The following is a 72089-nucleotide window of genomic DNA, read 5'->3' on the forward strand; positions in this document are numbered from 1 at the left end:
TGGTTTTATTATAAGTAAAGAAATTGATAACATCTAAAGATTCTTACAATTTTAAAATCAGTTTCTATTTTATATTGGGCATAATGTGATGTTTGCTTCCCATATGTAAAACAGAGTTCTTAAAAAGTATTCAAATCCGACAGTATGAGTACTATAAAAGTCCTCATTACAAATTATAAAAATTTGAAAAAGCCACAATAAATTTTCTAAAGAAATCAAAACAGTACAAAATGTAGAAATCCGTGTTCTCACCTTAATAAAGAACATAAATAAATCCTCATTCCATGATTAGAAATCTTGCAATGTTTAGTAGTCATGCTGTGCAGAAACATTCATGCAAGCATGACTGATTAGGGATAAAGATGAAAAAACAAACAAAGCAAAACAAATAAAACAAAACCCCAAGAAGTTCTGGTAGCCTGTATAGACATTTAGTTCATAAAATCACTACATAGTTCATAAAATTTTCCGTACATCATCACATTAAGAAAACACTGCAGCCTGCTATCCAAATTGCCACCAACCATCAAAATTACCCTCTTTGGGACTTTCCCCTTTTTGAAAGGACACTAAAAATTATTTTAGCTTGACTTTACTGAGACTGGCATGTTTCAGTTGAGGATTTTGGAAAGGCTCACCCCAAGTATGTCATACTTTTCACTAGGTACTCCAACTCGTATTTATTCATTTACCTAACCTATAGTTAATGACTGTGTCCTACATGCTTGATATAGTTCTGTTATGAAGGTACAAACAGTAAATAAATCACATAATTTTCCTTTCCTTGGTGGAGCCTTTATTCTTGTGGGAGAGATAGGCAATATGCAATATGTGATTTAGATGATAGATAAATAGATACAGACACAGGTGGTTTTGTATGTTACATCGAAGAATAAAGCATGTTAGAAGATAGAAGTTAGTAGGTAATAGGAAAGTGAGGAATGACAGAGCAGACAGTATCAAAAGTACTACAGACCTAAATGTAAAATACAAAACTATAAAATTCCTAGAAGATAATATAAGAGAAGATCTATATGACTATGGGTTTGCTGAGGACTTGTTAGATACAAAATCAAAGGCACAATCCATGAAAGAAAAAAATGATTAGATAAACTTCATTAAAACAAAAAAAAATCTGCTCTGTGAAAGACACTGTTTATTTTATTTTTTTTAATAATTGTTTTTTTTTAAAGATTTTATTTATTTATTTGACAGAGAGAGATTACAAGTAGGCAGAGAGGCAGGCAGAGAGAGAGAGGAGGAAGCAGGCTCCCTGCTGAGCAGAGAGCCCGATGCGGGACTCGATCCCAGGACCCTGAGATCATGACCTGAGCCGAAGGCAGCGGCTTAACCCACTGAGCCACCCAGGCGCCCAAAGACACTGTTTAGAGAACAAGACAGGACACACACTGGGAGAAAAATAGCCAGAAAAGATATATCTGATAAAGGACTGTTATGAAAATATATGAAGAACTCTTAAAACTCAATAATCAGAGAAATGTCACCTGATTAAAAAAATAAACCAACGACCTTAACAGATACCTCACCAAAGAAGATAGTCAGCTGGCAAATAAAAATATGAAAAAATGTTCCACATTATATGCCATCAGGGAAATGCAAATCAAAACAACAGTAAGATACCACTACACACCTATCAGAATGACCAAAATCGAAAACAGTGGCAACACAAAATGCTGGGGAGGATATAGAGCTATAGGAACTCTCATTCATTGCTAATGGGAATACAAAATGGTCATCATAAAAGCTACCATAAAAGACAGTTCAGAAGTTTCTTTTATATGTGTATGTTGTATCTATATCTATATATCTATAAATAGATGACACTCAAAAAGCTGTGAAAATATAATGTAACCAGATGATCTGATGATTTTATGGAGATAAGTATACACATACATACCTGTGAAACCATCCCCACAATCTATACCATAACATATCCATAATGTCCAAAAGTTGCCTCCCACCCTTTTAATATATTATCACCATTTGTGTGATAAAATACATAAGATCTTCTCGCCAATTTTTTAAGCATAAAATACTTGTCAGAAAACTAAACATACTTTTATCACATAATCCAGCCATTGCATTCCATGGTATTTTCTCAAATAAGGTGAAAATATTTGTCCTTGAAAAAACCTGCACATGAATGTTTATAGCATCTTTATTCATTATTGCCAAAATTTATATCAACTAAAATGTCATTTGGTAGGTGAATGGATAAATAATCTGTGGTACATCTAGACAATGTAATACCATTCAGTGCTTAAAAGAAATGAGCTCTCAAGACATGAAAAGGCATAGAGGAATATTAAATGCATATAACTAAATGAAAGAAGTCTGCCTGAAAAATCTACCTATTCTATGATTTCAGATACATGACTCTGGAGACAGTGAAAAGATCAGTGGTAGCCAAACATAAAAAGCACAGAGGAGTTTTAGGGCAATGAAACTACTCTGTCTGATACTGTAATGGTTGATATATGTTATTATACATTTCTAAAAACCATAGAATGTACACCACCAAGAGTGAAACCTAATATAAATTTTATGTTTTGGGCAATGATGATACATCAATTCAGGCTTATTAATAGCAACATACTACTCTGGTGGTGGATGTTAACAAATGAGAGGAAAGCTACGTGTGTGTGGCTATAGGAGATAAGTAGGAAATCTCTGCGACTTCTCATCAATTTTTTTGTGAATCTAAAAATGCTCTAAATATAAAATAGGTCTGCAAAGGTAAAATTTAAGCTGAGAAAATAATTTGAAATCAGCAATATGAAGTTCTAGAAGAATTGGGTTATAGGCAGAGGAAACCAGTTTGAAGCCTTGAAACTGTTATGATCTGTATAGTTAAATGTAGAAAGAAATCCAGTGTGACAACAGCGTGATAGGCAATTTTGCTACCACATGAAGGCAGATAAGCAGTCAGAAGCCAGATTATTAAAGCTAGAGAAAAGAAAAGTTTATGTTAAATATAACACCAATATACTAGAAGATTCAGAGTAATGAAGGAACATGATTTCTGTGTTGAGAATGAGATGTTGGTTGGTGGTCAGCGATGAAGTAGGCAGCTTTCCCTGCAGTTAAGGGGCTTTGGGATTTCCAAGTGAAAAGTAATGCTGATTGGACTTCTAGTGTAAAAGTGATAGAAATGAAGTGAAGTAGATCAATTCAAATGTTTTGGTGGTAGCCAGGCAGGACTCAGCAATAGATAAGCATGGTGAAAAAGAAAGAATTATGAGTGACCCACCAGATTTTGATTGAAGTTTAATGTCAGCATCCTTTACTGAATTGGTGAAAACCTGGAGAAAATGGTTTTGGATGGAGAAAACAGGTTTGAGTTCTCTTTGGGACCTGTTAATTTTGAGATGTCTGGAAGACATTCAAGCAGATGCTTTAACTTAATATTTAGACAAATGCTTTTGAAACTGAGTGGAAAAATCACTAGGTTTCAACAGAAAAAGAATGATGTATAAAACCATGGGAATAGAATGGAATAATTTTAGGGAAATATATAGACAGAAAAGAAGGGTTAGGATAAAAAGGCACTGCAATTGGAACTCCAAAAGGTTGGGGGGACCTTCATGCATTTCGATAGAATAATAAAGTTAGGAGCTCAGTTATTGTAACACTATACCTTAAATTTTAATCTAAAACTTGATTTTTGAATATCATATTAGAAGATAATCTAAGAGATTTTTTTAGAGGAATAGAGGCTTTTAAATGAATCCCTAAATCCTTAGAAAGATGCTAGCATTTCCAGAAAATTTTGAAAATCTGACTATATAATTTTACTTACAAGCAGAGAGAAAGGAAGAATGAATTCTTGCAAGAGGGAGAGAATACTGGGGCAGGATTTGACCATTACGGCTGATTCAGATCTGCAAGGTAGGGCCACCTCAGAGACCATAAGTTACAAATGGCCATGAATCCTTCAGGAGTTGATGTACGGTAACAGGGGCCAATGTTTTAAGGGCAGGTAACAATTATACCTCATTATTCATATAAATCTAGTTCTTGAAAACATGTGGAACTAGGAGTATCAAGGAGAAGCTTTATCTTACATCCAGAATTTATATTGGGAGAGATGAAAGGGAGAGAAAATCACTTAGCAAGTTCTGCAACAATGTTGAGTTTATCTGAGAGAATATTAAAGAGATTTAATTGCTACTAATTGGATATTTGAAGAGTTTTGCATTTTGCATTATGTTTTTCTTTTTTTTCTCTTCACATTAATAGGACTTATGGATCACAAGAGAGTTTAATATAGTTTATAAAGATATAAAATAAATAGTTTTCACATCTAAATAATATGTAGATGCTTTCACACTATTAGACTCTATTGAATGCTGGTGAATTTGGTTTTGCATATGTATTAGCAATTTACCAGGCATCTCTTTAATTTGCCTTGTTTCAATTTACATATGTTGGTAATTTGGAAATTTTTGATTTACATCCTGTCTTAAATGGAGAGAACTTGGCTACTATTTTCTGTTTGAGGAGAAAAAAAAAATCTCTTGATAAGTAAGTAGTTGTTAAAGTTAACATGTATCATAAATCAGTCTCCTCACTCATGATAAATAGTTCTACTTAACTTTTTCATTGATACTTTTAAGGTCTTCATTCTAATGTATTCTCACCAAATTCATAAGTAATTTCTTGTTAATGAGAAAGCCCGAAGTAAGTGCTACTGCATTTTACCAAATTCTAGTAAAAACATAGTGAACAGATTCCACAGATTTTTATAAGAATGGCAGGTTTCAATTCAGACTTTAAATCGACTCAATTATTGCTTAATCCAATTTGGCTTATTATTAAACAAAACTAACTTACCAAGTGTGTTTATCTTGGCTTGGAAGTCGAACATTCAACATCCATCAACCTGGTTATGGCTGTTTATACTTCAGGAATGGTGGTATAGGTTCACAAGGAAACCATATTTCCTTTCTTTCTTTTTCTTTCTTTTTAAAGAAATGCTACCTTTAATTTGTATTTGTATTTATTTGCAAGTGCAGTTTCTGATGTTTTTTTGATTCTCTCATTACACCTATGGTATTTAAATCTGTGGATGCAGCTTCAGACTATTTGATTCTGTAGATTGAACATCCGCCTCCTTGGATTATTTTGGAGTCTTTATTTATTTGTTTATTTTTTATTACTGTTTTTTTAATCCACAGATCCAGTGTCATTAACTTCTGCATCCTGATTTGAATATTCTTCCTTGAACCTTTCTAGGGATCTTTCATTGAATCTTTCATATCCCCAAACTTATCATAGGTATCATCCAAGTCCTTCAATGATTCATCACTTTTAATTTTTCATATCTTTCTTATATTTTATGATGCTTTTCTGGGTCTTGCTTTATATTCTTCTTTGCCCCATTTAAAAAATTATTTGATTCTTTGAATTCCCTTGTCACTCATATTCAGTTTCAGACTATTAAAATTGTTATCAAATGCTTTTGAATTATTATTCAAGGTTTATTTGCCCTTCTTGGCATCCTTCTTGACATCTTTCTTGGCATCCTTCTTGGCATCCTTCTTTGCATCCTTCTTGGCATCTTTTTTGGCACCATCCTTTGATTCAGTATCTGTCCCACTGGCCTTCTTTTCATCTTTCTTACCTTTTTTACTCCCCTTTTTCTTTGCATCTTTCTTGTCTTTCGATTGGTCATCTTTCTCTCCTGTTTTTTTTGTATCTTTTTTCCCATCCTTATCCTTCTTTGCATCTTCAGATTCTGCAGACCCTTTGTCCTTCTTTGGGGCTTTCTTGTCTTTCTTGGCATCTTTCTTGGCATCTTTCTTTTCAGCTTCAGATTCTGTACCTGAATCCTTGCCCTTCTTTGAGGCTCTCTTCTCTTTCTTGGCATCTTTCTTTTCAGCTTCAGATTCTGTACCTGATCCCTTGTCCTTCTTTGAGGCTTTTTTCTCTTTCTTGGCATCTTTCTTTTCATCCTCAGATTCTGCACCTGACCCCTTGTCCTTCTTTGAGGCTCTCTTCTCTTTCTTAGCATCTTTCTTTTCATCTTCAGATTCTGCCCCTGACTCCTTGCCCTTCTTTGAAGCTTTCTTCTCTTTCTTGGCATCTTTCTGTTCAGCTTCAGGTTCTGCACCTGACCCCTTACCCTTCATCGAGGCTTTCTTCTCTTTCTTGGCATCTTTCTTTTCATCTTCAGATTCTGCCCCTGACTCCTTGCCCTTCTTTGAGCCTTTCTTTTCTTTCTTGTCATCTTTCTTTTCAACTTCAGATTCTGTACCTGACTCCTTGCCCTTTGCTTTCTTCTCTTTCTTGGCATCTTTCTTTTCAGCATCAGATTCTGTACCTGACTCCTTGCCCTTCTTTGGGGCTTTCTTCTCTTTCTTGGCATCTTTCTGTTCAGCTTCAGATTCTGTACCTGACTCCTTGCCCTTCTTTGGGGCTTTTTTCTCTTTCTTGGCATCTTTCTGTTCAGCTTCAGATTCTGTACCTGACTCCTTGCCCTTCTTTGGGGCTTTTTTCTCTTTCTTGGCATCTTTCTGTTCAGCTTCAGATTCTGTACCTGACTCCTTGCCCTTTGCTTTTTTCTCTTTCTTAGCATCTTTCTTTTCATCTTCAGATTCTGCACCTGGCCCCTTACCCTTAATCGAGGCTTTCTTCTCTTTCTTGGCATCTTTCTTTTCATCTTCAGATTCTGTACCTGACTCCTTGCCCTTCTTTGGGGCTTTTTTCTCTTTCTTAGCATCTTTCTTTTCATCTTCGGATTCTGTACCTGACTCCTTGCCCTTCTTTGGGGCTTTCTTCTCTTTCTTGGCATCTTTCTGTTCAGCTTCAGATTCTGTACCCGACTCCTTGTCCTTCTTTGAGGCTTTCTTCTCTTTCTTGACATCTTTCTTTCCATCTTCAGATTCTATACCTGACTCCTTGCCCTCCTTTGAGGCTTTCTTGTCTTTCTTGACATCTTTCTTTTCATCTTCAGATTCTGTACCTGACTCCTTGCCCTCCTTTGAAGCTTTTCTTTCTTTTTTGGCATCTGTTTTTGCAACATCTTTTTCATCTCTAGTTCCTGTTTCTATATCTTTATCTTTCTTTGACTCTTTCTTAGTTATTTTTGGCTCCTTTAAAACTGTGGGTTCTGTTTCTGACTCTGATAGGTCCTTCGTGTCTTCTTGCTTGTCTTCTTTACCTTTCTTAGGTGTTTCTGGATATACAGGTTTTTCTACATCTGTTACCTTAGTATCTTCTTTTGGCTGATGGGTTGGTTTATATGGACGCTGCCTCCTGGCAGCTAAATAATCAGATGGTCTCTCAGAAATTCTCATTAAAGAACTGTGCATCCATAACGGTCGCTTAGAAACTTCTTTTATTTTTTCTGAATCATATATCTGGAATATTGGTTAGAATAAGAATGAACAATTTGTATGTTACACAGCTTTTATTACCACATACCAAATGCATTTTAACTTCAACCATTAAAAGATTTTAGATTTTGATAAATAGTGGATAAATTGTAGATGTCATAGTTTACTCTGCTTTTCCAATTTCATTCTTTTTTGGACTAATGGGTAGTCATGTCTCATTGTGGGCCTATTTCAGTTTAGACGATCTTCATAATTCCCTCAAGCCATTATGTTAAAATTGATAGTGAGGACTAACTAATGACATATCAGAATCTTTCTTCACAATCAGAAAAGGCCTTCCACCCACCTTGGTGTTCTCAAGAATTCTTAGAATATCTGCCCCCCCCCAAAAAAAATATCTGGCCCACTTTCCATTCCTAGGCTAACTCAGAAACTAAGTGTAATAGTTTCCTGTCCCAGCATGTCCTGGTCTCTGTTATCACATTCAAGGTCTCTGGAATTTGAAATGCTACCTGTAGTTAAAAGAAAAACCTGAAATTCTGACTAAGCAAAATATAAATTGAGTATTATCAGATAGGAAGCTACAATAATAAAAGCTTTAACATTTGGTGCACATAACTTTGTGCAGAATGGTGCATTTTCTTTTTCAACTTCTAACTAAGTGCTTATAAAATCTCAAGTGCAAAAGTAACAAACTTTGGAAGTGATGTTAACAAACAATGGAAAAATAAATTGAATAAAGAAAGAAAGGAAAAGCAAAGAGTGTGAAATGACAGAATAAGCTAGAATCACTACTAATTGTAAACATTCCCGAAAATAAGCAAGAGTTGATGATAGTCTTATCTTGTGAAACTTTTTTTAAAAACTTCTCATATCCCATCATGACTCTAGAAACATTGAGAAATACTTCTAATATTCAGAATCCTGAATGATATATTACAGAAAATGAGGAAGCATTAAAACATTATCAAGATATAATATAATCCCATGACTCTAATGAGGGAGTTTCCCCAGCTGGAGGGTATTTTCTGAATGTTCATACTAACTGTAACATTAGGATCTCCAGAATTTTGTGCTTCTTGGACACATATTTTCTATATTGTGGTGTTACTAAAGAAATATAAAATAAAGGGACAAGGTTTATATGATGAAATGCAAATAAAAATATCTACTTCCTTCATGTAGTAGAATTTGAATTACCTTTAACTGTGCTCTCCAATATGGTATTTAAAAGCCACAATTGAATTGAATTGAACTGAGATATAAAATTCAATTCCTCAGTTGCACTAGCCCTATTTTATTTTATTTTATCTTTTTAAGATTTTATTTATTTATTTGACAGAGAGAGAGAAATCACAAGTAGGCAGAAATCACAAGAGAGGCAGGCAGAGAAAGAGAGAGAAGCAGCCTCCCTGCTGAGCAGAGAGCCCCGTGCGGGGCTAGATCTCAGGACCCCGAGATCATGACCTGAGGTAAAGGGTGAGGCTTAACCTACTGAGCCACTCAGGCACCCCAACACTAGCCTCATTTTAAATGTCCAAAAGCCACATTGGAATATAAAGCCATAAAATATTTCTATCACCACAGAAATCCCGTTGGTCAGTGCTGATCTGTAGCACATAACAGCTTTAAAATATGATTTCAGGGGTGCCTGGGTGGCTCAGTGGGTTGGGCCGCTGCCTTTGGCTCAGGTCATGATCTCAGGGTCCTGGGATCGAGTCCCGCATCGGGCTCTCCGCTCAGCAGGAAGCCTGCTTCCTCCTGTCTCTCTCTCTGTCTGCTTCTCTGCCTACTTGTGATCTCTCTCTGTCAAATAAATAAATAAAATCTTTAGAAAAAAATGATTTCACAGGTTTAGCACTAGTAGAATTACATGATCCTTCCAATACTCACAGGAACTGCATTGTCTCGTAGTTGGGATGGTTTTGATCTTCTTTTTTTTCCTGGCCTTGGTGGTTTGGGAAATCTCAGGGCAAAGTGTTGCTGATTCCATGATTTTTTGCTTAATTCACTGACTAAAATAAGAAGACATTAAATGTTCTCGAGTAAATAAAATTTCATCAGAACTAAAGTGACAGTAAGATAATAGATTTCATGAATGAACAAATGATACAAATTATGGCTTCATTCATTTAGTTATGTTTGAAATTCTCTATCAATATATGAAAATAAAAATTTATTTTCTATTTTGATCAGTTTTACAGAAAACTATATAATTATTGTGAAACTAATATGGTCTGTAACATAAATGCAAAAAAGTTCTTTACTGCTTTCTTTTTTTTTTTTTTCTTTTCAGCGTAACAGAATTCATTGTTTTTGCACCACACCCAGTGCTCCATGGAATACGTGCCCTCTTTTAATCTTCTATCTCTCCCAGTCTAGATTTTTGCTTTAGATTCTTTTGGTTAGAATACAGTTTTTTTGAAATCAGAAAACATGATAACTACACTTCAGTAGCCTCGAAAATACTTAGCACAGACAGTACTTGTTTTAAAAAAATATTCAATAAATATATGATTGATTCTAAATGTTACTGATTAAGCTTCCTTTAGCAATTTTCCAAGGTATAGGAGCAAATGCTATACACATAGAAACTTCACTGTTGTTATAAGTGGCATATTAATGAAGTAAACTATAAATACAGTGTACCTATAGAATTGGGACTGTGAGGGAAAAGTTTCCTGGAAACTATAAGGAAATGGTTAAAAATAAAATAGTTAAAAGACGTTTGGGGTACTAATGGGAGTGAGAGAGATTTTTCATTTCATTTAAACATGTGCAGTATAATACTTCATGTAAGAGATAATATCCTTTCTTGTGTATCTCCTAAAAACAGGATCAATGAGAACATATACAGAATGAAAGGCATATTTAAGTTCAATATATGAGGGAAAATTATTGGGTATATGAATTCCTTCATCAAATTGGTGAATTTTTATAAGGAAGATATATCTGTCATGAATGTAGTAGAAGTCATTGCAGACATGGGTGAATTGTTTATCCAATTTCTACACTACTTTTCAAATATAAGAGTATCTGATTGTGTGATTTCTAATATGTATGATTTCTAACATAACACCGTTATGTTGCTGAATATATTGCTTAAACTTTGTTGGATTCAAAAACAAAGTATCTTTAGAAAATGTTTAGAAAATGTTTGCCAAGTCCATGAGAAAGTTGATTTTTAATGATATCCCATGAGCTACTTACTGCTTTGTCACCTTGAATAGAGGATAATAATCATTTATCCTTGCAAGTAATCTTGATCTGGGGTGCATGGGTGGCTCAGTCAGTTAAATGGCTGCCTTCAGCTCAGGTCGTGATCCCAGGGTCCTGGGATGGAGCCCCACATCAGGCCCCCTGCTCAGTGGAGACCCTGCTTCTCCCTCTCCCTCTGCCTGCCACTCGGCCTACTTGTGCTCCCTCTTTCTATCTCTCTGTCAAATAAATAAAGAAAATCTTAAAAACAAAAGTAATCCTAATCCTAAAATTAATCATATTTCAAAAATAAATATTGAATTTTTTCTTACCTGGAATGTAGTTATCATATGTTCCAAAGTTTATTTTTTGGCTATTAAAATAAGAGGGAAATGTTTTAATTAATTTACATACAATCACTGTATTTAACGATCATTATTATAATGATCAAGTGTAAGCACTTGCTATCACCAACTAGAGAAATATTTTGAATTTTCAGATCTCTACTACTATGTAAGATTACTTGATCCTAGAAAAAACTGATGAGTAAATGTGTGTTTTTAGCACAAACTTCAACATAACTAAAATAGATAGAAACATTTAAAAATTATCAAATTGCCATATGTGAAATAAAGATTTTTTTTTTAAAAATTGTGAATTTATAGTTGAATTATTTTCTCTATTTCATGTTCCAAATTTTCTTGCAATTGAATTTTGGCAAAGACATCACTTTAAAAGCATTGTTTAAGCAAAGTGAGATTCTCAAAATATTCTCAAATTTAAGCAAAGCCAGATTATTCAATGGCATACCTTTATGTCTGTAAACGAATGTGTGGGTTGTGTATGTGTCTATGTCTGTCATTGTGCACCGTAAGTGTTGATACAGATTCTAATTTTTTAAAAATTTTTGTTCTCTAGGAATGCTGAGAAATAAAACTATGTTGTAAGGTATTTTTCATTTAAAAGTTTCTATTTGCTTTAGTACTATGCAAACTTGTTTATTTTCACAAACATAAATTTTAAAATCTCATTTTATTGATTTGTAATGGAAACGTATATTAAGATCTGATAGAGAAGTATTATTTTACAACATCCCATTATATTACAGAAATAAAGCCCTGTTGATCACATGTGAGTTTTGGGCTTACACACACACAGAAACACACATGCTCACATAGTATTTTACTTATTTTGACATTATGTAAGTATTAAGAAAGAAGTACATTGTAGAATCTAAACAAACAAACAAAACCCAAGCAAATAAAAAGCATATCCAGGAACAGAGAGAAGTGATGGTTGCTGGGGGTGGAGGGGTGGGGGGTAGTGAAGGGGAGTAGAAGATAGAGGCTTTCAGTTATAGAATGACTAAAGCATGAAAATAAAAGGCACAGCATAGGGAATATAGGCAATGATACTGTAATAGTGTATGTTGACAAATGGTAGGTACACTTGTGATGAGTATAGCATAATGTATAAAGAAGCCTAATTGTTATGTTGTTCACCTGAAATTAATATAACATTGTCAACTATACTCAAATTGAAAAAAAATTGAGGAATAAAGTACATTAAAATACATACCTTGATATCTTTATTTAGGCTCTCTTTCTCAACACAATACTTGGCACATTTTTGTCACTCTATAAAAATTTAAATGATTTTGGTGCACCTGGGTGGCATAGTCAGTTAGGCCTCCTGACTCTTGGTTTTTTAGCTAAGGTTGTAATCTCATGGTCATGGGATCCAGCCCCATATGGGGCTCCATGCTCAGTGGAGAGTCTGCTTAGGACTCTCTCTCGCTCTTCCTCTCCCTCTCCCCCTGACCCCTTGACCTCTCCTCAAATAAATAAATAAATCTTTTAAGAAATGGGAGCATCTGGATGGCTTAGTCGGTTGAGCATCTGGCTTTTGATTTTGGCTGGAGTCATGATCTTGGGGTCTTGGCATTGAGTCCTGCTTTGGGATTCTGGCTTATGCTCTCTCTCTCAAATGAAGAAATCTTTTTAAAAAATTAAGTGGTTTTGGGACGCTGGGTGGCTCAGTTGGTTAAGCAGCTGCCTTCGACTCAGGTCATGATCCCGGCGTCCTGGGATCAAGTCCCACATCGGGCTCCTTGCTCAGCGGGGAACCTGCTTCTCCCTCTGCCTCTGCCTGCCTCTCTGTCTGCCTGTGCTCGCTCTCTCTCCCTCTCTCTCTCTGACAAATAAATAAAATCTTTAAAAAAAAAATTAAGTGATTTTAATTGAATAAAATTTGGAATATATTGACCAAAATGTTGTCTAGTCCAGTGGTTTTAAAAATTTTGTATTTGAATTCCAATTAGTTAACATATGGTATAATATTAATTTCATGTGTATAATATGATTCCACACTTCCATCTAACACCCAGTACTCATTGTAAGTGCCCTCCTTAATCCCCATAACTTATTTAACCCATTACCCCACCCATCTCACCTCTGGTAACCATTAATTTGTTCTGTTTTGTCTGTTTTCTTGGTTTGCCTCTCTTTCTCTTTCTCTTTCTCTCTTTGCTTTTTTTTTTTTTCTTAAAATCCACAAATGAGTGAAATCATATGGTATTTTTCTTTCTCTGAATGACTCCTTTTACCTAAGCATAGTATTTTCTAGCTCCATTCACACAGTTGTTTTTTTAACTGAGAGCATGCATTAAAAATTACTTGCCTTACCATATCTAAATGTCTAGGTTTGGATCTAGCCAATATACATTTATAAACTCCTAAAAAGTTTTTGATGTGCAATCATGGTTATGAACATCTCTGTTTTAAATACTCTGAAAGAGAAAATATTTCAAGTTCATGAAACAATATTATTAAATTTGAGATTTAAAACATTATACATAGGCCAGATCCTTTAATTCCTTATATAATCCCTAGGGTATGTTCTTTAATCACCAAACAATTGAATTAGAAATCAAAAACAAAATTATATAGAAAATACCCAAATATTTTTTTAAAAATAGTTCTTTCTAAATAACCAGCAGTCAAACAAAATCACAACTCATAAAAAAGAAGCAACTAAATAATAACATAGAATCAAAAATTACAGAATACTGCAATAAGTTCAGAGGAGAACTTAATAGCTTTAATGTCTTACATTAAAAAGTTTAAAATTGTTTTTCTTTAAAGATTTTATTTAATTGAGAGAAAGAGAGAGGATGAGCTGGCGGTAGAGGTAGAGAGGGAGAAACACACTCCCCACTAAATATGGAGTGCAACATGGGGCTTGATTCCAGGACCCCCAGATCATGACTTGTGCTAAAGGCAGATACATAACCAACTGAGCTACCTAGGTGCCCCTAAATCAGTATTTTTTGTTTGTCTTTTCAGATTTTATTTATTTGACAGATAGATAGTAAGCATAAGCAGGGGGAGTGAGAGAGGGAGAATCAGGCTTCCCTGTGAGCAGGGAGCAGGATGTGGGAGTGGATCACAGGATGCTGTGATCGTGATCTGAGCCAGAGACAGCTGCTTAACCAACTGAGCCACCCAGATGCCCCTAAAACAGTGTTTTAAATCCTTGCTTTAAAATCAGGAAAATATCAAAATAAATTCAAAGTTAGAATAAACAATAAATCTTTAAGACAGAATCAAAGTGAAAAAAAATTAGAGTAAAAAAATCCCTAATTTGATTTTTGTAAAGATTTTTAAAATTTATTAACTCCTAGTAGAACTGATAAAGAGAAAACACAAATTACCAATATGAGGACTGATGTAAGTTTTATAATTACATAGATTTTAAAGCATAATGGGGAATATTATTAATAATTTTATAGCAATAAATTCAGCGACTTGAGTGAAATAGATGAGTTCCATGTAAAACTAATTTAGCAAAACAGACACATGATTAAATAATAAATATATGACTAGACTCATAATTATTAAATAAAATGAATCCATTATCAAAAATCTTCCCAGAAAGAAAAGAACAGACCCCAGCCAGTTTTACTGATAAATTATTAAAAATTAAAGAAAATTACTAAATATACACAAATTTTTCAGAAACAAGGAAGAAGAGGATGTTTCAACTCATTTCTTAGACCAATATAAATAATTCTGACACCAAAACTTCTTAAAGACATTACCAGAAATGAGTATGATAGACCAATACCTTGCATTAACACAGACACAAAAATTTTTTAACTTCCTAAGTAATCTTACTGAACAGTAATATAAAATGGCAGACATCATGGTTATTGAGATTTACTTTGTGGAATGTAAGATTAGTTTAACATGTGTAAATCAACTCATGTAATACTGCAAATTACAAATAAAATTCGTTTGATCATTTCAAGATGTACAGAAGAATTTTTGAAAAAATAACATTCATAATTACAAATTCTGAGAAAACTAGAGATAGAAGACATCTTCCTCAAATGGATAAAGTGTCTTCAGGCAATACTTGCTTCCTTTCATATGAAACAGAAGGAGATACCACATTGTTGAGAGTCCTTATACTTTGAATTTATTATACATTTTAAAATGTACCACAGATATAGTTAAAGGTAAGAGTAAGGACAGGTGTATTCTGTATTAAGATTATATTTTTTCAGATTAAGAAAAAAAATGCAGTTACATGTTTACTCTTTTAAAGGAAAAAAAAACAAAAACAAAACAAAGTAAAAAACCCACACACCTTGTCCAGTAGTAATATAAAAATAGATTTTTGTCCTAAAAAAAAAAAAAGTCCCTGATGTCTCCCTACATTATGATCTCAAATGTTTATTTAGGAAAACCTAAACCCAGCACTCTTTCTACATCATGAATACATAACATTCCACAATGTTAATGGGTACCTTTTTACTTAAAGCTCACTCATATATGGAATCTAAAACACAATGCAGAATCAGACCTATAAATACAGAGCACAAACTGATATGTCAGATGGGAGGAGGATTGAATGGATGGGCAAAATGAGTGAAGGGGAGTGAGACATACAGGCTTCCAGTTAAGGAATAAATAAGTCATGAAATGAAAGGTACAGCATAGAAAATATAGTCAGTAATGCTATAATACTATTCATTTTATGGTGACACATAGCAGCTATACTTGTTAGGGGCAAAGCTCAGTGTATAAACTTGCCCAATCATAATGTTGTACACCTGAAACTATGTCAACTATGCTCAAATAAAAACAGTTTTTAAAAGAATAAAAAAGAATCCTGAGTTAAAAAAAAAAGGCTCAGAGATACTGAAATTGATATTGAAATATTAGGATGTGTGCACTGCTCCTGAAGACAGATTCTGTGGCATCTGTTTTCCATTTCACCTTGGTTAAGATAAAGTATTAGTTATTTTATGTGTGTGTGTGTGTGTGTATCCAGAGACCTTAATTCAGAAACTAGTTATATCAAAAAAGAACAACCTAGGGCTCCTGGGTGGCGGTTAAAGCCTCTGCCTTCAGCTCAGGTCATGATCCCAGGGTCCTGGGATCGAGCCCCACATCGGGCTTTCTGCTCAGCAGGGAGCCTGCTTCCTCCTCTCTCACTCTCTGCCAGCCTCTCTGCCTACTTGTGATCTTGCTCTCTGTCAAATAAATAAATAAAATCTTAAAAAAAAAAAAAAACACCTTCAAATTATCAAGATGGCAGAGAAGTAGCAGGTTGAGATGACATTAGGTAGCAGGAGATCAGCTAGACAGTTTATCAAACCATTCTGAACACCTACAAATCCAACAGGACATTGAAGAGAAGAAGAGCAGCAATTCTAGAAACAGAAAATCTATCAATTTCTGAAAGGTAGTACCTGCGAAGAAGTGAATCTAAAGCGACAGGAAGATAGACTGCAAGGGGAGGGGCCAGCTCCCAGCAAGTGGCGGAGCAATAGAGCACAAAATCAGAACTTTTAAAGGTCTGTTCCACTAGGGACATGGCTCCTAAGGCTAAGCAGGGGTGGAGGCCTCGCAGGGACAGCATGGTCTCAGGTCCTGCAGGGTCACTGAAGGATCAGGGGTGTCTGAATATCACAGAGCTCACAGGTATTAGAGCAGGGAAGCTGGCTACAGAGACAGAGCCAAGGAGTGAGCTCTCAGCTCAGTTACCTTAAACTGTGATCCGTGGCACAGTCAGACCTCTGCTCTTTGAGCAGGGACCCCACTAGTGGCGGATCCCGGGAAGCCTCCCTGGAAGAGCAGCAGTGATCTGCTGAGCTGGAGACTCCAGGCCAGAGACAGAGACGCTTGGCCACAGTCTGGGTGAGCTCGGTGCATGGCCAGAGGCCAGGGAGATGGGAATGATTGAGTGCTTTTCTCCGAGGGTGCACTGAGGAGTGGAGCCCCAATCCCTCCACTTCTCCGGGCCAGAAATTGGGAGGCTGCCATTTTCATTCCCATCCTCCAAAACTCTACAGAAAGCATTCAGGGAGCAGAAGTTCCTGAGAGTGAACCAGAGCAGATTACTTAGCCCAGCCCCTGGCAAGGATGGTGCAATTCCGCCTTGGGCAAAGACACTTGAGAATCATTACAACAGGGCCCTCCCCTGGAAGATCAGAAAGAAATCCAGCCAAGGTCAAGCTCTCTTATCAAGGAGAACAGCAGAATTCCAGAGGAGGAGAAAGCAAAGCATGGAATTCATGGCTTTCACCCCATGATTCTTTAGTCTTGCAAAGTTAATTTTTTTTAATTTTATTTTTTATCTAATTTTTTAAACTTTTTCCTCTTTTAACGTTTTTTTAATGAGTTTATCTTAACAATACCTTCCATTTAAAAAAATCTTTTTGAGCCTTTATTATTATATTTATCCTTCATTGTATCTAACTTTATTTTTTGTATACACATAGGGTTTTTTCTTCTAAAAAATTTTGGGATACAACTTCTAATCAAAATATACCCTAAATCTACCACAGGGCTTTGTTCTAGTCTCCAGCCTGAGCAAATTCTCTATAATTTCTTTTTCTTTCTTTTCCCAACCAACTTATCTTTTTTAGAATTTTTTAAAAATTTTCATCTTTACAGTCATATTCCATCCCTTGTGTTTACCCGTATTTTTTTGGTGTATATATATATATATATATATATATATATATATTTCATTCTTAAAATTTTGGAAGGTAGTTTCTTCTAAGAGACTAAAGTACTCCCAAAATTAAGTGGGTGGCTCTGTTCCATTCACTAGTCTAACATCTATATTTTCCTTTATCATTTTTTCCTTTTTTTAAAAAAAATTTTTGAACTTCTTTTTACCCGCTTTCTTCCACCCATGATTTGGGGTCTCTTCTGATTTGGTTAATGCACATTTTTCTGGGGTCTTTGCCATCCTTTTAGTATTTTATTCTCTCATTCATCTATTCTTATCTGGATAAAATGACAAAGCAGAAAAATTCACAACAACAACAATAAAAAGAACAAGAGGCAGTACCAAAGGCTAGGGACCTAATCAATATGGACATTAGTAATATGTCAGATCCAGAGTTCAGAATGATGATTCTCAAGGTGCTAGCTGGGCTCAAAAAAGGCATGGAAGATACTATAGAAACGTTGCCTGGAGAAATAAAAGTCCTTTCTGGAGAAATAAAAGAACTAAAATCTAACCAAGCTGAAATCAAAAAAGATATTAATGATGTGCAATAAAAAATGGAGGCTCTTACTGCTAGGATAAATGAGGCAGAAGAGAGAATTAGTGATATAGATGACCAAATGACAGAGAATAAAGAAGCTCAGCAAAAGAGAGGCAAACAACTACTGGACAATGAGGGGAAAATTCAAGAGATAAATGCTACCATAAGATGAAACAACATTAGAATAATTGGAATTCCAGAAGAAGTAGAAAAAGAGAAGGGAGCAGAAGGTACATTGGAGCAAATTGTTGTAGAGAATTTCCCTAATATGGCAAAGGGAACAAGCATCAAAATTCAGGAGGCACAGAGAACCCCCCTCAAAATCAATATGAATATGTCCGAACCCCACCATCTAATAGTAAAACTTGCAAGTCTTAGTGACAAAGAGAAAATCCTGAAAGCAGCCTGAGATAAGAAGTCTGTAACATATAATGGTAAAAATATTAGATTGGCAGCAGACTTATCCTCAGAGACCTGGCAGGCCAGAAAGAACTGGCATGATATATTCAGAGCAGTAAATGAGAAAACTATGCTGCCAAGAATACTATATCCAGCTAGGCTATCAATGAAAATAGAAGGAGAGATAAAAAGCTTCCAGGACAAACAAAAACTGAAAGAATTTGTAAATACCAAACCAGCTCTACTAGAAATATTGAAAACAGTCCTCTAAGCAAAGAGAGAACCTAGAAGTAGTAGGCCAGAAAGGAACAGAGACAATATACAGTAACAGTCACCTTACAGGCAATACAGTGGCACTAAATTCCTCTCTCTCAGTAGTTACCATGAATGTAAGTGGGCTAAACGCCCCAATCAAAAGACACAGGGTATCAGAATGGGAAAAACAAAAACAAAACAAAACAAAACCCATAAATATGCTATCTACAATAAACTCATATTAGACCCAAATACACCTCCAGAATTAAAGTGATGGGGTGGAAAACAATTTACCATGCTAATGGACATTAGAAGAAAGCTGGGGTGGCAATCCTTATATCAGAACAATTAGATTTTAAGCCAAAGACTATAATAAGAGATGAGGAAGGACACTCTATCATAATCAAAGGGTCTGTCCAACAAGAAGATAGAACAATTTTAAATATCTATGCCCCTAACGTAGGAGAAGCCTGCTATATAAATCAATTAATAACAAAATCAGAAACAATACAATAATAGTAGGGGACTTGAACACTCCCCTCACTGAAATGGACAGATCACCCAAGCAAAACATCAACAAGGAAATAAAGGCCTTATGACACACTGGACCAGATGAACAATACAGATATATACAGAACATTCCATCCAAAAGCAAGAGAATACACATTCTTTTCTAGTGCACATGGAACATTCTCCAGAATAGATCGCATCTGGCGTCACAAATCAGGTCTCAACTGGTACCAAAAAATTGGGATCATTCCCTGCTTATTTTCAGACCACAGTGCTCTGAAACTAGAACTCAATCACAAGAGGAAATTTGGAAAGAACCCAAATACATGGAAATTAAAGAGCATCCCTGTAAAGAATGAATGGGTCAACTAGGAAATTAAAGAAGAATTGAAAAAATTCATGCAAATAAATGATAATGAAAACACAATGGTTCAAAATCTGTGGGACACAACAAAGGCAATCCTGAGAGGAAAATATATAGCAGTACAAGCCTTTCTCAAGAAACAAGAAAGGTCTTAAATACACAACCTAACCCTACACCTAAGGAGCTGAGGAAAGAACAAAAAGAAAGCCTAAACCCAGCAGGAGAAGAGAAATAATAAAGACCAGAACAGAAATCAATGAAATAGAGATGAAAACAACCTTTTTAACCTGTTGCAGGTTTTTTTCTTTTTTTTTTTAATTTTAAAGATCTTATTCATTTATTTGATAGAGAGAGAGAGAGATATCACAAGTAGGCAGAGAGGGAGGCAGAGGTAGAGGGGGAAGCAGGCTCCCTGCTGAGCAGAGAGCCCTATGTGATGTGGGGCTGGATCCCAGGACCCTGATACCATGACCTGAGCTGAAGGCAGAGGCTTAACTCACTGAGCCACCCAGATGCCCCTTTCTTTTCAGATAATTAAATTAGACAATATTCTCAAAAGAAAAACAAATAATAAAGGATGCTGACGGTGTTTTTTTGTTTTTGTTTTTGTTGTTATTTTTAATGAGAAACTTCAAAAATTGAATCTAAATGTATCCTGATCTAGAAAATTTCTTTACTGTCCTGGAGAGGTAAAGGGAGAAATGCTATCACCAGCAGAACCAGATTTAGGTGAAAGAGTGGCAAAATGCTATTTATTTCTAAAGATTAAATGTATTGGATTACTTATGACATGTAAATTTACATTGGGAGTGAGAACTAGAGTATTCAGATCATGGCTATTTAGTGGTCCTATAAACTCTTTTCAGTGAAAATTCAAGAGAACTAAATTTATTTATCAGTAACCCTGATTTAAACAACCTTAAGAAACACAGAAATTTTCAACCACACCATTAGGTTACATTGTACTAGTTTCCAGTCAATCCATGCTGCCCTTCCTCCACAAAAGGCTGTTAAGTTACTACAGACAGCCTTGCCTATGCTTGAAATTCATAAAAATTACATCATACAGTATATGTTTTTGTGTTTCTGGATTTTTTCAATATATTTTTTATTCATCCATGTTATATATATGAATATTTCATTCCTTTAGATTGCAGAACAGTATTCCATTACATGATATACCCCACACTGAATTTTTCCATCCTCCTATGGGTGGACATTTGAGTCACTTCAATTTTGGCTTATTGTGAATAAAGCTGCTATACATATTTTGTCCAAGTCTTTTTGTGAAATTCTCTTGGTTAAGCTATAGTGGAAAGGCTGAATCATACATGTAACATGTGTATGTTCAAATTTATTTTAAAAAATATCAAGTGATATTCCAAAGTGGTTGTACCGTTTTATACTCACCACCAATGCTGAACTGGTCAGATGCTCCACACTGTTGCTGACTGTTGGTGTCATTAATTTTTACTTTTAGCTGTTCTAGTAGGTACTCGTTATCCAAAGGATATCTTTGGATCAGAGGATATATATTTATTACATATAATAAAAATATCTATATCTATATATATATATATATAAGTTTATATGTATATATATATATATATATATATACATATAAACTTATATATATAAACTTTCCTATGGGGCAACTGAATGGTTCAATCAGTTAAGCCTCTGCCTTCAGCTCAGGTCATGATCCCAGGGTCTTGAGATGGAGACCCACAGAGGCAATCATTGGGCTCTCTGCTCAAAAGAGCCTACTTCTCCTTCTCCCACTCCTCCTGCTTGTGTTCTCTCTCTGTCTGTCAAATAAATAAATAAAATCTAAGGAAGGAAAAGAAAAAAAAACTTTCCTTAAAAAATTCCCTGAGGAAAATTTTTAGTTTTCTTATGTATGTCTTGCATATATTTTCATAAACTTATTTCTAAGGTTTTTTGTTATTGAAATTTATACTATTTTCTTAAACTTATATTTTCTAATTTTTCCATTTATAGAAATATAATTTATATAATTAGATCCTGTGTCATATAATCTTATTACATTTAGTATCTCTAAATAATTCTTTTTGTAGATGTCACTGGATAATCCAGTCAATCATGTCCTCTGTAAATAAAGGTAATTTTACTTCATCCTTCCTAATCTTAATGTTTTATTGCTGTATGGAGCAAAATATGGTCTGGATTACAAGGGTAAATAGAAATAATGAGCATCTTTGCCCTGTTTCTGGTTTATAAAGGAAAGATAGTCAACATTCCACATTTAAGTTTGATTTTAATAGTAAAATGGCTACAGACAATCATTATGTGTGAGTATCACAAGATATCCTGCCAGCTGATTTTAGATTTGGGGATTCTACATCAGCTAAATGGCAATTAAAACCATGAAATTCTTATGTACTTTATGTATAAATATATCTTACAGAAGTACAAGTATAAGTAAATATTAAAGAAGATTTTCCAGGGACTGACTGGGGCCTGAGTCACTCTTATATTTGCTGTAGAGGTCTCTTTTTTTTAAGGCAAAGGTCAATTGCCTTATGGGTCTCTTTTTTAAGGCAAAGGTCAACTGCCTTATGGTGAGATTTCCTGTCTCTTTCTAGCATTTTCTAGAGCAGTGTTTCTCAACCTGGGCTTATTATGAATCCCTTACCCCAGTTCATTTGCAATGCCTGAGGTATTTTTATCACAATTGTGTGCAATTTGGGGGTGACGTGGGGGGCTTGTACACACACAAGTGCTGATAGTGGCATCTAGGGTATAGAAGGCAGGGATGCTGCTAACTACTTACAAGGACCTCCCTACCCTCTCCCCAATCCTCAAACCAGTAAGGAGTTATTCTTCCTAAAATGTCAGTAGTGGTAGGGCTCATAAACTTTATTCTATATGAAGGTGAATTCCTAGGCAAGATAATAAGAGAGGACCTAATTAATGCAACTCAAGAAAAAAAAAAAAAAGTGCAGTGAATCTGTGATCCAGAAGCTAATACTGGAAGTTTAAAAAGTTTAGATTTTTAGATAACCCAGTCTTTGTGAAAACCTCTTCTCTTTCCTTCAGAAACCTTAGATTCACCATTAGAAATGGAAGAATTGAGTTGATTGACACAACCTGAGTAGGAGGAAAAGGCAAGAAAATGTGAAGCACTCAAATGGAGTTGCTGAGATTTGGATGAACAAGAGTATTAAAGAACAGTAAGTGAAGAGAGGGAAAACTGAACTCAAAAAGGAATATTTTCTTTATCACCTATAAATTGATAGCCATGACATAGAAATTTAAGTCTAAAATTAAGGTCCTGTCATAGCATTCAGAGGAAAAACAAAGTAGGAAATAATTTCTGCATCTCAGATTCTCTGTTAAGTGAACTGGAAGTGACCACTTGAATCCAGTTAAATATGAGAATTTGTTATTAAGGAATTTTTTGTGTGATTGAGGCCATTTGATTATGAATTTAACTATAGTTTCCTTCTATGATAAAATGAGAGTTTTAGAATTATACCAGAAAACAACATAAAGAAATAGTCACAAAACCAAAAATATGTTTTTAACTCTTGAAGTTCTTGGAAAGCTGTGCAGTACTCATGATAATAGTAATGCCATCAATATTTTATTGTGCTTAAACATTTTAAAGTAATTAGTATACAATGCAATTCTGTCATGCTATATGCCAGAGTGCAGATTGTTTTGTAATTATCAGCAAGTCCCTCAGCCTTTAATCATTACAAATGCATTGAATCCTTTCACTGGTGATTGTCTATTAAAGTACTGATTGCATTGTAATGAAGTAAGCACCAGTGCCTATTAAAGGCCATTTTGTTTAGTTTGAAGGTTTGTGTTTTATTTTTCCTTTAAAAGTATTGTCCAAGGGAAAACCAGTTACAGTTTCCCTTTTTATTTCACAGTTCTATGCCTTCACCTTTATTCTAAGCCTACATAGTAAAAAGGCTTATATAATTGAAGGTCTTCTTTCCCTATATCATTTCAACACAACATAAATTATGCATAAGGAAACTACTATCATCAAACTTCCCATGTCTGGATAATCTACTTTTCATTGCAAAGTACTTTTGCAAAACTCAGTATTTCTCAAGAATAAATTATTACTGAAGTTTTAACACCCTTGACCCATGCTCTCTAAAGGTCAGTAGACTCTTCAGTCACTGTGACATTTAAAAAAAAAAAAAAAATTTCCATAAGTTTCCAAATGGCCTCTAAGGAAGTGGTAGTTCCCCTGAATGAGAACTATGAGTTATTTTCTTCTGTGTTTTAGAAAATACAGTATGCTAAAAATGAATGAAGAATCACTTTGAAAAAGCCTTATCCAAAGCTATGTTTGTATTTTACTGAAATGAATGAACTAGTTAATTTTTATATCAAAACAACCTCTGTAATGGCTTGAGAATGTATGTGTCTGCTAAACACATACTCTTGTTTATGATGAATAATAATAATATAGCAAGCATCTCTTTACTCTAAAGAGGGTAAATACAGGGCTAACTATAACATTTCAGTTATTTTAAAAACATCAAATTTGACAAGAGGACTTACAATCTTGGTACAGACATTTCCCCCACCTATGATTTGCCAGGACTTAAGCCCTGTAAGTTCAAATTAATGATGTTGAGAGGTGACATCATAAAGAGGCCAAGAACACTGGGAGTTAAAGGGGAAAATAGGAGGAATCACTTTATGTTCTCTAATATTCAGTCTAAGACTTGTGTTTTCTTTCACTTGTTATTACTGACAAAATACAAATGATGAGTTAAAAATAACAGTTGATTTTACATCTTAATAAAAAACTTGTTTGAATTTTTCATGTAATCTATTGACTGGTATAACAAAAAGATGAAGCTAAGCATCTGTTAAGATCAACAGTAATCTGATATTCACGTGTCTGTTAAAGTCTCTGCGTAACTTTGTGCCTTTTACCTTTTCCCATCTTAAGAACATGAGTTGCTCATAGATAACAACATTTTAAAGAAAACTAGGTGCTTATTAAAATTATCAACTTACTGATGGATCTGAGATAATTTTTACTACACCGACCATTCCATCCCACTAACAGATGAATGGAAATACAGCAATATTTGAAAATATTGTCATTATCTAGCTCCTTTTGAGAATTTCAGCTGATTTTTTCCCCTTAAGGCATAATTTCATTCAACTTCAGCTCCTGTAGATCAACTACAAAAATCTCAGCAGTTTTAACTCAGTGAAAGTTTTTATCTCATGTCTCAGACCATAGTAAGTTGTAGAGTGGTTGGGTAGGAGGTTTCCTTAAGATGATTTAGTAATTCAGGTTTCTCTGATTTAATTGCTTCATTATCCACTGACTTAACACTATTAATGCTGATGTTTACTTGCAAAGTGATGTCTTAGCAAATAACATATGATTTCTAAATCCACAATATTGTTTAATATTTTATAATATACACCTCATTTATGAAAGTATATGTACACAAAGCCTTTCTTCTGTCAGCATGTAGTAAGATCCAAATCATGACTGGGCAACCAGCCATGCTTGCCTTCTGCACGGTGACTTCTTGAGTTAATCTCTCATTGTCATTTTAAGTATGCGTAATCTATTAAGATCTCAGAGAGCTAATGATCTTTTTATAATAAACTTGCATTAGTTTTCTTTGCTATATAACAAATTACCACAAACTTGGTGTTATAAAACAAAACACATTTATAATCTCGTAATTTTATATCTCAGAAATCTCAGGCAAGTTCATTTGGTTCCTTAGCTCAATATCTCATAGGCTGAAATCAGTTTGTTGACTGTTCTTTTTACCTGGAGGCTCTGAAAAAGAATGTTTCTAAGCAGCATTCCAGTTGGCAGAATTCAGTTCCTCATGGCTGCAGTTCTGGTGTTTGTTGTCACTGTCAACTATAGGCTCCTTTTTGCTCCTAGAAGCTGCCAACATTCCTTCTCACATGACACGCTTCATCTTCAAACCAGCGATGTTTCAAGTCCTTCTCATATTTCACATATTTGTTCTTTTTCTGTCTTCCTCCACTGCTACCGGATAAGGAAAGTTTTTTCTTCTAAAAAGCTCAAGTGGTTAGATTAGGCTTATGTAGATGTTCTCCATTTGAAGGTCACCTATTTCTCATAACATAGCATAACCATGGGAATGGTATCTCTTCATATTCATGAGTCCCACCTGTGCTCAAAAAGAAAGGCTTTTTGAGGGGTCAAAAAGGAGTCATTCTTCAAATTTTGCCTACCATGAAGCCAAAATTATACTAAAGCCTTACATTATTAGAGGATTATTAGAAATATATTAGCCTTGTATGTATTTTTCTATGTTCTAAGATTTTGCCAATGTCTATTCAGCAACAATGTGATTACATACAAACATTTTGTTGTTTTTTAAAAGGTCATTCAGCTGAGTAAGCATGTCCTCAAATACAATATTACACTTAGAAACTGTATTTTTGTTAAATAAAAATATAAAAGTATAAATATATATAATATATTTTAAGTGGTTTACAGGTCATAAAATAATCTGTGTATATTAACTCATTTATTTCTTAAAATAACACAGTATAAAATAGGGCAGTCAGTCTTTGATATTCACAGCTATTTCCTAAAATTTTGTGATATATTACCAATTTAAAAGTATGGCATATAATTTTCTCCATAAAATAAATATATTTATATAACTGAAATAGATTTTTCAAGCTTATGATGGTTTATTTTTCAAGCTTATGATGGTTTCAAAGATTCACATATTTATGTATGTATGCATACACATATGTGATTTGTGTATTTGTTAACTTATCTGTATCTATAATTTGACCATGTATTGTCAAATTATTTATTTCTCTCTGTGTTGCTTGAAAAGTTTAATATACCTAACAATATACAATATACATATACCATACATGTTATATATGTATATATACAATATACATATACCATACCAAATGTAAAATTTAAATACAGTCTAAGTGGGGCACCTGATGGCTCAGTTGGTTAAGCATCTCCCTTCAGCTCAGGTCATGATCTCAGTCAGGGTCCTGGGATTAAAACCCACATCAGGCTCCCTGATCAACAGAGAGTCTACTTGTCTTTCTCTCTCTCCCTCTGCCCCTCTCCCTGCTCATATTCTCTCTCTCTCTCTCTCTTAAAAAATTAAAATCTTTTGGGCACCTGGGTGGCTCAGTGGGTTAAGCCGCTGCCTTCGGCTCAGATCATGATCTCAGGGTCCTGGGATCCAGTCCCGCATCGGGCTCGCTGCTCGGCAGGGAGCCTGCTTCCTCCTCTCTCTCTCTCTCTCTCTCTCTCTCTCTCTCTGCCTGCCTCTATGCCTGCTTGTGATCTCTCGCTGTCAAATAAATAAATAAAAATCTTTAAAAAAAAATTAAAATCTTTTAAAAATAAATAAGTAAATAAATATAATCTATTTTGTATAGTATAGTAGTTTGTATCATTATTGTAAAAATTAATCATGAAATTGTGTAAATGTCTAAAATTTTGATTTTTTATTATTTTTAAATGTAACTAAAATCTTAGGTAAGCAGCATGATAAAATACAGTAAAATGAACAAATGTTTTAACAATGATCTAAGTTACAAATAGATTATTACTAGTAACCTGTGATCTATTCAGTTTGTTAACCTTTATGTCCTCCCCAAAGTGACCACTGTTATTATAACTATTATACTATTAATTTTGTCTATGTTTGAAACTCATATTAGTATATATTATGTATTTTCTTATATGTGACTTTCAATATAAATTATACTTTCATATTCATCTATATATAGTTACATGTATTTGCAATTTGTTCATAACTTCTCTGTATCTATATATTTGTAGTATTATAATTATATATTTATATTTATATTTATTTATATATATTATATATTATATAATATTAATTATATATAATTATATATTATATAGTATATATAAATATTATATACATTGTTTATATATACTAAAATTGATGAACACTTATTTTACCTCTAATTTTTAAACTATTTTAAATTATTTTGTTATGAGCAATGCTAGACATGATCGTGTATTTATGTTGATACCTAAAATTTATGAAATTATTTTGTGATAGGGTATGGTGATGCTCAACTTTAGACAATGTCAAACAATTTTCCAACATACCTATATCACTGGAAATTTATGAGAGCTCCTGTTCACCCACATCCTCACAACAGTGGTTTTTATGAATTATTTTAATTTTAGTTCGTTTGAAGGTATGCAATGGTATATCACTGTTGCTTTAAATAGCATTTTTCTGATTATTAGTGATCAGGAACACTGGTGAAGGGGCAGGTCTAAGGAAAACAACAAGAGCAACAACAACATATGACATACCCAAGAAGAAAAATAAGAATTGTGACAAAATTTTCATTAAAATATTATATAAGCCATAGGCTTATTTAAAGCAAAAGAAGATAAAATATACAACATATGGAAATGCTAATTAGAAGCTGCAATGACTATATTAACATTGTACAAAATAGGTGTCATACTAAGAAATATAACCAAGGATTAATATAGCCAATATAACCAAGGATAACTATCTAAGAAATATAACCAAGAACATTACATAAAGATATAAAAGAGTCCATTCATCAAGAAGACATAATATTCCTAAGTATTTTCTACCTAACACCAGAGTTTACAGTACATGAAACAAAGGCTCTGGAAGGAGAAATAGATCTAGAGTTATAGTTGGACACATTCTTTTCCTTCTTTTCCTTTTTAAAAAAGAATCCCGTATAATTAACATAGAGTAATACATTAGTTTCAAGTGTACAATATGGTGATTCAACAATTCTATACATTACTCAGTTCTCTTCATGATAGGTATACTTTTTTTTTTGTTTTGTTTTAAATATTTTATTTACTTATTTATTTGAGAAAGAAAGCATGAGCAGGGTGAGGCACAAGAAGACTCCCTTGTGAGCACAAAGCCTGATGCAGGACTATATCCCTGGATCCTGACATCATGACCTGAACTGAAGTCAGACCCTTACCCTATGTCTTTTGTTTGGAGAATTTAGTCCATTTACATTTAAAGTAATAACTAGTAGGTAGTTATGTACTTATTACTATTTTGTTACTGGTTTTATGGTTGTTTTTATAGTTCTCTGTTCCATTCTCCTCTTGTTCTTTTCTCTTGCTACTGGCTTCCTTTGTGATATACTTGGATTCCTTTCTCTTTATATTTAGCCTATTCCTTACTTGTTTTTGATTTGTGATTATATATATCTTTTGCATTTAGTAGTATATATTAAGTAGAATATATTAGTGTGTGTGTGTGTGTATATATATATATATATTCTTTATATATTTATATATATATGGTTGCTTAAGTTTGAACCCATTCTAAAATACTAAATTTTTCCTCCTTTCCCTCCCCCATTTTAGGTATATGATATCATACTCTATATCCTTTTATTTTGTGAATCCCTTGACTTATTTTTACAGATATATTTAATTTTACTGTTTCTGTGCTTCCAACTTTTCTCACTCCTACTTCTACTCTTTTCTTTGTATTCAGAGTCCCCTTTAGCATTTATCATAAGGCTGGTTTAGTGGTGATGTATTCTTTTAGCTTTTTTTCTGGGAAATTCTTTATCTTTCCTATTCTGAATGATAGCCTTGCTGGATAAACTATTCTTAGTTGTAGGTTATTTTTCTTTCAGCACTTGAATATATCATGCCACTTTCTTCTGATCTGTAAAGTTTCTGCTGAAAAATCCTCTGATAGACATATAGGGATTCCCTTGTATATAACAGTTTTCTTTTCTCTTTCCTTTTTTTTTTTTTTAAGATTTTTTATTTATTTTCTTGAAAGAGAGGGACAGAGAGTGAGAAAGAGAGCATGAGACAGGGAGAGGGTCAGGGGGAGAAGCAGACTCCCTGCTGAGCAGGGAGCCTGATGCGGGACTCGATCCTGGAACTCCAGGACCATGACCTGAGCTGAAGTCAGTCACTTAACCAACTGAGCCATGCAGGTGCCCTCTCTTGCCCTTAAAATTCTGTCTCTATTACTACTTTTTGCCATTTTAATTACTTGGTATCTTGGTGTAGACCTCCTTGGGTTGATTTTCTAGAGGGGGCTTTATGCTGACTGGGTTTCTGGTTCCTTTCCAGATTCAGGAAGTTTTCAGCTATTACTTCTTCAAAGGAATTTTCTGCCCCCCTTTCTCTCCTCCTTCTGGGATCCCCATAATGTGAATATTATGCCTGATGATGTTTCTGAGTTTCCTTGCTCTATTTTCTTTTTTTATTGTTCTTTATTCTCTTTCTTGCTCAGCTTGATTGCTTTCCATTACTCTGTCCTCTGGGTTGCTGATCCATTCTTCTGTTTCCTCTATCCATTATTTATTCCCTCTAGTGTATTTTTAATTTGTTAATTGAGTTCTTCATCTCTGATTGGTTCTTTTTTGTTTTCTGTCTCTATGTTGAGGGTCTCACCAAGGTCCTCCACTCTCAATTCCAGTGAGTATGACTATTATTTCAAATTCTTTATTAGGTATATTGCTTCATTTGATTTTACTCCTTTGCTGTGATTTCATTTGAGACATATTCCTCTGTCTAGCTCTGTGTCTTTTTCTGTGTGTTAGGAATGTCAGCCACATGGCCTGATCTTGAAAGTAATTAATGTTATGGGATGTCTAGGTGGCTCAGTTGGTTAGGCATCTGCCTTAGGCTCAGGTCATCATCCCAGAGTCCTAGGATTGAGCCTGCATTGGGCTCCTTGCTCTGCAGGGAGCCTACTTCTCTGTCTGCCTACTACTCTTCCTGTTTGTGCATACTGTCTCTCTTTTTCTCTGACAAATAAATAAAATCTTTAAAAAAGAAGGAGAAGGAGAAGGAAGTAATGGTTTTATGAATAAGAGATCCTGTACTGCCTTGCAATGCAATGTCCCCTGTTCACCAGAACCTGGTCTTTCAGGAATGTCTGCTATGTGTGTTGCATGAACTCAGTTTGGGTTGAGCTGCATTTGCCTTCAGACCAGCTATCTGCAATAGCTCTCTTTGCCTGTTGTGGGCAGTGTTTGGGCACTATGTTGTTACTGGGCATCCCTGGGGCTACCTTGGGCTTGTGTTGAATCAGACCAGGCATTTGCCAGAACTGAATTTGCCAGTGCTGAATTTCAGGACCTCTCCCTGTATTTCCCGTAGAAGCTTTGGTTGGTGGGCAAATCCTGCAGTCAGACAAGACAACTTCGGGGGTCCAGTGGAATTGGTGTGTGCGGTTATCTTCTCTACTTCTTGAGGTAGAAGTCAATTTGAGGTAGTTCTGACTTCTGTATGTGCTGCTTACACACTGCCACACTTGTGGTGCCACTTTGGATAAACTTTTACTGAAGGTGTGTTTGAAGGGCTTGGTCTACAGAAGAGTGCAGAGGTGGGACACTTGGTATTAGCAAGGTTTGTACTGGTTTGCTGTGTAAGGAGGCCTGGTTGGAGTGAGCACAGAAGTGTGTGGGGGCAGGGTGTGCTGTTAGCAAGCTAGGCAGAGAGTGTTCACAGCATACAGATTCCCATTCACATCTGTGTAGTTAGGCTGGAGGCAGGCGAAGGAAATGATGCCTGCCAGCATTTTTTTTTTTTTTTTGAGAAGTCTCCCTAAGATCCCTTCCCCTCTAGCACATGCTCTAAGAAATAAATCTCCTGTATACCTGAAGTATTTTTCAAACTGCTGCTTCTATGCTATATCTCAGCAAAGCTATTTATTGTGCTGTCTCTTTAAGTTCGTGTTCTCAGTTTCCCATTGTCCTCAGACTCCCCCAGAAATCAGATCACTGATTTTTAAAATTTTTTGTGGTAAGCCCCAGTGATTATAAGAACTCAAGAAGTTAAGCCCCTCTGATTCTCAAAGCCAAATGTTATGGGGATTCATTTTTCCAGTGTAGGCCCCCTATATCTGATGTACTTTGTGTAAGGTGTGGTCTCCCCTCTTCTCTGTGCCTTTGGCATCTCTTTCTGCTTCAGATAGTCCTGTCGGTCAGTTTGGCTCCTGCCTGGGTTTCTGCCTTCTTTGATGTGGTCTTTTCTCTACATAGAGCTATAGCAAGTCTGTTTTTGTAGTCTTCAGGTCATTTTCCAGATTATTTACACTGTTATGGGTGTTAGCTAGGTGAATCCAAGGGACAAGTTGAACCTAGGATCCTCCTGTTCTTCTGTCCTTACTATCACACTTTACTCCTCTTAAGAATCAATAGAAAAAATAAAAAACACCAAGAATATAAAAGACTGAAAGAACTATCAACCAACATGTACTCATTTACATTTAAAGTAGTCCAACAATAGGAGAGTATTTATTCTTTTCAAGTTTTTAGGTAAATATACACATCTTTCTCCAATATACAGCATATTATGGACCATAAAAAGAAATCTTGAAAATTTACATCATACAAAGTATGTACATGGACCATAATGGAATTAAACTAGAAAATGAGAAGATGCCTGGAAAGTCTCCAACTATTTGGAAATTAAACAAAATTCTTCTAATAATGCAGAGATCAAGAGGAAGTTATAAGTGAATTTACAAGTTTGCTTAACCTTTTATTTTAATTTTGTAATTTCCAATAAATGGTAAAATGATACAGATTCCCCTGTCACATTCATCCAAATTCTCCTAATGTTAACACTTTACATCATAACCAAAACTTATGGTAACATCATATATAACCAGCAAAACTGAAATTAGTAAAATTAATATTGCTACAATACTATTAAATTAACTGTCAATTTTATTCAGATTTACCACTCTTTTCAGAAATGTTTTTCTGTTCAAGGACAAGCCCAGGATCTTACAGTGCATTTAATTGTCATGGCACCTTCTCCAAATCTGTGGAGTTTCTCTACCATTTCTTGACTTTCATGACTTTGGCACTTCTGAAGTGTGCTGTTCTATTATTTTGTAAATTCTCCACAATGTGTGCTTTCGGCATGCCCCATGCTTTTACTTGTGTATGTCCTTACTTTTTGCGCCCATATGTTGCTCACCTGTATTTTTTCTTTCTCTAGCTCTAAAATCAAATACTTTCTCCAAGGATCCCTGGTTCTTTATGTTAGAAACCAAGCTATTAATAGCACCTTAGTGCCAGTTTCTGGTTTTAGGTATCTATTTATTTACTTTTGAAAATGTTCCATAGACATGTCAAATTCAAGAAGTTAAAACTCAAGAAAAAGTCTGCCACTTATCCAGAATATATTACTTCTTTCAATTTAAAATATTCTTTCTCAGTATCAAATTAAAACTTACTCATGCTTGAAAGAAATTTATTTTTTCCTATTTTTTATTGTGTATGTAAGTCTACATATGGTACATCATTAGTTTTTGATATAGTGTTCCATAGAAAGCAATTTAAAAATACAAACATATACATTGGAATTTGTTCTTTTCCCCACTTCACAGAGACAACACAAGCTGTAGTTTATATCACAAAAATATGTGTTAAATTTATAATCAATAGATGTTTAAATTATGGTCTATGATTTATTCTACACAAAGACTTATTAAATTAAGATGATTTTATAAATATAGTTTTACATATTTGCTGGAATTATCATTAACTTGAAACCCATGCATGATTAAAATAAAGTGAAAAGGGGTGCCGGGTGGTTCAGTGGGTTAAGCCTCTGCCTTCGGCTCAGGTCATGATCTCAGGGTCCTGGGGTGGAGTCCCACATTGGGCTTTCTCCTTATCAGGGAGCCTGCCCCTGCCCACCCACCGCCTGCCTCTCTGCCTACTTGTGATCTCTCTCTCTGTCAAATAAATAAATAGAATCTTTATAAATAAATAAAATGAAAACTGAATTGCTCAGTAAAAAGGATTGCGATAGGTTGATTGAAAGCACATAGGAACTAAGTTGAAAGAGCTTCCAACAGCAAAATCTGAATCAATTTGAACACAAAATAACATGTGTATTTGACTGCAGTCCATGAAATTATGTCAATATCTGTGGGTTCATAAACAGTTGGACAAACATTGAGGGAGAGAAGAGAAACAACTCTTCCTTAGAAGAATTTATTCCAAGTAATAAATGCAGAAGCATTGAGAGACCTAGAAAATGTCATTAGAATATGACATGAATAATTAAGTCTGAATTTAAAACACTAAATAGAAGAATCACCACAACAGAAAAATAGTCATATTGCATAAGAATAAGTAACTCAATCACATTGCAAGTTAAAATGACAGATGTTTAAACCATTTTGATACAACTTTTCAAAAATGATGCTTTAATAATTTCTCTCCCTATAGAATATTTTATACCTCTATATTCTTGTCTATATTTATAGAATCATTTTAAATGCAACATATGCATATTTAATATTTTATTGTCACAAAACTGGTCATATTTTTGTTTTTCTTTCTCGAAATAAATTATGGAATTTAGAGGATTCTCTGGATCACAAGTAGAAATACAAAAACTTATATATATATATATATATATATTTTTTTTTTTTTTTTCAATTTGGTCTTGCAAGAGTGTTTTGGAAGTTCAGTGACAGTTCAACCAAACAAAAGTCATGGGAGAGAGAGCTTAAACCAAATTTGTCCTTAGGTCAGAGGTTCAGGGTTGATTGAGCTTTAGTGTGTGTATATTTTTGTGCGTGTGTGGATGTGGATGTATGTGTGTACATACATGTATATACATAGTTCTCCAAAGAGCTTATGGGGATGAAATAAAAGGGGTAGGTATGAGAAAAATCAGAGTCAGCTCTTGGATCAGAAAAGGTGTAGAGGAAATTGGCTCTGGGTAGGGATGCTGGGCCATGGTCTTAACTTGATTTCTAAGTCATAGATTTAGTCATGTGGCATGTAGACTTACATCTGTATTTTTGCTCCATTCCCTGCAGATGTTAGAGGAGAGTATAATCTAACTCACAATTTTTGTAATTTTAGTCAGATCTTTTTCCACTCAAAGTTGTTTTATTATGTAGTCTCTTTTGTCAGTCATGTTATGTCATGCCTTGTTTTATGAACCTATAAACTATGTATAGTAACAGAGTGAGAGAATAAGAATGTTCAACAGTAACCATATCAGTTCAAACAAAGGTACCACCTTGGCATAAATCACCAAAGTTCACAGAAGAGATTTAAAAAGTTAATGAACTAAGAAGATACAGAACATCTAGAAAGACACATTAAAATTATCTTTGCATTATATGTATATATAGAGAGAGGATTTTAATATTTAATGTGGAAGGATTAGACATAAGCAACTCCATATGTGGATACTGTTGTGCAAGGTGTTATCAGAAAACATCCATCACATACTCCCATGTGCAATTCATTATCAGCTAGTCCTATCTCTTTAGTCATAGACATTTGCAGTTATTTTTCTCCTACCCATTGTAGACAAATCAGGTAAATAGTTTATCTTATTTAATGATGCTCTATAAATTAATAACAACCCACATTCTACAATTTATGGAGAGGGCATTATAAAGAAAGGTAAAAGATGATTTTCCAAATACTATCTAAACCTACTTTTTCAGAAGTATGCTCCTAAGTGTCATATTCTGGGATCTCATTGTTCCTCCATATATATCAGCCAATCAACACTGGAAGGCTTCTGTAAGGTAAAATTGTTCTCTTGGTACCAGAGATAATGCCCAGTATCTCAATTTTCCTAAAAGACTAGGAGAAGACAATAGACATTTTTCCAAAGAAGACATACAGATGGCCTATAGACACATAAAAAGATGCTCAGCATTACTCATCATCAGGGAAATACAAATCAAAACTATAATGAGATATCTCCTCATACCTGTCAGAATGGCTAAAACCAACCACACTAGAAACATATGTTGGTAAGAATGTGGAGAAAGGGAAACATTCTTTCACTGATAGTGGGAAGGCAAACAGCTGCAGCCATTCTGGAAAAAAAAGTATGGAAATTCTCAATAGTTAAAAATATAGATAACCTGTGATTTAGCAATTGTACTACTAAGTATTTGCTCTAAGAATACAGAAATACTAATTCAAGGGGATATGTACACCCAATTTTTATGGAAGTACTACCTAAAATAACCAAATATAGAAACAGCCCAAGTGTTCATCCAGTGATGAATGGATAAAGAAGTGGTATATATACACAATGGAATATTACTCAGCCATGAAAAGAATTAAATCCTGCCATTTGTAACAACATAGATGGAGCTAGAAAGCTTATGTTAAGTGAAATATGCTAGAGAAAGGCAAACACCATATGATTTCCCTCATATTTGGAATTTAAGAAACCAAACAAGGAAAAAGAAAGAGAGAGAGGGAGAGAGAGAAAGGCAAACCAAGAAATAGACTCTTAACGGTAGAGAACAACCTGATGGTTACCAGAGAGAAGGCGGGTGGGGAAATAAGTTAAATAGTGATAGGGATTAAAGAGTGCCCTTGTGATAAACATAGGATGTTGTATGAAGTGTTGAATCCCTACATTGGACACCTGAAACTGATATTATATTGTATGCTAACTAACTAGAATTTAAATAAAAACTTTATAAAAAACTGAAAAGGATAAATGTAATAAGAATCCTAGAAAAAAATGCATGATTTTGCTGGGGATAAAGTTACTCCCCAGAAAAGCAAAATGAAGAGGCATTACAGATTAAAGTAAAATTGACATATTTACCGATTAATGATGTCTCTTAATATAAACTGAGGTTTTGGGACACTGGTGGCTCAGTCAGTTAAGCTTCTGCCTTTGGCTCAGTCATGATCCTATGGTTGTGGGGTCAAGCCCCAAGTTGGGAATCTCTGCTCAGCAGGGAGTCTGTTTCTCTTTTTCTCCTGCTGCCTCTCCCCTTGCCTTGTGCGTGCACTCTCTCTCTATCTCTTTGTCTCTCATTCACATGTTCTCTCAAATAAATAAATGATTTTTTAAAAAAATCCATAAACTAAAATTTTGAGTATAAAAAATTGATCTTTCTAATACCATAATTAGTTTTTACAAAATAAAATATCTTGTTCAAATAGATCTATATGTTTGTTGTTATTTTACCTTTTTTTTCCCTTTGAGTTTAGTTAGGGTTTGTTTTGTTTTGTTTTTGTTTTTTCTTTTCAAATTACCAGAATCTTGATCTACATCTATCAGATGGACAGAACAGAACTCCCAATCATTTCTTGTGTAGCTATCCAGTCTACTATAGGAAATCTATATAATTCTATTTGTAGCTTTCTTTTGGTAAGATTTCTATTTCTGGTATCAAGCATGACTGTATACTGTATATATTTAAATATATTTGTCAAATATTTCTATGTGTTGAGAAGTTATTAGAGGTTTCTGTCATGTGCTGAGTTCACTGCCTATCACAAAGTTTGTGGGTTTCAGAAGGTATCCATGGAGTTGAAGGTAGAACTATTGAACTATTACTGTTGAAGAAAAACCTCTGAATTTCCACATCAAATATGAACATACAAATATGGAGGGATTATCAGTGCAAAGCGAATGCAGTGTTATTCTGCTTCATATAATGACTGATACTGAAAGCAAACTTCATAGCTTTTTATATATTTATGAATTATCAATATATATTGATGGTCTATATTTAAAACCTGAAGATACCTAATGTCCCTTTAGAAACTACATGATCATAGTCCACAGGGATTAAGGTGACTTCTCTGCAGCCCTCAATAATTTCCTTTCTTTAAGTTGATGTCACCTGTTTAGGAAACATCAGGAGAGGTCTGGATCTTACCTATTGCCTAGAGTAAAGCAAATAATCAAAAAACATTTGTTGAATAAATTAATAATTGGAAACCAAATTATTGAATAAGAGGTCAAGTACATAAGGGCCGTGGTCTTCACCACTGTCTTCCTGGAAACAAAATTTAGAATTTCAAAGAGGCAGTTAGTTTGGGCTTACCACCCCTTGATTGAAAGTTTGCAAAGTTAAAGAAGTCTCATTAAACAGACATTTAATAATAAAATCAGATTGAGTGTGTCCAGGTATGATGAATTTTGACATATTGAAGAAATAAAGATACTGCCATAGAAAATGCTTCTTCCAAAATATTAACTTTTATCAGTATATAAAAGATTTAACCATTCTTGTTCTCAAAGTTTTATCAGTAAATATAGACATAATTATTGATTATCTTTAGGAACTTTTTAAAAATTGAGATATAGTGGACACAATGATTTGTAGAAATTCAACAAGTTCATACTATCTCTAAGAACTTTACATGGCTAAACCAGTGATTTAGTGTGCTCCATTAAACTGAAGAGTTAACATACATCTCTCTCTTCCATTTAATGCTAGTATCAATATATATCTTTTAACTTGGGAATGTTTCTTTAGCATATACTGGAATCCCCTAAAGGACTTATTAAATCCTGATTGTTGGAACCCAACCCCAGAGTTTCTAATTAACGACTATCTGGGAATTTGAATTTCTAGCAAGTTCCCAGTGAATATAATGCTTCTTACTGGTCAGCGGACCATGCTGAAAACTCTTGCTTTATACTATGACTTGATAAATTTGTAAATGATTATTTAATTTTGTTATTGGAGATTGTTGGCATAAAGTGAGTCATTATTGCCATATGTAAACATCTATTAGTAGTTTTGTTTTTGGTAGAAAAATTGAGAATATCTCTTCTCCCTGTTTTAAAAGGAGAATCTACATAGGAAAATATAGGAAATTCTTCATTTAAAATTTATTCATCATTTTGGAATACTATATCTTGAAATGAGAATCTAGGAAACTAAAAATTATAGATAATAATTCTTAGTTCATCTTTAATACATTTTATACTATATTTCATGTTTCTGTTACAACTAAGAAAATGCAAATGCAATTGAATAAACAGTTTGTCATCAATGACATTTATCCATGAATCATTTTTTGGCTTGGAAAATTATCTAAAGTGAAAGTTTAGAAGGTTGCTTTCCCTCCTTTGTGCTTAGCTGCACATTTAATTAGCTTCAGTATCTTTTTCCTCTTACAATTTTTTTATTTTTGCTTACTTAACTGGCTAATTAAACTGAGTGAAAGGGACACTTAGAGCATGCAAGGTATAATATGTGCAAATTTTTGTTTTCTTGCTATGCCAGTACAGAAAAACTGATATAAATGACAATGATAAAAAGAAATACATTGCCCAGGAAATAATTAATTTTAGCTATTGATTGCAAAGTCTTCTTTTTCAAATACTCCATTCAACTCTAGTGTTAAAATATATCTGTTTTATTTGTTTGAGGATTATCCTCCAAATGCAAATATCTGTCAATTCCAAACATCTTTTGTACTGTAAATGTCAAAACATAGTATTTCTGGATATGGGATTTTAGAGAAAACACTTTTGGTTAGATCATTTGTTATAGGATTACAGATGCCCAGTTATTTATTCACACAACATGTATTTATTAAGTTTCTGCTGCACATTAGGAATTGTATTATTTGATATGCAAACATGAGAATTATAAGTTTCCTTGAATATATTAATATAGAGAAACAAAGAAGCAAGTAATTTCATACAAACTTAAGAGAAATATGATAAAAGTAAAAATAAAAATTATCAGATTTATTTTACATTTTTATTAAATTCATTTCATGAAATAGATGCCATTGTTACTCCTATTATTATCCTGATTCTCAAGGGCAACATTTGATTAAATTGCAGATTGAGGAGTTGGTTTTTCTTAGGTAATTTGGCTCTAGAATCAGTTATTTTAACCACTGTACATATAACTCATAATTTTTTTTCTCTTTGCGGAAGCAAGTTGGAGAGATTATGTGATCAGAGAACCAACCCTGCCCAGACAATTCAGAAAGTAATGTTTTATAAAAAGTTAGTATTTAATCTAGTTGCAAGAGATAAGAAGTATATGAGAATTTATAAAGCCATAGAAGTATAAAAAATCAAGGAGTAAAAAAAGTAGTTTGATATGGAACAAATGAAAGAAAGGAAAAGGTATTGGAAGATGAGTTTGGGATTGAGATAGGACTAAATTTGGGATTATGCTGTATGCAAAGAAAAGTTTAAGTGATGGTAGAAAAGGAGGCAAATGCACAGTTTAGAAATATAGTAAGACAAAATAGTGCCATGTGTGAGTAGTGTGTTAGAACAAGATTCAGGAGTTACATATAGGTTCCCACATAGTGTCTCTATTACCCTGCGCGAGACATAGATAAGGCTCTTATCTCAGCTTCAGTGTTCCCAATGAACTTGTTGTTCTTTTAGGTCCACTTCTACCGAATCAATACTTTTATTGAGGCAAAATATCATGGGTGGAAGTGATTTTTGTTTTAGATCTTTGTTTGTGTGAGTAAGTAAGTGATTGCAACCTGTATAATGAATGTTAAAGTTTTACATACATACCTATATAACAACTGGCAGCAAATAGGTTATGTTCTTTGTAATCTACCAATATTATTAATGGCTTTAAATGATATTTTCTGCTTCAACTGATGTTGTAAGTGTTGAACAAATTATGGAAACCAATGTAACATAAAGAGAACAGGAGGGATTTCTTATGCAATTCTCCACTAGCTAAGTGAGAGTCATGGGAGCATTTTAAGGAGAGATGTGGTCATTTGACTTAAAGATCATTCTTGCTACAGTCCAGTGTTGGTCTTTCAAAACTACTCTGCCTTAAGGATATTTTATGAGGATAATAGAGAAAGTAACCATTTAAAAGCTTTCTACTTGGTACACTTGGGTGGTTCAGTGGGTTAAGCCTCTACCTTTGGCTCAGGTCATGATCTCAAGGTCCTGGGATTGAGCCCCTGCATCCTGCTCTCTGCTCAGCAGGGAGCCTGTACCCCCCTCTCTCTCTGCCTGCCTACTTATGATCTCTCTCTCTGTGAAATAAATAAATAAAATCTTTTAAGAAAATAAATAAAACTTTCTACCCATCTGAGTGTGATTAAGTTCAGTAATAGACTTCTTTAAGCTAGTATTGGGCATTGTAAAGTTAATATTTCCACAATTTGGATTAATATTTCCATAATTTGTGATTTATGGGGTTATGCGATCAATTATATTGAGATTAGGTAGGGCAAAACAAACTACAAAGGACAGCATTATAGTGTGTAAGGATAATAGTTTCCCTTCCCATTTCTAGCCTAATGTTCTTCAGAGTGCCAGAGACACAGTAATAGGGGGGTAGTAGTTTCATGAGGGTAAGTGCTAAGTAAAAGTAAAAGAAAAGAAGCCCATTAGGTTGAGCATAAGTTTTAGCATAATGTTACCTTACAAATAACAGAAGTCTCTTCCTAAATCTTTTTATCCATCTAAGAAGCACTGAGAACAACTTCTTGGAGATTAACCAAGTAAGATGTTGATTATAGAATTCTGATCAATAAATAAATAAATAAATAATGAACATTCAAACTTAATAGGAGTTTTTCTGTAATCAAAAAGTTATCTAGAAAACTATACTGTATTAAAACTAATGCATTAAGTTTAAACAATAAAGGGCGCCTGGGTGGCTCAGTGGGTTGAGCCGCTGCCTTCGGCTCAGGTCATGATCTCAGGGTCCTGGGATCGAGTCCCGCATCGGGCTCCCTGCTCAGCAGGGAGCCTGCTTCCTCCTCTCTCTCTCTCTCTGCCTGCCTCTCTGCCTATTTGTGATCTCTCTCTGTCAAATAAATAAATAAAAATCTTAAAAAAAAAAAGTTTAAACAATAAAAATGAATGATGTTCCTATAAAAGTTAAACATGTTCATTTCATAAAATGGAACAGTAGAATAAGAAAACTGTTTTTTTCAAGAGCTAATTAAATTTTAACAGTTGTTTCCCAGATTCAATGGAGGATAACTGAGGTTCTCTCAAACATGTTACTCATTTCTCAAAGATGCCACACAAATTTAGAGAAATTTTAAAAGAACAAAAGTTAAACCAACAAAAAAATGACTTAAAAGATATGTTTTTTTTTGTCATATAGCAAGTGATAATTTATACATGAAAATAAATATATGAAAATATTTCTTATTTGAAGTGTACAAAATAGTATTACACAGCAGAGAAGGGTTGATATGAATATAAGGGTTGGCATGGGTATGTGCTTAGCATATCTTTATTCAAAGATGAAAAATTAGATTGAATATAGGTAATTGATAGTTGTTTATTTTTATGAAATATCACTGATTCATTTATATTGTTCTCAAGTGCACAAATTAGGATCTATTATTCTAAAACTGTAAAAGAATTCAGTAAAATGCTAAAATAATTACATCTGATGAATTGTGTTACATCAAATAATAAAGTTATACAGTTAACTTTCTTAATTTTTTAAAAAGATTTTTATTTATTTATTTGACACAGAGAGAGCACATCAAAGTGAGCAGCAGGCAGTGGGAGAGGGAGAAGCGGGGAGTCTGATGCAGGGCTCCATTCCAGGACCCTGGGATCATGACTGAAGCTGAAGACAAATGCTTAAGCAACTAAACCACCCAGGCACCCCTGCAGTTAACTTTTTAAAAAGAAATATAATGAGAAAACAAACAGTACAACAGATGTCTAATTGTTCCAAAGTGTGTTTTTTCAAGTTCATATTTGTAAAATGATTTCATTTTTGCTGAAAATACTAGGTTTTCCATTCTATATATAAAATATTAAAAAAGTATGTGAAGAGAATATACATGACATATTTATGTCACATAAGAATATTTTCTGGGAGTTGAAAACTAATTTTTAATTTTTTTCTTATTGACTAGACCATTTTGATGGTATTATTGAAAATTTAAACAATCCTTATTGTAAGAAGTATTTTTTTTGTCTGCATATATGTATATTATAGAATGTTTGAGATGTTTTATAGAGGGTTATACTAACTGATAAATACATTTGTTATTTGAAAATTACATACTTGACAACACAATCTTGAGGACAACGTGCCTTGAAGATTTTGTTTTCCATTGTTATTTTAGCCAGTTTTCTTTCCTTTGAATTATGTAGGTTTTTGTATAGATTTTCTGTCAGATGCATAATTAATTATATTATATATATAATTAATAATTATATTATCAATTAATTAATTAATTAATATAATTAATTATATTATCTTTTTTCCAAAGTAGTATTTAGGTTACCCTAGGACTCTGTTTTTTTTTCTTTTTCTCTCTTAACTTTCCATGTTGTTGGATAAAAATGCAATTACACTCTGAGGGAAGACTTTAATGTTATATGTAAAACAAAAATGCTAGTTTGATTATATCAATATTTTTTTCAGGGCACCTGTGTGGCTCAGTTAATTGAGCAGCTGACTCTTGATTTCCCTTCAGGTCATGATCTCAGAGTCTGTCTGAGGATTCTTCCTCTCCCTCTATCCTCTCCCTCCTACCCCTCCCCCCCCCTTTCTTTGTCTCTAAATAAATAAATAAATCTTTAATTTTTTTCATTGTTTTCTTACCTTTGCGTTAGGTGTTTTCAAACAAACTCTGTCTTTTCCTGTATTTCTTGTTAAAGTTACCAAATTAATTTGAACTTCTCTGATTCATGGTACTGTTTTCGTAAATCCATCTTACTACAATCTGTATGCCTGCCTTGTCAGCACTCAGCTACAGATTCATCTGTTACATACAACTTTTCTCCACAGGTCCCACTAAAACACACACTCCACAAAAGAGATTTTATTTATTCATTCATTTATTTATTTATTTATTAATATTTTATTTATTTATTTGACAGATAGATCACAAGTAGGCAGAGAGGCAGGCAGAGAGAGGAAGGGAAGCAGGCTCCCTGCTGAGCAGAGAACCCGATGCGGGGCTGGATCCCAGAACCCTGGGACCATGACCTGAGCCAAAAGCAGAGGCTTTAACCCACTGAGCCACCCAGGTGCCCCAAGAGATTTTTTTTAAAAAAAGATTTTATTTATTCATTTGAGAGTGAGAGAAAGCACAAGTAGGGGGAGGGGCAGAGGGACAAGCAGACTCCCAACTGAACATGGAGCCCAACACATGGCTCAATCCCAGGACCCTGAGATTAGGACCTGAGTGGAAGTCAGACACTTAACCGACTGAGACACCCAGGCGCCCCTCACAAAGGGGAATTTTTATCTCTTTTCTTCATTGCTATATCACAAATTCTTAGTTTTTTATGTTATTAATATTTAATGTAACTTGGTATATAGGTATTGAATAAAGGTCACTGGTTTTTCCCCAACCTACATTGGCCCCAAATTTATATCCTCCTCACTACACATTTCCTAGCTAATTATTTCTTCAACTCAGCTACGTTTTCATCACCTCCCAACTTAAGTCAGCCTAAGCCCATCTCAACTGAAATTCCAGGGTTTTTCCTTCTTTATTTTCATTATAATTAATGATGTTTTCTGATACCTGTCTCCTACTTAGGCTATTTAATAACTTCAAAAGTACCATTGTTAGAACTTTTAAAGCTAGAAGAACAATTAGGACACATACACTCTATTGGGACTTGACCTGCCTTTCTCAGTTAATCCATGGAAGACCTCTGGGAAATCATAATTAATTGGTATGGAAATATATATGCATAAATTTTATCTGATTCTCAAATAATCTATTTATTCACAAAAACCAATGATTTAGAAAATTTTGATTTTGACCCACAAGAAAAATATGCTTTGTTTGTTTTGACCAGTATACTCATATACATTAATATGAAAAAAAGTTTATTGTAAAAAATTATCTTTGTTATGCATTAACCATACCTTCATTTTCATTCTTTTCTATTCTATCCTAATTTCAATACATTCTAGCTTACCACATAAATTAAAGTACTGATCAGAGATTATTAAATGAAATCTGTAACCCAGAGGCAGGTCATTTACTACAGTCTTAAAAACATTGATCCACTGTAAATCTTCCTCTTAAAAATAAGGAGAGACAGACAATTGAATTAGATTATTTAATAGTCATGACTCAAAATTCCTAATTTTAGCTAAAACTGATCTTAAATTTCTTTGTAAGGGAATGATATCCAGCCTTATAGAATGGTTATTTAATACAGGTACTTGGATATAGATTTACTCAATAATGGCTTTATGAAAAATCATTATATCTTAATTATTCTCATAACAATGTCAAATACCATTCACACCTTCTTGCAAGATTTTTGAATGAGAGAAATAAGCTGTTCAACTTCCAAAAATACATGTGAACAATTATTTGTATGCATTTGTGTATTTCTTCAAAGAGGATGGTCATAAATCCTGTCACATAATTGCCTACAAAATGGAAGTGCTCCTTTTTTAGCAATTCAGCAATACAGAATGAATAATTTTTTAATTAAAGGTAAGCTTTTGAAGAGTACATTTGGATATAGATTTCTATAGCTGCTATTCTTAAGTGTTTCGTAATTCTTGAAGGAATAAGATTCATACTTCTGAGGTACCCAGTGCTGATGTTTACAGTAGATCTATATTTTCTCTACATATGTGTGAAAGTATATGAAGCCAGAAATCTGTTTATAACTGGTTTTATATCTGAGAATTTATCTATATGAGTTATTTTTGCACAGCCCTAGAATTTAAAATTTTATTATACCTGTGATCATAACTTTAAATAATTGTTAATTATAACTACTACTTATGTTTGTTGTGGGAATTAAATAAAATTTTATATAAAGAATGTCCCTAGCTAGGGCTTGGTATATAATAAATGTTCAAGGATTACTTTTTGGGGGGCAGTTTGGAAGTAAAATGTTAAACGTGGTTCATAAGAAATTTTTCAATGAGTATAAAGGTTCTATTATGCAGAATGAATAAGTTCTACAGATCTGATGTATAGCACAGGACCTGTAGTAGACAGCAACCTATTGTGAACTTGAAAATATGTTAAGGAGATAGGCCTAATGTTAAGCCTTCTTACAATAAACAAACAACAGCAACAACAACAACACACACACACATGCAAACACACACACACAAAAGAACACAAGGGGAAAAAAATCACTTCTTGCTTGTCTGAGACCACTTGAAAAAAATAAAAGTGCTTATCTATATTTTTACTTCTTAGCATGTTTAATCATTCCTAGAATGACTGGAAGAATTCAGAACCTTAAGTATGATATGAAAAGAGGAAGAAAAGGAAAATACATTTATCACATCAATATGGATGCATTACACTATTACACTATTATTTAATGACCATGGTTTAGTGTCTTATCAATGTCTTATCAATGTCTGCAAATTCAAGAGAGGATGAAATATTATCCCTGTCCTCCATGTCTTACAGTCTGTTGGTTTTGGAGGTGATACATAAGGGAAAAGACAATGACACATATATCGTAATAGTAGTGTAAAAAGTCTATTGAATGATCTGAACAGGTAAGATGCAGCTTTTTTTTTTTTTTAACTCATTATTGGCTTCAAACAAACTGTATTTCAAATCTCCTGCTTCCAGTTTTTAGGATATTTCCAATACATCCAGTAATCTAGAATTTTCCATTTGGGGAAGGGGAGATATCATTCTCCCTTTATTGCTGGCATTCCAGATATCTAGAACAGTTCTTTTGGGGACATTATCTCTTGATAATGGAGCAGTGATAGGCACAATTTATATATCAATAGTCAACAAAGTGTTATTAGCAAAAGTGACAAAATGAATGAAAGGTCTTGTCAGAGTTCTTGCATGTCATCCTCAACACTACCAGAACATATGGTTTCACTCATTTGTGGAGCATAACCAATAGCATGGAGGACAAGGGGCGTTAGAGAGGAGTAGGGAATTTGGGTAAATTGGAAGGGGAGGTGAACCATGAGAGACTATGGACTCTGAAAAACAGTCTGAGGGGTTTGGAGTGGCGGGGGGGTGGGAGGTTGGGGTACCAGGTGGTGGGTATTATAGAGGGCACAGCTTGCATGGAGCACTGGGTGTGGTGAAAAAATAATGAATACTGTTTTTCTGAAAATAAATAAATTGGGAAAAAAAATAAAAAAAAATTAAAAAAAAAATTAAAAAAAAAAAAAAAAAAAACTACCAGAACAATTTGCACCTTTTCAGAGAACGAGTCTTGACAGATTACCATAACATACCTCATTCTCGGAGATGCTTTAGCAAACAGGTGAAAAGAGACAAATGTTTACTGCTTTGGATTTAGCTATACAAAATTAATTACCAGTGGAGGATAGGAAGTTATTGTTTGGCTAACTGAAATGAGGCACTTAAGAGTTTAAGAAGATGGGGCACCTGGGTGGCTCAGTGGGTTAAGCCTCTGCCATCAGCTCAGGTCATGGTTTTAGGGTCCTGGGATTCAGCCCCTCATTGGGCTCTCTGTTCAGCAGGGAGCCCGCTTCCCCCCCTCTACCCTGACTACTTGTGATCTCTCTCTCTTTGTCAAATAAATAAATAAAATCTTAAAAAAAAGAGTTTAAGAAGAATGTTAATAGTTGAAGTGTAGAGTATAGGCTTTGCACCTGAAGAGACTAGGAAACCAGAGTCATAACATAAAGGGTTTAGTTATCCGACAAATATTTTGTTTCTCCCTAAAATTGATTAAAAGAGGGAAAATGTCACGGGTGTGTTATGGGATAGTATTGATGACTTGGTTTTAGATTTATGAACCATGGTCAAGGATGATGGTTGAATGATGAACTGCTGACTGAGGATGTGTGCATCTTTTGAGAAGCAGGAAAACAGTGTTTTCTCAGAGGTTTGGTAACCATACTCATAAAAGACTTGACCACTTCAATAATGACTCAGCCCTACAATAAATGTTCATCTATGCTTGCTTTGTGTCAGACTTAAATTTCTCATGGTTCAGTGGATTTGTTGATTAGATCTCCTTCAGCTTGCATATAACCAAAGTTAGCTTAGTGTAAGAATGATTTATTTCTAAGTTTAGATTTCTCCTAAATGGAATCAGTATCATCAGAAGAGATGAGCTCCTATTACTGTATAAACATGAAACAGAAATTGCTAGAAAACCTGAAGCAATCTTTGTTGCAATCCCTGAGTTACCTGCAAAAGGAGATGGTTTTGAAAGTCATAGTACACAAGTTCTATGCCATTGACTTTCCCCAGAGATCACTTATAAGTCACAAAAGAGAAGGATAGAAAGCATGATGTGGCTGCCTGATATTCTTTTAATATCTTAATTTTTGTCTTAATGCATTTGTATTATTTTATGAATTATTTACATATGCACACACACATATACACCATACAAGTAGAGAAATTTAGGAAAAAAAAATCTTTAAACTAGAGGAAACCTTTGTGCATTGTTCATTTATTCAAGATTTTTGAGGTACTTTGTTAAAAATTTGAGGTTTCCTCCTAAATTCCCTGTAAGTTTATTAATTTTATCTTGAATTATTTAAAATCTTTATCTCTGAAATTTTTCCTTTACATTTCCATTATTTGTTTAGAAAACAGTGTGTTTAATATATAATTTTTAACTCTGCATTAGTAAATTAGTTTATTAGTTTTACTATAGATTTTTTTGTTTGTTTTTTTATTTTGTTTTTGTTTTTGTTTTTGTTTTAAGTGAGAATCAGACACCTGGGTGGCTCAGATGTTAAATGTCTGCCTTTGGCTAAGTCATGTTCTTAGAGTCCTGGAATCGAGTCCCACTTTGAGCTTTCTGCTCAGGAGGGAGTCTGCATCCCACTCCCCCTCTGTTCTCCCTGCTTGTGTTCTCTCACTCTCTCTGTCAAATAAAGAAATAAAAATAAAATCTTTTAAAAAGTGAAACTCATTTGTAAAATATTATTGTTGTTCATTTGAAGAATACATTTTATTTTTCTTGACTTTTTAAAACTGTTTTTAACATGACTTCCAGAACAATGATAATATGATTTTAGCAGCCATCCTCATGTTGATCTTTGTTTTTTTAAAGATTTATTTATTTGAGTGAGAGAGGTGGGGGAGGGAGAGAGGGAGAAAGAATTCCAAGCTGACTTGTTGCTGAGTGCAGAGCCCAACTTGGGGCACAATCCCAGGACCCTGAGATCATGACTTGAACTGAAATCAAGAGTTGGATTCTTAACTGACAGAGCCACCCAGGACCCACCCCCATGTTGATCTTTATACTATTGATTACTATTAATTAGGGTTAATAAACATCCCATCATTTTCAATTCCATGATTTAAAAACAACAACAATAGGAATGAAGATGATTTATCCAATACATTTAAAGTGTCTATAAAAGTGTTAGTTCAGGATGCCAAAACAAAATACCGCAGACAGAGGGTGGGGGCAGCTTAAACAATAGACATTTATTTTTTCATGGTTCTGGAGGTTAGAAGTTCATAACAAAGATGCCAACAAGTTTGAATTCTGGTGGTAGTTATTGTCCTAGTTTGTAGATGTTGGCCTTCTACCTTTGTCCTCATATGGGCCTTTTCCTACTTGTTTTTTAAGAATACAAGAACTATTAAGGGAATTAACACTTCTTTTATTCTTAGTATGAAACTATTTCTCATACTGTATTTTTATTAATTTTGTTAATGGTTTTTTGGCATATAGAATTCTTAAAATCATGTCTATTTCTTTAAATATAAAAGTCTGCAAGTGGAATTACAAAGACATGTTTATTCCAAAATTCAGTAACTCTTTTTTTGCTTTGAACTACAGATCTCTCTCTTTATATAGAGATGATTGAAAGATAGAGTGTGTGTATATATATATGCCAGGAATCATACAAGTGTACTTATTTAAATTAATTATGAACCATATAGGTATACTAATTTGGATTAACTGAAATGATTGCTTTATATAAAATAACTATCCATGTGTTCTATTGTCCCATATTTCCTCAGTCTTCTAATTAGTGAGACATAACATCTATTTAGTTATATCTATCCTTTGAAAACATTAAACTTCTATATCACAAATTAATTTTAAGAGGCATTGTTAATTCAGGTATATTAAAATGTGAAAAAATGATTTAGAATTAAGGAAAATGCATTTTGAAACATGTTTGAAATAGAGATACATATGGGAATCTATATAGAGGAGTATAATGAAAAACAAAAAAAGAACAGATTAAGGTGGAGTGAGATTGATGGTGAAAGAAGTATTATTTAGTACTTAAGGAAGTAGTATTTAGGCCTAATTGAAAACTTGGCATATATAGGAATTGAGGGAGTGGAACTCATTTCTAATGAGCAAAATGCAAATTAGTTCTTCAGTATGATATCATTTTATCATTTACCACTCACAATACAACTTTTTCAATCAGAGTTCAGGAGAGTGTTAAGATATAATCCCTTAAGGCCTTGAACATTTGTAATGAATTAACTTCTCTCCAGTTCATTTAGAACAGTACTAGTTATATTCTATCCTTGGGAGAATTGAGAAGATTGTCACTCACTTCATTTTCTGTGTTCTGTGATTTGGATAAGAAACCCCAATTGAGAAAGGCTGTGAGAAGAATAATTTTAATAATTTACAAATATACATTGAGGAAGATGTTATAGGAGATAAACGGGTAAAATACTTTCACGAGAATTTGGCAATATCCAGTAAAAATAAAGATGCACAAATTCTTTGGTGTATGATTTACCCTCTAGGCATCCTTTTTTAGAAACATTTTCGTACATGTAGATGAAGTTAGGGACAGCGGTGCTTATATTACTAGGGTTTGTATGGGGAAGGGGTGGGCAGAAGGAGTAAGTAAACTAGAACAACATATTTCTACAGGCTAAATTACAGTTATTTTATTTACATTTCCCCCTTTTTTTTAAGATTTTATTTATTTGAGAGAAAGAAAGTTCATGTGAGTGCTAGTAAGGGGGTGGGGACAGAGGGAAAGGGAGAAGGAGAGAGAGAATCTCAGAGCCCACTCTGCACAGAGCATGGAGCTGCCTGGGGCTTGACCTCACCACCCTGAAATCAAGACTGGAGCCAAAACCAAGAGTTGGATGTTTAACTGACTGAGCCACCCAGGTGCCCCTAAATTTCCCCTTTTAGAAAGTGGGAATAGGACTGTCGCTTTTACCTCTTTATTTCTCATGCTTATTAATTGAATAGTACTACCCATTCTTTCATTTAAAAAAAAGGAAACCTTCTAAATATTTTGCATAACAAAGGTGGGAAATGCTCTGATAAATAGTATATTTACTGTTTTATATATTACTTTATTTGATAGTGAGCACATTTGATCTTATATCTGCCTGTCTTCTTAATTTGTGTTCTCTCCACTTCTGAATTTGCCAGTTCTTTTGAAAAAAAAAAAAATAATAATAATGATAATTGGAGGAAATAGATTGATTTCAATGTAACTGTCAAGTTTATTCCAATAAATTATAACTTTGTTTACTATTACTATTAAACAGTGTATTGCAGTTTAATGTTTTCCTTATGCCTGATACAATTATACATATGCATTTTCACAAATTTATATGTTACTTCTTACCTTTTGTTTACATGGAACAAATTTAGGGTAATATATAAAATTGCATCTTAGAACATTGAGTACAGTTAACAAAAACAATATTTATAATATTTATTAACTTTCTCTGATTTTAATGCCATTTTTATTAATTTATTAAGATAAGGACCAGAATTTTTTCCAGGACCTAATATATGAGAACTTCATCTTTAATGTATCTCAATACATGCTTTCATTATCCCTGCTGTTTGCTTATGATGACTCCAATATATTGTATCTCAATATTAAAGTTGCTGTATAGTTTAAGGGCTACCTCTATCTTTAAAATTCCAAGGAAATTATTCTAGTGAATGAAATCTGCTCTTTGGAATTAATGACCAATTTTAACTTACACATAGAACATTGATATTTTGTTTGATTTCTTCATTGTCACAGTGACTTTTCAGTCAGCCCATCCTACAACAAATCATCTTTGTCAAAGTATCTTGATCACTCATTCACATTTCTGTGATTTCTAATCATAGTGCATATTCTCTGGATTAAACAAATGCTCTATCTGGTGTTGCAGTTATAGAAGTTCTCTACTATTAACCTGTGCATCTTTCATCAAGTTTCACTTTCATTTACTCTTTTTTAAAAATCATATTTATTTTAATTTTATTATTTTTTAATTTTATTTAAATTCAGTTACCCAATATATAGTACAGCATTAGTTGTTGGTTTTTTTTAAGATTTTATTTATTTATTTGACAGACAGAGATCACAAGTAGGCAGAGAGGCAGGCAGAGAGAGAGGAGGAAGCAGTCTCCCTGCCAAGCAGAGAGCCCAACGCGGGGCTTGATGCCAGGACCCTGCGATCATGACCTGAGCCGAAGGCAGAGGCTTTAACCCACTGAGCCACCCAGGCGCTCCCAGCATTAGTTTTTGATGTAGTGTTCAGTGATTCATTAGTTGTGGGTAACATCCAGTGCTCATCAGATCAGATGCTCTCCTTAATGCCAATCACCCAGTTACCCCATCCCCTCACCCACCTCCCTTTCCATAACCATCATTTTGTTGCCCAGAGTCAAGAGTTTCTCATGGTTTTTCTCCCTCTCTGATTTCTTCCCATTCAGTTTTCCCTCCCTTCTCCTATGATCCTCTATGCTGTCTTATATTCAACATATGAGTTAAACCATATGATAATTGTCTTTCTCTAATTGGCTTATTTCACTTAACATAATATTCTCCAGCTCCATCCATGTAAGTGTAAATGGTACAAATTCACCCTTTCTGATGGCTGAGTAATATCCCATTGTATGTATGAGCCACATCTTCTTTATCCATTCCTCTGTTGAAGAATATCTCAGCTCCTTCCAAAGCTTGGCTATTGTAGACATTGCTGCTATGAACATTGGGGTGCAGGTGCCTCTTCTTTTTACTACATCTGTATCTTTGGGGTAAATACCCAGTAGTGCAGTGGCTAGATCATAGGGTAGCTCTATTTTCAAAGTCTTGAGAAACCTCCATCCTGTTTTCCAGAGTGGCTTACATTCACACCAGCAGTGTGGGATGGTTCCTCTTTCTCCACATCCTCACCAACATTTATTGTCCCCTGTCTTGTTAATTTTAGCCATTCTGACTGGTGTAAGGTGATATGTTATTGTGGTTTTGATTTTTGTTTCCCTGAAGACAGGTGATGTGGAACATGAAGAGTAAGTAAGTGAAGACACTTACTCTTTTATTTTTATTTTTAAAGATTATATTTATTTATTTGACAGAGAGAGATGCAGAGAAAGAGTGAACACAAGAAGGGGGAGCAGGAGAGGGAAAAGCAGGCTTCCCACTGAGCATGGAGCCTGATGTGGGGCTCAGTCCTAGGACCCCCAGGGTCATGACCCAAGCCAAAGGCAGCTGCTTTATGACTGAGCCACCCAGGCCCCCTTCACTTACTCTTTTTAAAATTTATTTATTTATTTATTTAAGATTTTATTTATTTATTTGAGAGAGAGACAGTGAGAAAGGGCATGAGAGGGGAGAAGGTCAGAGGGAGAAGCAGATTCCCCGCGGAGCTGGTAGCCCAATGTGGGACTTGATCCTGGGACTTGATCCTGGGACTCCAGGATCATGACCTGAGCCAAAGGCAGTTGCTTATCCAACTGAGCCACCCAAGTGCCCCTTCTTCACTTACTCTTTTAGCTGAGCAATCTTGTGTCAGTTTTCATTGCAAATATAACTGAGAAAATCAAGTTATAGTCTACTTTTTTTTTTTTTAATCTGTCTACTTGTAGGTCTCCTCATAAGGTTTTGTTGAATTCCAAGCATTTCTTTTCTATCCAGGATGGAAAGGCCTTTCCTTTTGTCTTTTATGTTCTATAACTTTTTAAAAAACTGATTTCTTCCCATGTTGCTTCCATCTGAAGTAAGGAAAATATGTGCTGCAAAATGTAAAATAAATCATCCTGCACAATATCAAAGGTAGGCCTTCTTTTTCTGTTCTAGTGCTTTTACTTTAGTGATGATTGTAATTTCAAAAATAATATAAATAAAAGTGTCCATGCACTTTACATTAGAGATGTCATATTTTTGTAGGGAATAGTGATGAGGAATGGAACTATGTCCAGTTCACACCAGTGCCCTTTGGAATTTATTTTAACATGATGTATTGAATTGTTCAAACCCAGCTTCAACTATGAGCTTTGCAGAAAGAAGAATGCACAGCTCTTCGGTTTTAAGCCATAAACCTTCAAAGCACATTTAACCATAGAATCCTTGGTAGGTAAAATCTAGGTAGAATGCCTCTGGAGAGAGGCATTGTTATCCATATGTTACAGAAGAGGCTTGTCTAAACTACCTTATAGTAAGAGTTAGAACTAAGAATAACACCAAATTTAACTCTAAATCCTGCATTACTAAATACTATGCAATATTGCTTTCTACGTGACTTTCTGTTAACAAGGTTTCCCCTGTAGATGAATTCAGCTCCTCATTAAGCCCAAATTAAGGTGATAAAATTTGAAAGACAGGGTGGGCATAGTGTTGCCCCTACTATCTGGTCTCACCTTAAGGTTAAGTGGCACAGTGCACTAAGGCCCTTGCATTTTACTGTACTTGTAATAACAACTATCTTTACTGCATTGATGTGATTTTAGCATGTATGATTTTTCCTTTACCACATGGTACTGAAATTTCTGTTGCAGTTTGCAGTTGCAAAAAGTATTTGTTGCATTCAACAAATATTTGCCAAGCAACCTCCTTTTCCTGAGTCCCTAGGAAAACAATGATTAGAAGTTGGCCCGGAAACTTATGATACTGATGAATCCACTACTCACAGTTTTCTTTATGGTCGCCAGAAATTTTCCCTAGGACTAATGTAGATGAGAGATTGTGATGGATGACTATCCCACAAGCTTTTGCATATTCAATATCATCTTTTAGTTATCTAATCTTTTGTAGTAGGAACAAAATTTTTCTGAGAGTGTCTCCAGCCAACTTCACTGCAACATAAGTTTTGTTTATGTAATTTCTAATATCATTTATCTTGAAAAGGTTTAAAAGTACTCAAAATCCATGTCTCCTTTGTGAGAAAAACATTGCAATTGGTAGAGTTTAATCTATTGTAAAAATTGTCATACTAGTGGAATCACCTTCCAGGAGATTAAATTAGTGACGAATGCTTCAGATCCTTTTTTTTTTTTTTAAGATTATTTATTTATTTATTTGACAGATAGAGATCACAAGTAGGCAGAGAGAGAGAGGGGAGGAAGCAGGCTCCCTGCTGAGCAGAGACCCTGATGTGGGGCTTGATCCCAGGACCCTGGGATCATGACCAGAGCCTAAGGCAGAGGCTTTAACACATAGAGCCACCCAGGCACCCCTCAGATCCTTTTTATAATTCTCTTTTCCTATGAGTGTCTGCCTTCAGTCCTTCCTTCTAAAACTCCTAAAAAGGTCCTGTTTTCTATATAGTACATTTATAAAACCTCTTCACTCTTTCTAGTTATATGGGACCCCTTTTGTGATGGTTAATTTTATGTATCAATTTGACCCACATGCTAAAATATTATTTGTGGGTGTTTCTGTTAGGGTGTTCTGGAAGAGGTTAGTATTTGAATTTGCCAACTGAATAAAGATTGCCTCACCAATGTGGTGGGCATCATTCAGTCCATTAAGACCCTGAATAGAATAAAAAGGAAGAAGAGGGGCAAATTTTCTCTCTGATTGATCTGAAACCTTTATCTATTCCTGCCTTTGAATATTAGCACTTCTGGTTCTCAGGCCTCCAGACTCCAAGGGGGAATTAGAGCATTAGCTCCCCTGGTTTCCATAACTTTGGGTTTGGACTAGAACTTTGTTATGGAAGCCCTAGAAACAAATACAGAATTCATTACATAAACATTTACAAAGTAATTGTTACCTGCCAGGCAACTGATGTGTACAAAGGGTATGTGACATTCAATAAAACCCAGGCCTAGCCATCAGTTAAGTTTAATTACAATAAATGTGAGGAATGAAAATAATAGAAGTATATACAATTCGCAAACTAAGTAACTGAGTGCAAACAATGGAGTAGCAAAAATATTTAAAAATTCTTTTTACATTTTGCTATATATTACCTTGTTATATTTGTATTTATTGTCATTTTGATGACATTCCAGACCTTTAAAATACAGGCAGCTTCCTCTACTTACCATTAATAGCTACTGCTTTCCCTCTAAAGAATCAATAATATATTATGGGTATAGATTTGTAGCTTTAAATGAAATAAATTGATATTCTCTCATCAAGGAAGATAATGATATTCAAAGTTATAATTAAAATAAAATAAATAGAATTAAGTAACCTGATTGGAAGGAAAATATATTTTTTCCCTTTAGTATCAGCCAAGTAGAGGAAAAGTTATATGTAAACAAACAAGTTGCCAGAATTCAAAGGTTTAACGGTACTTCACAGCCTTGTAAGCTCAAGTACTAGAAAAATTCAAACAGGATTTTAAGTTCTGGGGATACTGGAATCAGACCTGAAATTCTTCATCTCACTTTCTTCTTATTTGTGTATCAGGCTCAACTTTTTCAAGAATTAAAAAAGATAAAAAAGGGGGCGCCTTTTTGGCATAGTCAGTTAAGCATCCAACTCTTGGTCTTGGCTCAGGTCATGATCTTAGTGTCATGGAATTGATTCCAGCTTCAGGCTCTGTGTTCAGTGCAGAGTCTGCCTGAGTTTCTCTCTCCCTCTCCTTTTGTTTCCCCCATACCTCTAAATCAATCAGTTATTCTTTAAAAAAAGGAATTACAAAAATTGTGTGAAGAGTCAGTGTACAATTTTTTTGCTTTCATACTTTCAGGCTAAACTGCTAATTTATTTAACACAATCTATTTGGATATTCCTGTATTTGGGATTCAAGTATAGATTTGTTTTTGTCCATTATGATAGCTCTAAGCGTGAAATCAACAAATCAGTGTATTTCCCCACAGTGTCCTCTCCCTATTTGTTTTTCTCCTTTATCTGTTAAAAGGCATAAAATAAACTTTGTGTTTTTTTTAATAAACTTTGGATGTAAACAGACAAGAGTAGTTCCTTGTTATTGGAATAAAAGAAGGTGCAATTGAGAAGAAATATGCTTAAATGCTAAGTGGAGGTCTAAAGCAATAATACAAATTTTGGAGTGCATTGCTTTCTCTAAAGAGAGATACTGGACATTTTAGAAAGTGTTGCATTTTATTCTATTTTCTCTTTTTTAAAATTAACATATAATGTATTATTAGCCCTAAGGGTGCAGTTCTGTGAATCGTAGGGCTTACACACTTCACAGCACTCACCATAGCACATACCGTCCCCAATGTCCATAAGCTAACCACCCTCCCTGCCCCCTCCCACCGGGAACCCTCAGTTTTGTTTTGTTTTGTTTTGTTTTTGTGAGATTAAGATTCTCTTATAGTTTGTCTCCCTCCCTATCCCATCTTGTTTCATTTTTTTCCTTCCCTACCCCGCAATCCCCTATCTGCCTCTCAAATTGTTCATATAAGGGAGATCATATGATAATTGTCTTTCTTTGATTGACTTATTTTGCTCGGCATAATACCCCCTAGATCCATCCACGTTGTTGCAAATGGCAAGATTCCATTTTTTTTGATGACTTCATAGTATTCCACTGTATATATACATGCCACACCTTCTTTATCCATTCATCTGTTGAAGGACATCTAGGTTCTTTCCATAGTTTGGCTGTTGTGGACATTGCTGCTATAAACATTTGGGTGCACGTGCCCCTTCGGATCACTACCTTTGTATCTTTAGGGTAAATACCCAGTAGTGCAATTGCTGGGTTGTATGGCAGCTTTATTTTCAGATTTTGAGAAATCTCCATGCTATTTTCCAGAATGGTTGCACCAGCTTACATTCTCACCAACAGTGTAGGAGGGTTCCCTTTTCTCTGCATCTTCTCCAGCATCTGTCATTTCCTGACTTGCTAATTTTAACCATTCTGACTGGTGTGAGTTGGTATCTCATTGTGGTTTTGATTTGTATTTCCCTGATGTCGAGTGATGTGGAGCACTTTTTCATATGCCTGTTGGCCATCTAGATGTCTTCTTTGCAGAAATGTCTGTTCATGTCCTCTGCCCACTTCTTGATTGGATTATTTGTTCTTTGGGTGTTGAGTTTGATAAGTTCTTTTTAGATTTTGGATACTAACCCTTTATCTAATATATTGTTTGCAAATATCTTCTCCCATTCTGTCAGTTGTCTTTTGGTTTTGTTAACTGTTTCCTTTGCTGTGCAAAAGCTTTTGATCTTGATGAAGTCCCAATAGCCCATTTTTGCCCTTGCTTTCCTTGCCTTTGGTGATGTTTCTAGGAAGAATTTGCTGCAGCTGAGGTCAAAGAGGTTGCTGTTTGTGTTCTCAAGAATTTTGATGGATTCCTGTCTCACCTTGAGGTCCTTCATCCATTTTTAGTCTATTTTTGTGCACGGTGTAAGGAAATGGTCCAGTTTCATTTTTATGCATGTGGCTGTCCAATTTTCCCAAGACCATTTGTTGAAGAGACTGGCTTTTTTCCATTAGATATTCTTTCCTGCTTTGTCAAAGATTAGTTGACCATAAAGTTGGGGGTCTATTTCTGGGCTCTCTATTTTGTTCCATTGATCTATGTGTCTGTTTTTGTGCCAGAACCATACTGTCTTGATGATGACAGCTTTGTAATAGAGCTTGAAGTCTGGAATTGTGATGCCACCAACTTTGGCTTTCTTCTTCAACATTCCTCTGGCTATTTGGGTCCTTCCAGGTTCCGTATAAATTTTAGGATTATTTGTTTCATTTCTTTGAAAAAAATTGATGGGATTTTGATAGGGATTTTGATAGAATTTTCACGTCTATGTTCATCAAGGATATTGGTCTGTGATTCTCTTTTTTGTTGGGGTCTTTGTCTGGTTTTGGGATCAAAGTAATGCTGGCCTCCTAAATTGAGTTTGGAAGTTTTCCTTCCATTTCTATTTTTTGGAACAGTTTCAGGAGAATAGGAATTAATTCTTCTTTAGATGTTTGGTTGAATTCCCCTGGGGAGCCATCTGGCCCTGGGCTCCTGTTTGTTGGGAGATTTTTGATGACTGCTCCAACTTCTTTACTGGTTTTAGGTCTGTTCAGGTTTTCTATTTCTTCCTGGTTCAGTTTTGGTAGTTTATACTTCTCTAAGAATGCATTCATTTCTTCCAGATTGTTAAATTTGCTGGTGTATAGTTGCTCATAATATCTTCTTATAATTGCTTGTATTTCTTTGGTGTTGGTTGTGATCTCTCCTCTTTTATTCATGATTTTATTAATTTGAGTCCTTTCTCTTTTCTTTGTGATAAGTCTGGCCAGGGGTTTATCAATCTTATTAGAGTTTTGCATTTTAAAAGATCTTTCTGTACCTATCATGTTCATTTGGCAAGGCTGATTGGACTCAGAGTGAACAATTAGGACATTGCAGCAAAAATCTAGGTGAGAAGTACTCTGATAGTGTGGATGCATCAGATAGAACATTTTCAAAAGGAAAGAGGCATGGAAAAACCTAGCTGGTTGCAAAATCAGCAGTGAATAATAAATGGGAAAATTCTCCTTTGTTGTTCTTTTCTTGCTTAGAATTGGGCCATTATGGAAGAATATTTGGTTTGATAAAAGTAACCTCAGGAGAGTCATACGAGTAACATCAGTGAGTTTTGCTAAATGTTTAGGCGATGAGAAAAGGAAATTCACTCATCACTGATTATTCAGGGGCTGTTTATCTAGGTGATAGACTTTTTCAGAATTTTTTTTCCCATTTTCCATCTGTTGCTTACAATTGGTCATTTCACTGCTCATTAGTCTCCTTACCGGAGGGATGGAAATTATTTTGAAACTCCAGCATCTTTAAATGCTATATCTTGTTTGCATCTTAATCAAGATTTTGGTTGTTTTTGTCTCTGTGGATTACAGTAATCCATTTCTTAGCATCCAGAGCATTTTAGAGCAGGAACGGCTCTTGAAAATAATTTTACTCTAATACTACTAGAAAATATTAAATGATTTGTCCCAAGTCAACATAGCTGCAAGGAAGGAACAGAATTTGATCAAACTACAGATCTTCTCAAAATAAATATGCCATTCCTTCCACAGAGGTCATTACCTGTCTTTACTATATTATGATAATATTGAGAATTAGCTTAAAAAAAATAGGGGCATTGTGAATTCTGTAGGTTTATTTACTTACTGCTCAAGTCTACATCACCTGATTAGAAAAGTTGTTCTATGTATCTTTATTCTATAATGCCAATTTAGGTGCCTACCATCAGACTTCATGCCTTCAGGTTCTTTTCTTTTTAAGCCTGGCGTAGCATGGTAAGCAAATTTCCAAGCTTCTTTGGTTCCATGAAAACAAGCATAGAGGTTGTTCACTTTTTATGTTTGTTTTTAATAGTTTATAGATCATCACTACAAGGAAATAAGAAATGAGAAAAAGAGCAGCTTATTTAGAGATGATCCCTTCATGAGATTGTAACTGAGGATTTCCAAACTGGAAATTTCATTGAACTTGTGCTCTATTTATTCTGAATTTGTGACTCTTGTATGCTCCCCTTCTTTCTAACCACAGCCCTCTTCATTACTCCAGGGTTCAGTTGGGAAAAATAATAGGTGTCCTTTGCTTCGCATGACTGCCACACTAGAAGGCATATATTTATTTGGGAAACTAAAGATTTAAATTTTTTAAAATGACAAGAAAGGCCAAGAAGATAACAGTAGCAGTGTAATAAGTATTTTTGTTTTCTCTAAAGGATATTGCTACATGATGTGTGCCTGTGTACACATATGTATGGGTTAGTGTGCATTTTTATTACCCAGTTTTTATTTTGCAATTGAAATTAAATCAACCACTCAGAGGTAATAGAGTGACCTATGTAACATTTTATGGGCTCTATAAATAGCATTTAGACTGATACTCAATAAGTTGTCTACCTCATTGCAGTAACATATAAGTATTTTGCAAATAATAATAACCTACTGCCTTCTCATTAATAGTAACAGACACGGAAGCTGGGTGAAAATATGAATGTGAGAAGTCATTCAACATCAATTCAAACAAACATTTATTGAGATGTTGTGTTCCATTAATTGATATAATCACAATAATGTGATATTTTGTCATAATTTTTCTTTTTTGGGGGATGTCTCATTTTTTATTTATGTTATTTTTATTTTATTTTTTATATATTTTTAAAAAGATTTTATTTATTTATTTGACAGACAGAGATCACAAGCAGGCAGAGAGAGAGAAGAGGAAGCAGGCTCCCCGCTGAGCAGAGAGGCAAATGCGGGGCTGGATCCCAGGACTCTGGGATCATGATCTGAGCCGAAGGCAGAGGCCTTAACCCACTGAGCCACCCAGGCACCCCTATTTTATTTTATTTTTTTTATTATGTTCAGTTAGCCAACATATAGTACATTATTAGTTTTTGATTCATTAGTTGTGTATAACACCCAGTGCTCATCACCACATGTACCATCATACTTTTTCTTTTCTATTAATTCTTTCCACATCCCTTCTCACAAAACCAGCCACTCTTATTTCTTACTTCAGCATTCTGCAAACATTATGTTCAGATTGAGAAAATTGGCCTGTATTTTCAAAACTCTTGCCTCCGCATTCTGTGGCTTCTCGGAATGGCCTATTTCTGCCTGTTAAACCATATTACTTTAAAATTTGATTTCTGCATTTGTATTATCATTTCCTTCCTGGGGCACATAGGTGGTCCAGTCAGTTGTCTGCCTTCAGCTCAGGCAATGATCTCAAGGTTCTGGGATCAAGCCCTGTGTCGGGCCCCCTGGTCTGCAGGGAGGCTGCTTCTCCTTCTATCCCTAGTTCTTTCTCTCTCACAAATAAATTAATAAAAAAAATATTTAAAACACAAACAAACAAACAAAAAAACCATTTCCATCTTTAGAATTGTTATTCCATGCTTCTAGGTAGATTCAAAGTAGAGAAGTTTTAGAGGGGAGGGGCGTGGGGGAAGAGGTGAGGCTGGTGATGGTTATTAAGGAGGGCAAGGATTACATGGAGCACTGGGTGTTATATACAAACAATGTATCATAGAACGCTACATCAAAAAAATGTAATGTATGGAGACTATCATAACATAATAAAAAAAAAGTAGAAAGTGAACAAATATTAATCAAAGGCCAACCAGACACCAAACATTTGCCATCTTATTTAATCCTAACTGAAAAAAAGTAAGTTATGATAACCTTCATTTTTACAGATAAGAAAGCAGAGGCTCAGAAAAGGCTTATCCAATATCATAGCACAAGCAATTGTAAAAGCTGTTACTTGAACTATGATAAACTGACCCCAGATTAAGGTTTTTCCCACATTGAAGCTCTACACTACATTTTACTATCTTTATGTAGTATATGTATCAACATTGCATTTTGAGCTGAGAGGAGAAACCATGAGTAATTTAAACCTATACCTCAAAGTGACAGAATATTTTGCTATATGTGGGAAAAATAAATGTATATTAAATCAATTAAATTGAATAGTTTCTCAATATTGTAATTAAAAGAAGTGAATTGTATAGGAAGCTACACTGAAAATCCTACTATTATAAGGCAGTAACAATTGTGAAACCTTAAGAGAGGAGAACGTGATTAACTGAAACACAGTAGGTCCCTTCAGTTGAGGAGGAGACAGAGGTTCATTAAAAAAACTAATCCTCAAGCCTAAGTGCCGTAGTTTACTGAGAAATGGTATACTGCCTGGCAGTATTTCTTAGGGCACAAAGGCTGACTTTGGTTTAAAAGTACTTCTGCTAAAAGGGGAAAAAAAAAAGTACTTCTGTAATGGCTGGTAAACTCACTTTTGTTAATCAATCAGAGCTGATTATGAGGAAAGTTTTGCAGTCAGAGCTGGAGCAAGATACCTGGAAAACACTAAGGTGGTTTCTTTCTTTCTTTTTTTTTAAAGATTTATTTATTTATTTGACAGATAAAGAGATCACAAGTAGGCAGAGAGGCAGGCAGAGAGAGTAGGAAGCAGGCTCCCTGCAGAGCAGAGAGCCTGATGTGGGGCTCAGTCCCAGGACCCTGAGATCATGACCTGAGCTGAAGGCAGAGGCTTTAACCCACTGAGCCACCCAGGCGCCCTCTAAGGTGGTTTCTTTTTTTTTTTTTTTCCCAATTTATTTATTTTCAGAAAAACAGTATTCATTATTTTTTCACCACACCCAGTGCTCCATGCAAGCTGTGCCCTCTATAATACCCACCACCTGGTACCCCAGCCTCCCACCCCCCCACCACTTCAAACCCCTCAGACTGTTTTTCAGAGTCCATAGTCTCTCATGGTTCACCTCCCCTTCCAATTTACCCAAATTCCCTACTCCTCCTCTCTAACGCCCCTTGTCCTCCATGCTATTGTTTATGCTCCACAAATGAGTGAAACCATATGATAATTGACTCTCTCTGCTTGACTGATTTCACTCAGCATAATCTCTTCCAGTCCCGTCCATGTTGCTACAAAAGTTGGATATTCGTCCTTTCTGATGGAGGCATAATACTCCATAGTGTATATGGACCACATCTTTCTTATCCATTCATCCGTTGAAGGGCATCTTGGTTCTTTCCATAGTTTGGCGACTGTGGCCATTGCTGCTATAAACATTGGGGTACAGATGGCCCTTCTTTTCACGACATCTGTATCTTTGGGGTAAATACCCAGGAGTGCAATTGCAGGGTCGTAGGGAAGCTCTATTTTTAATTTCTTGAGGAATCTCCACATTGTTCTCCAAAGAGGCTGCACCAACTTGCATTCCCACCAACAGTGTAAGAGGGTTCCCCTTTCTCCACATCCTCTCCAACACATGTTGTTTCCTGTTTTGTTAATTTTGGCCATTCTAACTGGTGTAAGGTGATATCTCAATGTGGTTTTAATTTGAATCTCCCTGAGGGCTAATGATGATGAGCATTTTTTCATGTGTCTGATAGCCATTTGTATGTCTTGGTTTCTAATAAGGGTAAATAGGATTCCTTCAAACAAAACACTATGTCAACCATATAAGAAGGAGCTGGATAGTTTAACACTTCCACATGTTATTGTTGCAGGTTACTTATTTTGTTTGAATCACTGATTTTTAGCGCCTAAAGTAGATCAGTTCAGCTGGGTTTAAACAGATTGATTACGCTTGGTGGTTTTCTTAATATGTGAAGGTTAGTGGATTGTATCCCATAAGGAGAAGAATTGTCATTGCTTGGGAAACAGTGTGTGTGTAGACTGGGTTTTTAACCTATAATAGTAATTTTTTTTTAATTTTTTTTTATTTTTTTTCCAATTTATTTATTTTCAGAAAAACCTTATTCATTATTTTTTCACCACACCCAGTGCTCCATGCAAGCCATGCCCTCTATAATACCCAACACCTGGTACCCCAACCTCCCACACCCCCGCCACTTCACACCCCTCAGATTGTTTTTCAGAGTCCATAGTCTCTCATAATAATTAATGGATCATGGGTTTCACCTCTTATTGACCTGTTATTCTCTGCTCTGAGGCTACGGACTAAAGCTATAAGACGCATTAGTGTTCAGTAGATGTAGGCCATAGGCCTCAAGGATTAGGTCAATAAATGCTGCTGGATAAGTGAAATTTCATCACTCAAAAATTATCCCTAAACATATGCATAACTAAGGATTCATTGGTGTAATCACTTTACAAGCAATATAGCACCTTAGTACAAGGATCTCATAGAGAAAAAAATACGTGTATAATCAATTCCTATGGTCTCAAACTTTCTGGAAAGGGCTAAATAATAAATATTTTAGTGCTCGTGGGCCATAAGGTATCTGTTACAATTATGCAACTCTGCCATTCTAGCACTGGATGACAAAAGATATAAAATAGTAACAGCTTAATCAAGATAAAAGTAAATCTTTAATTTAAAGTCAGACAAGTGGCATGATTGATTTGATAGCCAACAATGTCCAGAAATCCAGAAATCCCATTTCTTTTATCTTGTTATTTTGTTGTCTTATTATTCTGTGATTTTCATCTAGAACATTATAACTTGTGATGCACGATGTCTGCTCCAGCTCCATCTAACGTATCCATTCTCAAAACAGCAGATAAAACTAAAGGGTAATACAGGAGAGCAATGTCATTTGTTTGAATGAAACTGTCCATCAAACATATCCATTCTCAAAACAGCAAATGAAACTAAAGGGTAATACAGGAGAGCAATGTCATTTGTTTGAATGAAACTGCCCACCTGTTATATACAGCACTTATATTTTTATTTCATGACCACATTCAGGAAAGCTTGGAAATAGTCTTTATTTTGGGCAAGTACATGCTCAGGTAAATCACAGTTTCTATTACTCTAGAGGAAGGGAGGAATTGAAATGGAATTGGCACACTGCACAAGAGTTACACTTCTCTGCTTAATGAAAGGCAAGTGTGAGGTGGTAGCTGAAATTTGCTGAGCTGCTACGAAGAGGGGACTGTGTGTGGACTTTACATGGGCTCTATCACCTAGTCTTTGTTATACTCCAATGATAAAGAGTCCTGGGTAGATTAAATAACTTACCCAAGTCTACACAGATAGTAAATAGCAGGTTTAGGAAACAAATTGAGCTAAGTATAATCTCCAAGCCTATATATTTTCATTAGAGTAGTAATTTTTGAATAAGTTGGGAGTTTTCAAGCCATCTTAAGAATGTGGCAAAGCTAAATTCAATAGAAAAGCATTGATATTAATAAAATTTATCTTAAAAATCTGCTTCAGTATGAAGAATTTGGACCACTTGAGCACTATTGTTGGGAATGTAAAATGGTGCAGCTGCTATGGAAAATAGTATGGTGGTTCCTCAAAAATTAAAAATTAAAAACAGAATTAACATATGATCAAGAAGTTCCATGTCTGGATATGTACCCTAAAGAATTAAAAGCAGAGTCTTGAAGAGATATTTGTATACCTATGTGCATAGCAGCATTATTATAATAGCCCCAAATAAGCAATTGAGAAAAGCTGCCAGTTGTCCTCATGATCTGTTATCCTCCTGGAGGCTAGGGAAACCTGAACTGCTTCCTACCTCTCATCACAAACTAAACAAAATTCTTTAGGAGTCCTGTGCATTCCCCTTCCTCTACATCCATATGTGGAGACCAAAATACATCCTGTTCATTGTGTGTAGGCATAGAGAAGCAGGGAGGTTACCATGGTTTCTCTCTGCCCACCTAGATTAATAGAAGCATATCAAATATAAAATAGTGCAATGAACAAGTGTAAAAATTTGAAGGTCATCTGTAAGATGCAACACAGTATCAGAGCAGTAGATTCCAAGACTAGTGTGCTCTTTCCTTTAATATTATTTTTAGGTTTCATTTCTTGTTAAGGGCAACATTACACAAGACGGCAGTCTTCATATCAGATTCTCATTTTACAGTAGGGCTAGGACCTCTTGTAAATGTGAAGCAAGAGAGTTGGGAGCTATGAGGAAGGAAGACCCATTTATGAAAATGCTTTCTGCCAATGTTCTTTTCAGCATAAACCTGGCAACCACTTGTGTGATATAAGGCAGGGACACTAGTAAAGCAAGCTGCTGAAAGAGGTGGTACTGCTAAGAGAACTTGATATGAAAGTTTTGATTCCCTGTAGTAAAGAAAATAAATCTACTGGAGAATCTAGCCAGGCAGATGTCTAAGAAATGTGATCAGTTAGTTTTTCCCTTAAGTAATCACTGGGTTACACTCATATCGGATCCTAAAAGAGAACACTATAATTTGAGGACAGATTTAGGCCACATTCTATACTTATTTATGTGATCTTTCTATTACTGACATTCAATCACTCAAGTATTTTGACTATCTGTGGCCAGGCAGAGGGTGAAGCATTTGAAAATAATGGTAAGTGAAACCTAGTCCTTTTCTATCAGGCATTAAAACTCTGGTGAATACGTATAACTGAGATAACTCCCATTTCCAACAGACAAATGACCTATTATTAGTACAGAAACCAAATGTATAGGTTGTATATTAAGTATTATGCCTCCATCAGAAAGGATGAATACCCAACTTTTGTAGCAACATGGACAGGACTGGAAGAGATTATGCTGAGTGAAATAAGTCAAGCAGAGAGAGTCAATTATCATATGATTTCACTTATTTGTGGAGCATAACAAATAGCATGGAGGACATGGGGAGTTAGGAGAAGGGAGTTGGGGGAAATTAGAAGGGGAGGTGAACCATGAGAGACTATGGACTCTGAAAAACTTTCTGAGGGGTTTGAAGTGGTGGAGGTGGTGGGAGATTGGGGGAACCAGGTGGTGGGTATTAGAGAGGGCACAGATTGCATGGAGCACTGGTTGTGGTACAAAAACAATGAATACTGTTACGCTGAGAATAAATTTAAAAAATGATTTATGCTTCCTCCCTCTCTCTCTGCCTGCCTCTCTGCCTACTTGTGATCTCTGTCTGTCAAATAAATAAATAAAATCTTAAAAAAAAATTTTAAAAAGGGGCACCTGGGTTGAGCCGCTGCCTTCAGCTCGGGTCATGATCGCAGGGTCCTGGGATGGAGCCCCACATCGGGCTCTCTGCTCAGCGGGGAGCCTGCTTCCTCCCTCTCTTTCTGCCTGCCTCTCTGCCTACTTGTGATCTCTGTCTGTCAAATAAATAAATAAAATCTTTAAAAAAATTTTAAAAAATGATTTAAAAAAATGTTCTAACAGATATTTCATTAACTAGATGGAGAGATCCTTTCACAATATATGCTTATATCAAATCACCGTCATGTACATTTTAAATATCTGTGTATTATACCCAATTTATCAGTCCTACCTTAATAAAACTAAAATTAAAAAAAGAACATTCTGCCAGAAAAAAGACACATTTTTGCTGAATGCCTACAACTATCCTATATAATAGTTATTATTAATAATCCTATTGAAAACATGAAGTAGGTAAAAACACTGAGCCAAGTGTGTTTAACTTTGATTCTAATAGTCTTTGCAGTAGTCTTTATTCTGTACCACTAGTGATCTGAGCTTAAAATACTAGAAGTAGCTATAGAGTAATAAGGCAGATGCTAGAAAATGTAGGGATTCCTGAGATTTGTTTTTGTTTTTGTTGTTTTTCCTGTTAGAATATTTTAACCAAAGGATCCCACAGAAGTTTTTTTGAGAGGCTTTGAGGAGAAAGGATCATAAGTTGATAAAAATGGATTTGTGAAGACAGGTTAGGGGGCTCCTTTTGGGAAAAGTCAGTGTGATTTGAAAATTGAATTCATGGGCCTGATAGTAAGAAAGAGGCAATAAAACTGACATCAGGTTTCTAAATGAGCTAAGGATTGGATATACTTTAATGGATTACAAAAGCTTGGCCAAAAATCTCAACTTGTGTGTGTGTCTGTGTCTGTGTGTCTGTGTCTATGTAGTATATGTATTAAGAGGAGTGGATCCCGTTGTCTAGGCCTATGATCTATATATAATAGGGATTAATGAGGATTTACTGTGTTTATAATTTCAATACAAAATGTATGAATTAGAAAGGATTTTACCGTTCTAAATAATTATCTTCTCGACCCAGAAGTTTATCTTCTTTCAAGCCAAATTTCATTCACTATGGGTACTTAAGAAATACTGTTTTCTTTCTTTCTTTCTTTTCTTTTCTTTTTTTTTTTTTTTGTTCTTGACCAGCAATGGTAGTAGTAATGTGACACCTGTTGGGCTATATCAGTGACTTTGATTATTAAAGTTATTAAAGTTATGCTCTTGAATTTTCCTTTTTCTTTAATAGTAGCATCATTTTCTGATCCATAGAACAAAATAATTTGAAAACTGAAATTCAAGTTATGTTGAATAAGGTTATTTTCAGGACTTATCTCTTAACTAAGCCTTTACCATCTGTTCTCTTTTCTTTACATGTTTAAGATGTATATAATTAACTGAGCAATCATGTCATAAAAGAAAGGATATAAGTGATTTCAGTGCATCCTGATATTCTTTATATAGCACATCTGTTATGAAAAGATTTCCTTCTAAGCACATGATTCAGGTACAAATCATAGGAAATCATTTTTTCTTTAATAACTTTTTCTAAAATGAACAGAAAACAGAAACAAATATAAGAATTCTATTTCCATTGAAAATACTTAGTGAGTTATGGGCAAGATTAGGGTCACTCATCACTAATATTATCCTTGGCATGAACAGTAAAAGACTGTGTATGTTATCTCCATTTTTATTTGTATGTCATAATTCATTAAATTCCTAACTTGGTCTCCAATATGATATGATTTTTATATCTCTAGTACTTGTAACATGCTGTTTATTCTGCTTGAAGCATCCTCATAGGTTTGGAAACTGTTTCCCTATATAGCATATCTTTCCAATCATGTTATACCTACCTTATATTCACCATGGCATAACATATACACCCTTTCATTGCAATTACTTATCTGTTTCCAGCAGTGAAACATAAGTTCTGCTAAGCTACAAATGTTATCTTCCTAGTGTAACTTTGTATCCTAAGAATGTAACTAATAATGTAAGCCCAAAATTACCTGGTGAGCTAATTTGATTACCAAGTGATATCATTATTATTACCAATTTTAAATAAGGTATAAGTGACTAAAAATGTAGAGAATCCACTCACCTATTAATGTCTAAAAATGAATCCAGAAAAATGTATATTTGTAGAGAAGATATGTCTCTGGGTAAAATAAGAGGTATCTTTTCAAATATAAATTTCAATTTCACAATGAATATAGAAATATATGCAGGATCTTTCAAGTTAAGAATTTAAAAAAAAACCATATAGATGTATTTTTATCAGAAAATATGCACTTAACATTAGAGAAAATTTTAAAGAAAATTATAATTAGTGAGCTTTTAAAGTACAAGTATTATTAGAGAGAAACACTGGTTTTAATAATAGAAAATAAGGGGCACCAGGGTGGCTCAGTCAGTTAAGCATCCAACTCTTTTTTTTTTTTTTTTAAGACTTTATTTATTTGACAGAGAACACGGTAGGCACAGAGGCAGGCAGAGAGAGAGAGAGAAGCAGGCTCTGCACTGAGCAGAGAGCCTGATGTGGGGCTCGATCCTAGGATCCTGGGATCATGACCTGGACCGAAGGCAGAGGCTTTAACCCGCTGAGCCACCCAGGCACCCCAGCATCCAACTCTTGATTTTGGTTCAGTCCATGATCTCAGGTTCCTGAGATTGAGCTCCACAAGCTCTGTACTGAGTTCGTTTGGGATTCTCTCTCCCTCCTCCCCTCCCTGCACCTACAGTTTTTCTCTCTCTCTAAATATAATAAATACAATCCTTAAAGAAATAATAGAAAAAATAACAACTTAGAATGTAGAGACATTGTTTCTTTATAAATTTTAGATGGAAATAAGACCTGGATGTTAAAAACAAAATCATTAACTTGGCCTTAAAATGTAGTATGTTGTAAGCAGAAACTTAATTTTACCATGAAAAAGAAAACAAACAAAAAAAGAATATAAGAATATAGTGAAAATACAATATTTGGGAAATAAGAGAACTCTAGAGTTTGTTTTTAATCTCAGACTACCAAATTCTGGAGATGTTAAATTTCTGCTTTTACAGTTTTGAGAGATATGAAAAATAGGATTTGAATACTAGAACTCACCAAAAATGATAATCTTAGAGTATACCTCTACATAAAACCTCCAAAGTCTTTACTTTCATTTCAAGAGTGAATGGAAAAGAAATTCAGGATGATAAAGAGATTAAGAAGAAATTTCCTGCTGAATTCTGATCATCTTTTTAGTGGATATACAGTCACAAGTGATAATTGGTAGCCACAAGTCAAATTTGCATGGTTTTTCAGTCATTTGCCAAAATCCAAACTACATGTGTGTACTGAAAAAGACCACACATTTAATTTTGTGTGATTTTTGCTTAAATGCACAAATATGCAGAAGTAAATGGACACAAAAAGTTAGAAGAAACACAAGGAATATGAGTTTATACTCCATAATCACAGCAAAATAAGAAAATAAACACCATGAACAATATCCACCAGAAGTAGGCAAAAAGAAACTTCATATGCTGTTTGTTTGTTTGTTTTTAATTAAGGGCTTTTTAAGCATTTCTTTTTAAAATTTTTTAAAATGTTATTTTATTTAAATTCAATTAATTAACACACAGTGCATTATTAGTTTCAGAGGTAGAGTTCAGTGATTCATCATTTGCATATAATATCCAATGCTCATTATATCACATGCCCTCCTTAATGCCCATTACCCAGTTACCCCATCCCTTCACTCTCCTCCCCTCCAGCAACCCTTAGTTTCTTTCCTATGTCTTTCAACATTTCCTAATAATAGAACACTTTTGGGAATGTGAGGTTGTAGATAGTCTAGCCCAAATATGAGCTGGTGTTAATGCTGCATAATTAGTCTAACAGGCACTCTAGGGTCACAGCATTTAAAATACTGTATCTGATTCAATCTGTACAATGTGTTTGACCCTAAGCAAGTTCCTCCTCCAATCCAGACTCAATTCATCCATCTGTAACAGGAAGGAATTTTCACTAGAGAATGTATAAAAGCCTTTCCAGGTCTTTCTGTTCTTTGTGATTTTTTAAAAGTCAATATTTTGCTTATTCATTTCAGTCTGTTCATTCATTTGAAAGCTTGGTGCTGGCAAAGCAGAGACAAGCAGCAGGAGGATATGATGTACAGAAAAATAAAATCAGTAACCCCAAACTGGATGCTTCAAAGATTATGAGTGTCCTTTTTCTCTCCTCTGGGGGAGAATGCTTGCAAGGATAGAAAAGATGTCAGAAGAACAAATGAGAGCTCCTAGGAAGCAGCAAGAAAAAAATAGAGGAGTTGGTTGGGGGATGGGATAGTAGAGAGAGAATCACATTTTTGTTGGAAGGGTTTGAAAAATTGTGAGGTTTGTTGAGCTTTAAATATGAAATTTCATGGATGTTGCAAAGATGTTCTTATATGCAGTGGTGGCTTTAGTACTTATGCAGTTAAAAGGTAAAATTACCTATTTTGTCCATCTTCTAACTCCCCTCTGCATACTCCCAGATATACAACCATGACTTCCTATGTCTATATAAAGAAAAGTTTCTGTTTAAATAAAGAAATGTTTAGGAATAATACAAACATAGCTCAAGGTCATACATTTGTTTCTGTCCTTTGCCTCTACTATTATTTTTGTTACTTTGTTACTTATATTTTGGTATCTTACTATTTGTACAGTTTTGTCTACATACACATTTCTGTCTAGTGCCAGAAAAAGTGTATAACTGGAAGTCCATTGAATGACAGGTCAGTAAGATGATCAATTTTATATTTCAGGAAGAAACCACTCTGATAACTTCAAGGAGAATAACTTAAGGGTAGAACCAAGAAAGTAGAATAAACCCATCACAAAAAGACAAATACCTCATGATCCCACTTACACGAGAAATCTTAAATAGGCAAACTCATAAAAACATAGAGCAAACTAGTGGTTTCCAGGGGTTGGGAAGAATGGAAAGTGGGGAATTGTTGCTCAATAGGTACACATTTTTTAGTTTGCAAGATGAAAAATTTCTAGAGATCTACTATACAACATAGTACCTATAGTTAACAATTCAGTATTATACACTTGAAATTTAAGAGAGAAGAACTCATGTTAAGTGTTCTGACTACAAAAGGGAGTAGGAGGAAAT

At 34.6% G+C, this 72089-nt stretch overlaps 1 protein-coding gene across 1 annotated transcript; it reads right to left on the reverse strand.

Annotated features, from left to right (window-relative positions):
• Nucleotides 1–5304: 5304 nt before the first annotated feature.
• CYLC2 (cylicin 2) lies at nt 5305–46616 on the reverse strand. The gene is made up of 6 exons (XM_044264139.1): nt 46612–46616; nt 10889–10929; nt 9252–9373; nt 6698–7382; nt 5918–6343; nt 5305–5845 (listed from the first exon to the last, which is right to left on the reverse strand). The coding sequence occupies exons 1-6, from the start codon at nt 46614–46616 to the stop codon at nt 5502–5504; spliced, it is 1623 nt and encodes a 540-aa protein (XP_044120074.1). The 3' UTR covers nt 5305–5501.
• Between the last annotated feature and the right edge of the window lie 25473 nt (nt 46617–72089).

The sequence above is a fragment of the Neovison vison genome, chromosome 9 (genome assembly GCF_020171115.1).
Source record: "Neovison vison isolate M4711 chromosome 9, ASM_NN_V1, whole genome shotgun sequence".
Classification (NCBI taxonomy): Eukaryota; Metazoa; Chordata; class Mammalia; order Carnivora; family Mustelidae; genus Neogale; species Neogale vison.

Bases quoted from the DNA above. Each gene is read 5' to 3' on its own strand.
- CYLC2 (XM_044264139.1), bottom strand. The intron at 9,374-10,888 runs GTAAGAAAAAAT...TTCTTATTTTAG, and splicing joins ATATGATAACTACATTCCAG to TCAGTGAATTAAGCAAAAAA. The intron at 6,344-6,697 runs GTACAGAATCTG...GCAAGGAGTCAG, and splicing joins AAAGAAGGGCAAGGAGTCAG to GTACAGAATCTGATGCTGAA.